The following is a 72,089-nucleotide window of genomic DNA, read 5'->3' as shown; positions in this document are numbered from 1 at the left end:
AGGTGGGCCCTCTGGTTTGTGGCAACATATGCCGGGTTCCTCACCTTTTGACGATGTGGCCCCACTGGTGTGAGGACACTCCTGCCTGGTTCCCTTCCCCTTGGTGATGTGGGCCCTTCGGTGAGAGTCTGATCCTGGCTGGTTTCCCCACTGTTCTGTGAGGTGGGCCCTGTGCTTTAAGGTCACTCCTGCCTGGCAGGCTCACGTCGCCTTAACGACGTGGGCCATCTGGTGTCAGTTGTAGCCTGCCGGGAGCCTCTGCCCCTCGGTGATGAGGGCCGTCTGGTGTCAAGGCCCTAACCGCTGGGCTCCCCCCACGTTTCCTGATGTGCGCCCAGTGGTTCGAGGACACCCCTGCCAGGTTACCATCCCCATGGGTATGTGGGCCTTCTGCTCTAAGGTCCCAACGGCTGGCTTGCTCACACTTTCATGGTGTGGGGCCCTCTGGTGTGAATTCACTGCGGCCTGGATACCATACCCTCGGTGCTCCTGGCTGCCTGATGGGGGCTTCCAATTGCTGATTTCCTCACCTGTTTTATTCCAAGGGCCCTCTCTACTGAGGCTCCTACAGCCTGCCTCACTCCCAGCCCCTTGTTGGTGTGGGTCCTCTGGTTTGAGACCACATGTGCCGGGTTCCTCAACTTTTGATGATGTGGCCCCACTGGTGTGAGTACACTCCTGCCTGGTTGCCATACCCTTGGTGATGTGGGCCCTCTGGTGAGAGTCTGATCCTTGCTGGGTTCCTCACCCTTCTGTGAGGTGGGCCCTCTGCTTTGAGGTCACTCCTGCCTGGCTGACACATTCGCCTTGGCGACGTGGGCCCTCTGGTGGCAGTTGGAGCCTGCCGGGAGCCTCCTCCCCTCGGCGATGAGGGCCCTGTGTCGTCAGGCCCTAACTGCTGGGCTCCCCCCACGTTTTCTGATGTGCGCCCAGTGGTTCGAGGACACTCGTGGCAGGCTCCCATCCCCAAGGGGATGTGGGCCTTCTGCTCTGAGGTCCCAGTTGCTGCGTAGCTCACCGTTTCATGAAGTGGAACTTGTGGTGTGACATCACTCCGACCAGGATCCCATAGATTTGGTGCTGTGGGCCACATGCTGGGAGATTCCAAATGCTGGAGTCCTCACCTGTTTTATTCTATGGGCCCTCTGGTGTGAGGCTACTCCTGCGTGCCTCACTCCCAGCCCCTTGGTGATGTGGGTCCTCTGGTTTGAGGCCATATGTGCTGGGTTCCTCACCTTTCGATGGTGTGGCCCCGCTGGTTTGAGAACACTCCTGCCTGCTTCCCATCCCCTTGGTAATGGGGGCCTTTTGGTGAGCGTCTGATCCTGCCTGGGTCCCTCAGCGTTCTGTGAGGTGGGCCCTCTGCTGTGAGGTCACTCCTGCCTGGCTGGCACTCGTCACCTTGGCGACGTGGGCCCTCTGGTCGCAGTTGGAGCCTGCTGGGAGCCTCCTCCCCTGGGTGATCAGGGCCCTCTGGCGTCAGGCCCTAAGTCCTGGGCTCCCCATATTTTCTGCTGTGCGCCCAGTGGTGCGAGGACACTCCTGCCAGGTTCCCATCCTCAGGGGGATGTGGGCCTTCTGCTCTGAGGTCCCAACGGCTGGGTTGCTCACGGTTCCATGGTGTGGGCCCTCTCGTGTGAGTTCACTCCGGCCTTGATCCCATAGCCTCGTGGCCCTGGGCCGCCTGTTGGGGGAGGGTCCAGCTCCTGGATTCCTCACATTTTTTATTCTGTGGGCCCTCTGTTGTGAGGCTACTCTTGCCTGCCTCAGTCCCAGCCCGTTGGTGATGTGGATTCTCCGGTTTGAGGCCACACGTGCTGGGTGCCTCACCTTTCGATGATGTGGCCACACTGGTGTGAGGACACTCCTGCCTGGTTCCCATGCCCTTCGTGATGTGGGCCCTGTGGTGAGAGTCTGATCCTGGCTGGGTCCCTCAGACTTCTGTGAGGTGGGCCCCCTGATGTGAGGTCACTCCTGCCTGGCTCGCACACGTCGCCTTGGCGACGTGGGCCCTCGCGTGGCAGTTGGAGCCCGCTGGGCGCCTCCTCCCCTGGTTGATGAGGTCCCTATGGCTTAAGACCCTAACTGCTGGGCTCCCCACGTTTTCTGATGTGCAGCCAGTGATGCCAGGACACTCCTGCCAGGTTCCCATCCTGCTGGGGATGTGGGCCTTCTGCTCTGAGGTCCCAGCGGCTGGGTTGCTCACAGTTCCATGGTGTGGGCTCTCTGATGTAAGTTCGCTCCGACCAGGATCCCATGGCCTCTGTGTTCCTGGCCGCCTGATGGGAGGTTCCAACTGCTGGATTCCTCACCTTTTTTATTCTATGGGCCCTCTGTTGTGAGGTTGCTCCTGCCTGCCCCACTCCCAGCCCCTTGGTGATGTGGGTCCTCTGGATTGAGGCCACATGTGCTGGGTTTCTTACATTTCGATGATGTGGCCCCACTGGCGTGAGGACACGCCTGCCAGGTTCCCATCCCTTTGGTCACGTGGGCCCTCTGGTGAGAGTCTGATCCTGGCTGGGTCCCTCACCCTTCTGTAAGTTGGGCCCTCTGCTGGGAGGTCATTCCTGCCTGCTTGGCACACGTCACCTTGGCGACGTGGGCCGTCTGTTGGCAGGTGGAGCCTGCCGGGAGCCTCTTACCCTCGGAGATGAGGGCCCTCTGTCGTCCGGTCCTAACTGATGGGCTCCCCACATTTTCTGATGTGCGCCCAGTGGTGCGAGGACACTCCTGCCAGCTTCCCGTCCCCTTGGGGACGTGGGCCTTCTGCTCTGAGGTCCCAAAGTCTGGGTTGCTCAGTTCCATGATGTGGGCCCTCTGGTGTGAGTTCACTGCGGCCTGAATCCTGTAGCCTCGGTGCTCTGGGCCACCTGCTGGGAGGTGCCAACTGCTAGATTCCTCACCTTTTTTATTCTATGGGCCCTGAGTTGTGAGATTTCTCCAGCATGCCTCACTCAGAGCCCCTCGGTGATGTGGGTCCTCAGGTTTGAGTCCACGTGTGCTGGGTTCCTCACCTTTCGATGGTGTGGCCCCACTGGTGTGAGGACACTCCTGCCTGGTTCCCATCCCCTTGGTGATGTGGGCCCTCTGGTGGGAGTCTGATCCTGGCTGCGTTCCTCACCCTTCTGTGAGGTGGGCCCTCTGCTGTGAGGTCACTCCTGCCTGGCTGGCACACTTCGCCTTGGCGACGTGGGCCCTCTGGTGGCAGTTGGAGCCTGCCGGGGGCCTCCTCCCCTCGGTGATGAGGGCCCTCTCGCGTCAGGCCCTAACTGCTGGTCTCTCCACATTTTCTGAATGTGCCCCCAGTGGTTCGAGGACAGTCCTGCCAGGTTCCCGTTCCCGTGGGGATGTGGGCCGTCTGGTCTGAGGTCCCAGCGGCTGAGTTACTCACAGGTTCATGATGTGGGCACTCTGGTGTGAGTTCACTCCGGTCTGGATCCCGTAGACTCGGTTCCCTGGGCCGCCTGCTAGGAGGTTCGATCTGCTGGATTCCTCACCTTTTTAAATCTACGGTCCCTCTGTTGTGAGTCTACTCCTGCCGGCCACGCTCCCAGCCCCTCGGTGATGTGGGTCCTCTGGTTTGACGCCACGTGTGCTGGGTTCCTCACCTTTCGATGATGTGGCCCCACTGGTGTGAGTACACTCCTGCCTGGTTGCCATACCCTTGTTGATGTGGGTCCTCTGGTGAGAATGTAATCCTGGCTGGGTTCCCTAACCTTCTGTGTGGTTGGCCCTGTGCTGTGAGGTCACTCCTGCCTGGCTGGCACACTTCGTCTTGGCGACGAGGGCCCTCTGGTGACAGTGAGAGCCTGCTGGGCGCCTCCTCCCCTGGGTGATGAGGGCCCTCTGGCGTCATGCCCTAACTGCTGGCCTCCCCACATTTTCTGATGTGCGCCTAGTGGTGCGAGGACACTCCTGCCAGGTTCCCATCCCCACGGGGATGTGGGCCTTCGGCTCTGACGTCCCATCTGCTGGGTGGCTCACAGTTTCACGATGTGGGCCCTCGGGTGTGAGTTCATTCCGGCCTGGACCCCGTAGCCTCCGTGCCGTGGGCCGCGTGCTGGGAGGTGCCAACTGATGGATTCCTCAGCGTTTTTATTCTGTGGGCCCTCTGTTGTGAGGCTCCTCCTGCCTTCCTCACTCCAAGCCCCTTCGTGATGTGCGTTCTCTGATTTGAGTCCACGTGTGCTGGGTTCCGCGTCTTTCGTTGACGTGGCCCCACTGGTGTGAGGACACTCCTGCCTGGTTCCCATCCCCTTGGTGATGTGGGCCCTCTGGCGAGAGTCTTATCTTGCCTGGGTCCCTCAGCGTTCTGTGAGGTGGGCCCTCTTCTGTGAGGTCACCCCTGCCTGGCTGGAACACGTCACCTTGGCGACGTGGGCCCTCTGTTGGCAGCTGGAGCCTGCTGGGTGCCTCCTCCCCTCGGTGATGAGGGGCCTCTGGCTTCAGGACCTAACTGCTGGGCTCCCCACATTTTCTGAGGTGCGTCCAGTGCTGCGAGTACACTCCTGCCAGGTTTCCATACCCATGGGGATGTGGGCCTTCTGCTCTGAGGTCCCAACTGCTGGGTTGCTCACAGTTTCATGATGTGAGCTCTCTGGTGTGAGTTCACTCCGGCCTGGGCCCGATAGCCTCGGTGCTCCGGGTCGCTTGCTGGGAGCTTCTTCCAACTGCTGGATTCCTCGCCTTACGTATTCTATGGGCCCTCTCTTGTGAGGTTACTCCTGCCTGCTTCACTCCCAGCCCCGTCGTGATTTGGGTCCTCAGGTTGGTCGCCACATGTGCTGGGTTCCTCACCCTTCGGTGATGTGGCCCCACTGGTGTGAGGCCACTGCTGCCTGTTTTCCATCCCCTTGGTGATGTGGGCCCTCTGGTGAGAGTCTGATCCTTGCTGGGTTCCTCACCCTTCCGTGAGGTGGGCCCTCTGCTTTGTGGTCACTCCTGCCTGGCTGGCACACGTCGCCTTGGCGACGTGGGCCCCCTGGTGTTAGTTGGAGCCTGCCGGGAGCCTCCTCCCCTCGGCGATGAGGGCCCTGTGTCGTCAGACCCTAACTGCTGGGCTCCCCCCACGTTTTCTGATGTGCGCCCAGTGGTTCGAGGACACTCGTGGCAGGTTCCCATCCCCAAGGGGATGTGGGCCTTCTGCTCTGAGGTCCCAGTTGCTGCGTCGCTCACCGTTTCATGAAGTGGAACCTGTGGTGTGACATCACTCAGACCAGGATCCCATAGATTTGGTGCTGTGGGCCACATGCTGGGAGATTCCAAATGCTGGAGTCCTCACCTGTTTTATTCTATGGGCCCTCTGGTGTGAGGCTACTCCTGCGTGCCTCACTCCCAGCCCCTTGGTGATGTGGGTCCTCTGGTTTGAGGCCATATGTGCTGGGTTCCTCACCTTTCGATGGTGTGGCCCCGCAGGTTTGAGAACACTCCTGCCTGCTTCCCATCCCCTTGGTAATGGGGGCCTTTCGGTGAGCGTCTGATCCTGCCTGGGTCCCTCAGCGTTCTGTGAGGTGGGCCCTCTGCTGTGAGGTCACTCCTGCCTGGCTGGCACTCGTCGCCTTGGCGACGTGGGCCCTCTGGTCGCAGTTGGAGCCTGCTGGGAGCCTCCTCCCCTGGGTGATCAGGGCCCTGTGGCGTCAGGCCCTAAGTCCTGGGCTCCCCATATTTTCTGCTGTGCGCCCAGTGGTGCGAGGACACTCCTGCCAGGTTCCCATCCTCAGGGGGATGTGGGCCTTCTGCTCTGAGGTCCCAACGGCTGGGTTGCTCACGGTTCCATGGTGTGGGCCCTCTCGTGTGAGTTCACTCCGGCCTTGATCCCATAGCCTCGTGGCCCTGGGCCGCCTGTTGGGGGAGGGTCCAGCTCCTGGATTCCTCACATTTTTTATTCTGTGGGCCCTCTGTTGTGAGGCTACTCTTGCCTGCCTCAGTCCCAGCCCGTTGGTGATGTGGGTTCTCCGGTTTGAGGCCACACGTGCTGGGTGCCTCACCTTTCGATGATGTGGCCACACTGGTGTGAGGACACTCCTGCCTGGTTCCCATCCCCTTCGTGATGTGGGCCCTCTGGTGAGAGTCTGATCCTGGCTGGGTCCCTCAGACTTCTGTGAGGTGGGCCCCCTGATGTGAGGTCACTCCTGCCTGGCTCGCACACGTCGCCTTGGCGACGTGGGCCCTCGTGTGGCAGTTGGAGCCCGCTGGGCGCCTCCTCCCCTGGTTGATGAGGTCCCTATGGCTTAAGACCCTAACTGCTGGGCTCCCCACGTTTTCTGATGTGCAGCCAGTGATGCCAGGACACTCCTGCCAGGTTCCCATCCTGCTGGGGATGTGGGCCTTCTGCTCTGAGGTCCCAGCGGCTGGGTTGCTCACAGTTCCATGGTGTGGGCTCTCTGATGTAAGTTCGCTCCGACCAGGATCCCATGGCCTCTGTGTTCCTGGCCGCCTGATGGGAGGTTCCAACTGCTGGATTCCTCACCTTTTTTATTCTATGGGCCCTCTGTTGTGAGGCTGCTCCTGCCTGCCCCACTCCCAGCCCCTTGGTGATGTGGGTCCTCTGGATTGAGGCCACATGTGCTGGGTTTCTTACATTTCGATGATGTGGCCCCACTGGCGTGAGGACACGCCTGCCAGGTTCCCATCCCTTTGGTCACGTGGGCCCTCTGGTGAGAGTCTGATCCTGGCTGGGTCCCTCACCCTTCTGTAAGTTGGGCCCTCTGCTGGGAGGTCATTCCTGCCTGCTTGGCACACGTCACCTTGGCGACGTGGGCCGTCTGTTGGCAGGTGGAGCCTGCCGGGAGCCTCTTACCCTCGGAGATGAGGGCCCTCTGTCGTCCGGTCCTAACTGATGGGCTCCCCACATTTTCTGATGTGCGCCCAGTGGTGCGAGGACACTCCTGCCAGCTTCCCGTCCCCTTGGGGACGTGGGCCTTCTGCTCTGAGGTCCCAAAGTCTGGGTTGCTCAGTTCCATGATGTGGGCCCTCTGGTGTGAGTTCACTGCGGCCTGAATCCCGTAGCCTCGGTGCTCTGGGCCACCTGCTGGGAGGTGCCAACTGCTAGATTCCTCACCTTTTTTATTCTATGGGCCCTGAGTTGTGAGATTTCTCCAGCATGCCTCACTCAGAGCCCCTCGGTGATGTGGGTCCTCAGGTTTGAGTCCACGTGTGCTGGGTTCCTCACCTTTCGATGGTGTGGCCCCACTGGTGTGAGGACACTCCTGCCTGGTTCCCATCCCCTTGGTGATGTGGGCCCTCTGGTGGGAGTCTGATCCTGGCTGCGTTCCTCACCCTTCTGTGAGGTGGGCCCTCTGCTGTGAGGTCACTCCTGCCTGGCTGGCACACTTCGCCTTGGCGACGTGGGCCCTCTGGTGGCAGTTGGAGCCTGCCGGGGGCCTCCTCCCCTCGGTGATGAGGGCCCTCTCGCGTCAGGCCCTAACTGCTGGTCTCTCCGCATTTTCTGAATGTGCCCCCAGTGGTTCGAGGACAGTCCTGCCAGGTTCCCGTTCCCGTGGGGATGTGGGCCGTCTGGTCTGAGGTCCCAGCGGCTGAGTTACTCACAGGTTCATGATGTGGGCACTCTGGTGTGAGTTCACTCCGGTCTGGATCCCGTAGACTCGGTTCCCTGGGCCGCCTGCTAGGAGGTTCGATCTGCTGGATTCCTCACCTTTTTAAATCTACGGTCCCTCTGTTGTGAGTCTACTCCTGCCGGCCACGCTCCCAGCCCCTCGGTGATGTGGGTCCTCTGGTTTGACGCCACGTGTGCTGGGTTCCTCACCTTTCGATGATGTGGCCCCACTGGTGTGAGTACACTCCTGCCTGGTTGCCATACCCTTGTTGATGTGGGTCCTCTGGTGAGAATGTAATCCTGGCTGGGTTCCCTAACCTTCTGTGTGGTTGGCCCTGTGCTGTGAGGTCACTCCTGCCTGGCTGGCACACTTCGTCTTGGCGACGAGGGCCCTCTGGTGACAGTGAGAGCCTGCTGGGCGCCTCCTCCCCTGGGTGATGAGGGCCCTCTGGCGTCATGCCCTAACTGCTGGCCTCCCCACATTTTCTGATGTGCGCCTAGTGGTGCGAGGACACTCCTGCCAGGTTCCCATCCCCACGGGGATGTGGGCCTTCGGCTCTGACGTCCCATCTGCTGGGTGGCTCACAGTTTCACGATGTGGGCCCTCGGGTGTGAGTTCATTCCGGCCTGGACCCCGTAGCCTCCGTGCCGTGGGCCGCGTGCTGGGAGGTGCCAACTGATGGATTCCTCAGCGTTTTTATTCTGTGGGCCCTCTGTTGTGAGGCTCCTCCTGCCTTCCTCACTCCAAGCCCCTTCGTGATGTGCGTTCTCTGATTTGAGTCCACGTGTGCTGGGTTCCGCGTCTTTCGTTGACGTGGCCCCACTGGTGTGAGGACACTCCTGCCTGGTTCCCATCCCCTTGGTGATGTGGGCCCTCTGGCGAGAGTCTTATCTTGCCTGGGTCCCTCAGCGTTCTGTGAGGTGGGCCCTCTTCTGTGAGGTCACCCCTGCCTGGCTGGAACACGTCACCTTGGCGACGTGGGCCCTCTGTTGGCAGCTGGAGCCTGCTGGGTGCCTCCTCCCCTCGGTGATGAGGGGCCTCTGGCTTCAGGACCTAACTGCTGGGCTCCCCACATTTTCTGAGGTGCGTCCAGTGCTGCGAGTACACTCCTGCCAGGTTTCCATACCCATGGGGATGTGGGCCTTCTGCTCTGAGGTCCCAACTGCTGGGTTGCTCACAGTTTCATGATGTGAGCTCTCTGGTGTGAGTTCACTCCGGCCTGGGCCCGATAGCCTCGGTGCTCCGGGTCGCTTGCTGGGAGCTTCTTCCAACTGCTGGATTCCTCGCCTTACGTATTCTATGGGCCCTCTCTTGTGAGGTTACTCCTGCCTGCTTCACTCCCAGCCCCGTCGTGATTTGGGTCCTCAGATTGGTCGCCACATGTGCTGGGTTCCTCACCCTTCGGTGATGTGGCCCCACTGGTGTGAGGCCACTGCTGCCTGTTTTCCATCCCCTTGGTGATGTGGGCCCTCTGGTGAGAGTCTGATCCTTGCTGGGTTCCTCACCCTTCCGTGAGGTGGGCCCTCTGCTTTGTGGTCACTCCTGCCTGGCTGGCACACGTCGCCTTGGCGACGTGGGCCCTCTGGTGTTAGTTGGAGCCTGCCGGGAGCCTCCTCCCCTCGGCGATGAGGGCCCTGTGTCGTCAGACCCTAACTGCTGGGCTCCCCCCACGTTTTCTGATGTGCGCCCAGTGGTTCGAGGACACTCGTGGCAGGTTCCCATCCCCAAGGGGATGTGGGCCTTCTGCTCTGAGGTCCCAGTTGCTGCGTCGCTCACCGTTTCATGAAGTGGAACCTGTGGTGTGACATCACTCAGACCAGGATCCCATAGATTTGGTGCTGTGGGCCACATGCTGGGAGATTCCAAATGCTGGAGTCCTCACCTGTTTTATTCTATGGGCCCTCTGGTGTGAGGCTACTCCTGCGTGCCTCACTCCCAGCCCCTTGGTGATGTGGGTCCTCTGGTTTGAGGCCATATGTGCTGGGTTCCTCACCTTTCGATGGTGTGGCCCCGCTGGTTTGAGAACACTCCTGCCTGCTTCCCATCCCCTTGGTAATGGGGGCCTTTCGGTGAGCGTCTGATCCTGCCTGGGTCCCTCAGCGTTCTGTGAGGTGGGCCCTCTGCTGTGAGGTCACTCCTGCCTGGCTGGCACTCGTCGCCTTGGCGACGTGGGCCCTCTGGTCGCAGTTGGAGCCTGCTGGGAGCCTCCTCCCCTGGGTGATCAGGGCCCTGTGGCGTCAGGCCCTAAGTCCTGGGCTCCCCATATTTTCTGCTGTGCGCCCAGTGGTGCGAGGACACTCCTGCCAGGTTCCCATCCTCAGGGGGATGTGGGCCTTCTGCTCTGAGGTCCCAACGGCTGGGTTGCTCACGGTTCCATGGTGTGGGCCCTCTCGTGTGAGTTCACTCCGGCCTTGATCCCATAGCCTCGTGGCCCTGGGCCGCCTGTTGGGGGAGGGTCCAGCTCCTGGATTCCTCACATTTTTTATTCTGTGGGCCCTCTGTTGTGAGGCTACTCTTGCCTGCCTCAGTCCCAGCCCGTTGGTGATGTGGGTTCTCCGGTTTGAGGCCACACGTGCTGGGTGCCTCACCTTTCGATGATGTGGCCACACTGGTGTGAGGACACTCCTGCCTGGTTCCCATCCCCTTCGTGATGTGGGCCCTCTGGTGAGAGTCTGATCCTGGCTGGGTCCCTCAGACTTCTGTGAGGTGGGCCCCCTGATGTGAGGTCACTCCTGCCTGGCTCGCACACGTCGCCTTGGCGACATGGGCCCTCGCGTGGCATTTGGAGCCCGCTGGGCGCCTCCTCCCCTGGTTGATGAGGTTCCTATGGCTTAAGACCCTAACTGCTGGGCTCCCCACGTTTTCTGATGTGCAGCCAGTGATGCCAGGACACTCCTTGCAGGTTCCCATCCTCCTGGAGCTGTGGGCCTTCTACTCTGAGGTCCCAACGGCTGGGTTGCTCACAGTTCCATGGTGTGGGCTCCCTGATTTAAGTTCACTCCGACCAGAGAGCCCTACACCATGATAGTGTGAGCAAGCCAACCGTTGGGACCTCAGAGCAGAACGCCCATATACCCATGGGGATGGGACCCTGGCAGGAGTGTCCTCGCACCACTGGGCGCACCTCAGAAAATGTGGTGAGCCCAGCAGTTAGGGCCTGACGCCAGTGGGCCCTCAGCACCGACGGGAGTAGGCTCCCAGCAGTCTCCAATTGCCACCAGAGAGCCCACCTCACCAAGGCGACGCGACGTGTGCCAGCCAGGTAGGAGTGACCTCACATCAGAGGGCCCACCTCACAGAAGGGTGAGGAAACTAGGCAGGATCAGACTCTCACCAGAGGGGCCAAATCACCTCGGGGACGGGAACCAGGCAGGAGTGTCCTCACTCCAGTGGGGCCATACCTTCGAAAGGTGAGGATCCCAGTACATGTGGCCTCAAACAAGAGGACCCACATCACGACGGGCCTGAGAGTGAGGCAGGCAGGAGTAGCCTCATAACAGAGGGCCCATAGAATAAAAAGTGTGAGGAATCCAGCAGTTAGAACCTCCCAGCAGGCGGCCCAGAGGACCGAGGCTATGAGATCCAGGCCGGAGTGAACTCACACCAGAGGGCCCACATCATGAACGGTGAGCAAACCAGCATTTGGGACCTCAGAGCAGAAGGCCCACATCCACATGGGGATGGGAACATGGCAGCAGTTACCTCGCACCACTGGGCGCACATCAGTATATATGGGGAGCCCAGCAGTTAGGGCCTGACGCCAGAGCGCCCCAATCACCGAGGGGAGGAGGCTCCCAGCCGGCTCCAACTGCCACCAGAGTGGCCACGGAGCCGAGGCGATGAGTGCCAGCCAGGCAGGCGTGACCTCACAGCAGAGGGCTCACCTCACAGAAGGGTGAGGAACCCAGCAAGGATCAGACTCTCACCAGAGGGCCCACATCACCAAGGGGATGGGAACCAGGCAAGAGTGTCCTCACACCACTGGGGCCACACCATCGAAACGTGAGGGACCCAGCACATGTGGTCTCAAACCAGAGGACCCACATCACCAAGGGGCTGGGAGTGAGGCAGGCCGGAAGAGCCTCACAACAGAGGGCCCATGGAATAAAAAAATGTGAGGAATCCAGCAGTTGGAACCCCCCTGCAGGCAGCCCGGAGCATCTAGGATATGGGATCCAGGCTGAAGTGAACTCAAACCAGAGGGCCCCACACCATGAAAATATGAGGTAGCCAGCCGTTGGGACCTCAGAGCAGAAGGCCCACATCTCCACGGTGATGAGACACTGGCAGGGGTGTTCTGGCACCAACTGGGCACACATCAGGAAATGTGGGGGAGCCCAGCACTTAGGGCCAGACACCAGAGTGGTCCTCATCACCGAGGGGAGGAGGCTCCCAGCAGGCTCCAAATGACACCAGAGGGCCAATGTTGCAAAGGCAACGTGTGCCAGTTAGCAGTGACCTCACAGCAGAGGGCCCATTCGCAGAAAGGTGAGGAACCCAGGTAGGATCAGACTCACCAGAGGGCCCTCATCACCAAGGGGATGGGAACCAGGCACGAGTGTCGTCCCACCAGTGGGGCCACATCCACATCATCGAAAGTTGAAGAACCCAGGACATGTGGCCTCAAACAAGAGGTCCCACATCACCAAGGGCCTGGGAGTGAGGCAGGCTGGAGGAGCCTCAAAACAGAGGACCCATGGAATAGAAAAGATGAGGAATCCAGCAGTTGGAACCCCCCAGCAGGCGGCCCAGAGAACCTAGGATATGGGATCCAGTCCGCAGGGAACTCACACCAGAGTGCCGCACACCATGAAATTGTGAGCAAGCCAGCCGTTGGGACTTCAGCTCAGAGGCCTACATCACCATGTGAATGGGAACCTGGCAGGGGTGTCCTGACACCACTGGGCACGCATCAGGAAATGTGGGGGAGTCAAGCCGTCAGGGCCTGACGCCAGAGGAGCACTCATCAACGAGGGAAGGAGGCTCCCAGAAGGCTGCAACTGACACCAGAGGGCCCACGAGGCTAAGGCGTCGTGTTCCAGGCAGGAGTGACCTCACAGAAGAGGGCCCACCTCACAGAACTGTGAGGAACCCAGGAGGGATCAGACTGCCACCAGAGGGCCCACAACACCAAGTCTATGGGAACCAGGGCGGATTTTCGCACACCAGTGGGGCCACATCCACATCATCGAAAGTTGAGGAACCCAGCACATGTGGTCTCAAACCAGGGGACCCGCATCACCAAGGGGCTGGGGGTGAGGCAGGCAGGAGGAACCTCAACAACAGAGGGCCCATGGAATAAAAACGTGAGGAATCCAACAGTTTGAACCCCCCAGCAGGCGGCCCGGAGCACCGAGGCTATGGGATCCAGGCCGCAGTGAACTCACACCAGAGGGCCCCACACCATGAAAGTGTGAGCAAGCCAGCCGTTGGGACCTCAGAGCAGAAGGCCCACATCTCCACGGTGATGAGACACTGGCAGGGGTGTTCTGGCACCACTGGGCACACATCAGGAAATGTGGGGGAGCCCAGCACTTATGGCCAGACACCAGAGTGGTCCTCATCACCAAGGGGAGGAGGCTCCCAGCAGGCTCTAAATGACACCAGAGGGCCAATGTTGCAAAGGCGACGTGTGCCAGTTAGCAGTGACCTCACAGCAGAGGGCCCACTTCGCAGAAAGGTGAGGAACCCAGGTAGGATCAGTCTCACCAGAGGGCCCTCATCACCAAGGGGATGGGAACCAGGCACGAGTGTCGTCCCACCAGTGGGGCCACATCCACATCATCGAAAGTTGAAGAACCCAGGACATGTGGCCTCAAACCAGAGGACCCACATCACCAAGGGGCTGGCAGGCAGGCAGGAGGAGCCTCACAACAGAAGGCCAATGGCAAAAAAAGGTGAGGAATCCAGCAGTCGTAACACCCTAGCAGGCGGCCGGGATCACCGAGGCTATGGGATCCAGGTCGCAGTGAACTCACACCAGAGTGTCCCACAGCATGAATCTGTGAGCAAGCCAGCCGTTGGGACCTCAGAGCAGAAGGCTCACATCTCCATGGGGATGGCAACCTGGCAGAGGTGTCCCGGTACCACTGGGTGCACATCAGGTAATGTGGGGAACCCAGCAGTTAGGGCCTGACGCCAGAGGGGCCCTCATCACCGAGGATAGGAGCCTCCTAGCAGGCTCCAACTGACACCATAGGGCCCACGTTGCAAAGGCCACGAGTGCCAGGCATGAGTGACCTCACAGAACAGGGCGCACCTCACAGAACGGTGAGGAACCCAGGCAGGATCAGACTCTCACCAGAGGGCTCACATTACCAAGGTGAATGTAACCAGGCAGGAGTGTCCTCACACCAGTGGGTCCACATCCACATCATCGAAAGTTGAGGAACCCAGCACATGTGGCCTCAAATCAGAGGACCCACATCACCAAGGGGCTGGGAGTGAGGCAGGCAGGAGGAGCCTCACAACAGAGGGCCCAGGGAATAAAAAGGTGAAGAATCTAGCAGCTGGAACCTCCCAGCATGCAGCCCGGAGCACCGAGGCTATGGGATCCAGGCTGCACTGAACTCACACCAGAGGGCCCCACACCATGGAAGTGTGAGCAATCCAGCGGTTGAGACCTCAGAGCAGAAGGCCCACATCCCCATGGGGATGGGAACCTGGCAGGGGTGTCCTCGCACCACTGGGCACACATCAGGAAATATAGGGGAACCCAGCAGTTAGTTAGGGCAACAGTCTTGCCTCTTATGCTAACTGATGCCGTTATGATGTGCCTAACTCAGGCCCTGACAGTGTGTCTAACTAAGGCCCTGCTGCCGTCAATATCTAAAATCCTGACATTATTCTGAGCTAATATCCTGACCCATGTCTTTCCAAGGTCCTGAAACTGTCCCAAAGTAAGCCCTGACGCTGTCCCTAAGTGAGGCCCTGAGGCTGTCCCTATCAGAGGCCCTGAGAAAGTCTTTAACGAAGACCCTAATGCTGATCCTACAGAGGCCCTTATACAACTCCTATGTCATGCCCTGACACTGTCCCTCACTCAGGGCCTAAAGAAAGGCCTCACTTAGGCCCTCTTGCCATACCTTAGTTAGGCTCTGATGCTATCCCTACATCAAGCCCTGACACTGGTCCTAACTAAGGCCCTGATGCTCTCAATAACTAAGCTCTTCACGCTATCCCTAGCTCATTTCCTGACACGATCCCTGGCCTGGAACCTGACTCTCTCCCGAGCTAATTTCCTGCCTCTTGTCCTCACAGCAGCCCTAATGCTCTCCGTAACTAGGGCCCATACTTGTCCTAACTAGGGCCCTGCCACTGTTTCTAACTATGGCCCGGAAACTGTCCCTAATATAGGTCCTACTGCCGGCAATAACTAAAATTCGGACACTATCCTGAGTTCAGAATCGGACCCATTTCTAACCAAGTTCCTGACACTATCCCTAGAAAGCCCTGTCTCTGTCCCTAAGTGAAGGACTGAGGCTGTGCCTAACTTAGGCCTTTAAGCTATCCCTAACTCAGGCCTTGAAGCTCTGACCATCTGAGGCCCTGATCATGTCTTTAACTAAGACCCTATTGCTGATCCAACAAAGTCCCTGATGCAGCCCCTACATCGTGCTCTGACAGTGTCCCCAGCTAAGGGCGTGACGCTAGGCCTCACTCAGTCCCTGTGGCTCTCTCTAAGTCAGGCTCTGACACTGTCCTTACCTGTAGCCCTGACACTGGTTCTAATTAAGGCCCTGATACTCTCAATGACTAAGGTTTTGACAGTATCCCTAGGCCATTTCCTGACACGATCCCTAAACTTTACCCTAAGCCTGTCCGGAGCAACTCTTCTGCCTCTTATGCTAACTGAAGCCCTTATGCTGTGAATACCTCAGGCCCTGAATATAGTCCCAAGGCCGTGACACTGTACCTAAGTAAGGCCTAGATGCTCATCCTAAATCCGGCCCTGACACTGTCCCTAAATATGGCCCTAACACTCCTGCTAACACAGGCCCTGACACGGTACCTAAAAGAGATACAGATGCTGGTCCTATCTAAGGCCTTGACACTGTCCCTAACTAAGGCCCTGCTGCCGTCAATATTTAAAGTCCTGACAGTATCCTGAGCTTATTATATCCTGGCCCATGTTTTATTAAGGTCCTGAAACTGTCCCAAAGTAAGCCTTGATGCTGTCCCTACGTGAGGCTGTGAGGCTGTCTCTCACACAGGTCCTGAGAATGTCTTTAAGAAACCCCTTAGGCTGTTCCTACCGAGGCCCTTATGCTGCTCCTAAGTCATGCCCTGACACTGTCCCCAGCTAAGGCCCTGACTCTAGGCCTCACTCAGTCCCTGTCGCTCTCCCTAAGTCAGGCTCTGACGCTGTCCCTACCTGAAGCCCTGACACTGGTTCTAAATTAGGCACTGATGCTCTAAGTAGCTATGGTCTTGACACTATCCTTACATCATTTCCTGAAGCTGTTCCTAGACCTTAACCGAACCTTGTCTTTAGCTAATGTCGAGTCTCTTATGCTAACTAAATCCCTGATGCTGTCCCTAACTAAGACCCTGAATTTAGTCCCGAGCCCGTAAGCCTGTCTCTAACTGAGGCCTGGAGGCTGTCCTTAACAAAGGCCCTCAACTTATCTTTAACTGAGGCCCTGACACCCTCCCTAATTAAGGACTGAGGCTGTCTCTGACTAAGGCCCTGAGTCTGTCTTTAACTACTGGCCTCACTCTTTCCCTAACAAAGGTCCTGACACATTCCCTAAGACCCTGACACGGTCCCTAATAACTTGAGCTGTCCCTCATTAATGCCCTGATGCGGCCCATAAATGATGTACTGAAGACGGAACGAAGGTCCAGACGATGTCAGTAATGACCCAAAATGTCTCTTACTAAGGACCTCAAATTACCTCTGAGGCCCTAAAGATGTCCATAACTAAGGCCCTGAAACTATCTCGAACTAAGACCCTCAAGTTATCTTTAACTGAGGCCATGACAGTGTCCCTAACAAAGAACCTGACACAGTCTCTAACTAAGGCTCTGAGTCTGTCTTTACCTAATGGCCTCACTCTTTCCCCAACTACTCCCTGATGCTGCCCCTACCCAAGGCCCTGACGGTGTGCCTAATTGCCTGAGCTGTCTTTCACTAATACCCTGACCCTGTCCATAACTAACGCCCTGATGATGTCCCTAACGAACAGCCTGAAGTGTCTCTTACTAAGGCCCTCAAGTTTTTCTCTGAGGCCCTGACACTCTCCCTAATTAGGGCCTTGACACTGTCTGTAAGTAATGGCCTGATGCAGCTCCTACCTGAGACGCTGATGCTCTCACTGAGACCTTGAAGTCTCTACCTGAGAAGCTGACACTGTCTGTAACTAATTTTCTGGCTTTTTCCTTAACTAACATCCTAATTTTGTCCCTAAATAACGCCCTGACACTGGTCCTAACTATGGCCCTGATGCTGACCCTATCTAAGGCCCTGACAATGTCCCTAATAGACTTAGATGTCCCTTACTGTTGGCCTGACCCTTTCCCTCACCAAGGCCCTGACCCTCTTCCTAACTAAGGCTGTGATGATGTCTCTACCTGAGGCACTGTCACTGTCCATAATAACGGCCGACTCTTTCCTTAACACCCTGATGCTGTCCCTAATAGCCTCATGTATCTCTCAATAACGCCCTGATCCTGTCCATAACTAAGGACCTGAATATGTCCCTAAGTATGTCTCTGATGCTGTCCTTAACTAAGGCCCTGATGCTCTCTCTACGTAAGACACTGACACTATCTATAATAATGGTCTGTTTCCCTAACTAATACCCTGATGCTACCACTAATTGAGGCCATGAAGATGTCCCTAATACGCTTAGGTGTTCCTCTGTATCACCCTGATCCTGTCCATAACTAAGGCCCTGAATATGTCCCTAGGTAAGTCTCTGACGCTCTCCCTAACTAAGGCCATGATGCTGTCTCTACCTCAGAATCTGAAATTCTAATGTCCTGACTCTCCCTAACTAACATCCTGACGCTGCCCCTAAGTGAGGCCCCAACACTTGTCTTAACTAAGGACTTGCCGCTGTCCCTACCTAAAACCCTGACACTGTCTGTAACTAATGACCTGACTCTTTCCCTAACTAACACCCTAGTTTGGGCCCTAACTAACGCCCTGACACTGGTTCTAATTATGGCCATGATGCTGGCTCTAAGGCCCTGAAGATATCCCTAAGTAACTGCCTGAACTGTGTCTAACTAAGGCTCTCACGTTATCTCTAAGTGAAGCACAGACACTGTCCCTAACTTAGGCCATGATGCTGTCCCTTATAGTCTAAGCTGTCATTAAATAATGCCCTGATCCTGTCCATAAGTAAGGTCCTGAATATGTCCCTAAGTGCATCTCTGACGATGTCCTTAACAGCCTGAATCTCTTCAAGTTATTTCTGAGGCTCTGACACTGGCCCTTCCTAAGGCCTCACCCCAGGGTTGTCCCAGGCTGCTGGGCGGTTTTCTCTTGTCCTCATCTCTAGCCAGGTGCCTGCCATCGGCCACTCTAAGATTCTGCGATACAGTGGTCCCACGTGGGATGTGCCTGTGTAGGCTCACCACCGGGAGGAGAGTCATGGCCACTCCGCCCTCCAGGGGACTGCGGCTCAGGGTAGGAGCCTCTCAGCCAGTGTCTGGACACAGGGTTCTGTGTCCTTGTTTGTTGTAAATCCCTTGGAGTTATCTCTAACATTTTTGAATGGACATCCGCGCCTCTGCATATTTATAATATAAATTATTTACCACATTAAAATCCAGGAATGACATTCTTAGAACGAGCAGGAGAACACTGCATGCCCCCCCAATGATCTATTACTTGGAGAATTTAAAATTCTAATGAGAAAACACTCACTATCCTCACCCTCTTGGGCGTCAGCACAAGGAGGGAATCAGCTGCATCCTTTATTTATCCCTCTGATTTTCCAGAACCTTTCCTTCCAGGAGACATCTCTGGGCTCTTCGGGAGCTGTGAGTGGTGGCTGTCAGGTAAAGCTGAGACTGAAAAGCAAGAGAAAGACAGACAGAGGAGGAGATGAGAATCGGTGACAGGGAGAAGCAGGGGCGTCCACGTTCAATCGCAGGCTGAGAGTCTGGGTTAGTCTCCAGCGAAGCTGAGGACCACCAGGGTCTGGCCCCACTGGCCTTGTCACCTGGTGTGGGGACGGGGACAGCCAAACCCCCATGGCCACTCTCAGAGAAATCAGGGAGGTGGGAGGGCACCCCTGAGAGCCGGATTGAAAATGGTCATGCTGTGAAATAATAAGATGCGCTTTCAGAAAAGTGAAAACTGTTCTCTTGGTTCTCAGAGACTTGCAAACACTCTGTGTCCTTCTGGAGGCATGCCGAAGCCTTCAGCCTTTGAGGGCAGTAATGGGAGTGCATCTGGGCTCAAAACCATCCAGCACTCACTCCCTGAGGGTGCTGAGGATGACCCGTGTCCACCCCTCGGGTGCTGTGGGGCCTGAAATCCCCTGATCACCGAGGATGGGAGGGGCCGCACAGACACTCCACTGGACCACCGGTGGCCTGGCTGCTGGGCTACGGTCCTTTATCAGATACGTGGTTTGCAAACATCTTGGGCCATTTTGGATGGTGGATTATCTTACTCTTTGCTCCTTTTATACACAACTGTTTTTCATTGAGGAAGTCCAATTCATCTATTTTGTCTTTTGTTGCTTGTGCTTTTGGTAGATCTAAGAAATCATGACCAAATCCAAGGTCATGAAGACTTACTCTCATGTTTTCTTCTAGGAGTTTTCTAATTTTGGTTCTTGCGTCTAGGCCTTTGGTCCATTTTGCATCTAGGCCTTTGGTTGATTTTGTATATGAGGTGGGGGGAGGTAAGGGTCCAACTTTACTCTTCTGCATGTGGGTATCCAGTTGTTCCAGAACCTGTTCTCACTGTTTGGGAGAAAATATCTGCAAATGACACGACCAACAAGGGTTTAATTCTGAAATATACAAACACCTCATACAATTCAAAAAAGAAAAAAGATCAAAAAATAGGCAGAAGGTCTAAATAGACATTTCTCCAAAGACATACAGATAGCCAATAGGCACCTGAAAAGACGTTCCACATCGCTAATTATTAGAGAATGCAAATCAAAACTACAGTGAGTTATCACCTTGTAGTAGTCAGAATGGCCATCATTAAAATGTCTAGAAATAAATGCTGGAAGGGGTGTGGAGAAAAGGGAACCCTCCTACACTACTGGTGGGAATGTAAATTGATGCAGCCGCTATGGGAAACAGTATGGAGGTTCCTCAAAACCTAAAAATAGAATTAACCATATGAACCAGCAATCTCACTCCTGGGCACACATCCAGACAAAACTATAATTCGAAAAGATACGTGCACCCCAGCATTCACAGCAGCACTCTTCACAATAGCCAAGACACGGAAGCAACCTGAATGTCCCTCAACAGATGAATGGATATTGAAGATGTGGTACATATATACAATGGAACATTACTCAGCCATAAAACAGAATGAAATAATGCCATCTGCGGCTACATGGATGGACCTAGAGATTATCATACAAAGTGAAGTCAGTCAGACAGAGAACAATAAATACCATATGATATCACTTATATGTGGATTATAAAATGAGACCCAAATGAACCTATCTACAGAACAAAAACACACTCACAAATATAGAAAACAGACTTGTGGTTGTCAAGGTGAAGACAGCGGAGAGGGATGGATTGGGAGTTTGGGATTAGTAGATGAAAATTATTATATATTGAATGGATAGACAAGGTCTTCCCGCACAGCACAGGGAACTGTATTCAATACCCTGTACTTAACCATAATGGAAAAGAATATGAAAAATATATATATATGTATGTTTGTATATATGAATCACTTTGCTGTACAGTAGAAATGAACACAACATTGTATGTCAACTATACTTTAATATCAATTAGTTTGAAGGCACTTTTATAAATTAGGTCTTATTTCTCTTGTCCTTTCATCCTGGGACAAATGTATAAGAGAAACTAACCTGGATTACTCCGGGATGAACTCGTATCACACAGAACTTTAATTGTTGGACAAACCATGAATACGAGTTACACCATGGGATGTCCTGACCCAATATGAAGTTTGTAAACCTTGTATCAAGCCTGCAGAATCCACTAAATTTGGAAATTCAAACTGAAATGAAGCCACCTATCCCATGACTTCTCCACAACTAGTTATACAACATCAATTGGAAACCATATACAATCAAATGAATGTAGACAAACAACTATAGCCTTCCTCTTTTTGCCTTTTAAATGAAGACGGTATTTAAGGTGATGTCTTGGGCCATTTCAGGGTGTTACTCAATTTCCTGTGTATCTGCCATGCACACAGGAGGTACACATGTTAGTTAACTTGTTTGTGCAACTATATGAAGGTAGTTAATACCACAAAACTGTATACGTAAAGTGAATTAAATGCTAAAGTCGTGTTTTGTATTCTTAATGACAATGAAAAAAAGTGCAGTGCTGATATTTGTTACAAAAATGAACATTGAAAATATTCTTAGTGAAAAAAGTCATACAGAAAAGGCCACCTAGATCCCATACTCATCTTGTCTGCTTCAAATCCATCAAGGTTGTCCAAATGAGGGAGAAACTCAATAATGGTTCCAGAAAAAGAAAACTGAATCAGGATGGAAAAGGACACTTTCATACAGTTGGGACAGTAGGTGAAAGTTGAAGTGGGGCTGAGTATTAAATTATAATGTGGACATCAGGATTTCTTCATTTAGGGGTTATGTGCTGGTTCCTTGGGCAAAACACACTGAGCATTTTGTATGAAGTGGCAAACGTGAGTACTTTTTGCCATTATTGCAACTTTTCAGTACATTTTAAATTACTGGGAAGTAAATTACTTTTCTAGACAACCATGTCAGTGTCATGCCAGAAAATCAGATAAGATGGACATCAAATTTTGTTATAGAGGCTAAGACTTACCCAGACCACGTTCAACCAAAGTTGTGATACTTATTTCCCTTGTCGGAGTCTGCATGGTATGAAGAGGCACCGTGGGAAGAGTATATTAGTAGCTACCATCTCTTGGGTCCTGTGGATTACCTGGGATGCAGTAGAAACTGTGAGATTTTAGTATAGCAATTTTTCACATTACTTCAAAAAATATGCTAAAAAATAAATTCAGTAAAGTTGCAAAATATGGATCAATATACACAAATCAGTTTTGTTTCTATACACTAATAATGAACCACCAGCAAGAAAAGTTAAGAAAACAATCCCATTTACAATTCCATCAAAAAGAACGAACTATTTAGCAATAAATTTAACCAACAGCATGAAAGACCTATACTCAGAAAACTAAAGCATTGATAAAGAAACTGAAAACACAATAGAAAACAATACTCCATGCTTATTCATCAGAAAAAATTACTATTATTAAAACGTTTGGGATAGGGGGAAGTTGTTGGAAGAGTAAGACACAGAGATCACCCTCCTCCCCACAGATAGACCAGAAATACATCTACACGTGGAACAACTGATACAGAACACCTACTGAACGCTGACAGAAGACCTCAGACCTCCCAAAAGGCAAGAAACTCCCCACGTACCTGGGTAAGACAAAAAAATAAATAAACAGAGGCAAAAGACTAGGGACGGGCCTTGCACCGGTGGGAGGGAGCTGTGAAGGAGGAAAGGTTTCCACACACTAGGAAGCCCATTTGCGGGTGGAGACTGCGGGTGGTGGAGGGGGAAAGCTTCAGGGCTGCAGAGGAGAGTGCAGCCACAGGGGTGCGGAAGTTAAAGCGGAGAGATTCCCGCACAGAGGATCGGTGCCAACCGGCACTCACCTGCCCAATAGGCTTGTCTGCTCCCCAGCCTGGACGGGTGGGGCTGGGAGCGGAGGCTCGGGCTTCGATCCGAGCGCAGGGAGAGGACTGGGGTTGGCAGCGTGAACACAGCCTGCAGAGGACTAGTGTACCACGGCTACTCGGGAGTCCGGGGAAAACTCTGGACCTGCCAAAGAGGCAAGAGACTTTTTCTTCGCTCTTTGTTTCCTGGTGCGTGAGGAGAGGGGATTCAGAGCGCTGCTTAAAGGAGCTCCAGAGACGGGTGTGAGCCGCGGCTAAGAGCGCCAACCCCAGAGACGGGCATGAGACGCTAAGGCTACTGCTGCCACCACCAAGAAGCCTGTGTGCGAGCACAGGTCACTATCCACACCCCCCTTCCGGGGAGCCGGTGCAGCCCGCCACTGCCAGGGTCCTGGGATCCAGGGACAACTTCCCCGGGAGAACGCACGGTGCTTCTCAGGCTGGTGTAGCGTCACGGCAGCCTCTGCCGCCGCAGGCCCACCCCTCACTCCGTGCCCCTCTCTCCCCCATGGCCTGAGTGAACCTAGCCCCCCAATCAGCGGCTCTTTAACCCCGTCCTGAGCGAAGAACAGACGCCCTCTGGCGACCTACATGCAGACGCGGACCAAATCCAAAGCTGAGCCCCGGGAGCTGTGTGAACAAAGAAGAGAAAGGAAGATCTCTCCCAGCAGCCTCAGAAGCAGCGGATTAATGCTCCACGATCAACTTGATGTACCCTGCATCTGTGGAATACCTGAATAGACAACAAATCATCCCAAATTGAGGAGGTAGACTGTGAGAGCAAGATTTATGATTTTTTCCCCTTTTCCTCTTTTTGTGTGTATGTGTATGCTTCTGTGTGAGATTTTGTCTGTATAGCTTTGCTTTCACCATTTGTCCCAGGGTTCAACCTGTCCTTTTTGTTTTTTCTACTTTCTCAAAATTTTTTCTTAATAATTATTTTTTATTTTAATAACTTTATTTTATTTTACCTTGATTTATTTTATTTTCTATTGTCCTCTTTCTTTCTTTCATTATTTCCACTTTTTCTCTCTTTTATTCTGAGCTGTGTGGATGGAAGGCTCTTGGTGCTGCAGCCAGGAGTCAGTGATGTGCCTCTGAGGTGAGAGAGCCACCTTCAGGACACTGGTCCACAAAAGACCTCCCAGCTCCATGTAATATCAAATGGCGAAAATCTCCCAGAGATCTCCACCTCAACACCAACACCCAGCTTCACTCAACGACCAGCAAGCTACAGTGCTGGACACCCTATGCTAAACAACTAGCAAGACAGGAACACAACCCCACCCATTAGCAGAGAGGCTGCCTAAAATCATAATAAGGCCACAGACACTCCAAAACACACCACCAGACGTGGACCTGCCCACCAGAAAGACAAGATCCAGCCTCATCCACCATAACACAGGCACTAGTCCCCTCCACCAGGAAACCTACACAACCCACTGAACCAACTTTAGCCACTGGAGACAGACACCAAAAACAACAGGAACTACGAAACTGCAGGCTGCAAAAAGGAGACCCCAAACCCACTAAGATAAGCAAAATGAGAAGACAGAAAAACACACAGCAGATGAAGGAGCAAGATAAAAACCCACCAGACCTAACAAATGAAGAGGAAACAGGCAGTCTACCTGAAAAAGAATTCAGAATAATGATAGTAAAGATGATCCAAAATCTTGGAAATAGAATAGAGAAAATGCAAGAAACATTTAACAAGGACCTAGAAGAACTAAAGAGGACACAAGCAATGACGAACAACACAATAAATGAAATTAAAAATACTCTAGATGGGATCAATAGCAGAATAACTGAGGCAGAAGAACGGATAAGTGACCTGGAAGATAAAATAGGGGAAATAACTACTGCAGAGCAGAATAAAGAAAAAAGAATGAAAAGAACTGAGGACAGTCTCAGAGACCTCTGGGACAACATTAAACACACCAACATTTGAATTATAGGGGTTCCAGAAGAAGAGAAAAAAGAAAGGGACTGAGAAAATATTTGAAGAGATTATAGTTGAAAACTTCCCTAATATGGGAAAGGAAATAGTTAATCAAGTCCAGGAAGCACAGAGAGTCCCATACAGGATAAATCCAAGGAGAAACACACCAAGGCACATATTAATCAAACTGTCAAAAATTAAATACAAAGAAAACATATTAAAAGCAGCAAGGGAAAAACAACAAATAACACACAAGGGAATCCCCATAAGGTTAACAGCTGATCTTTCAGCAGAAACTCTGCAAGCCAGAAGGGACTGGCAGAACATATTTAAAGTGATGAAGGAGAAAAACCTACAACCAAGATTACTCTAGCCAGCAAGGGTCTCATTCAGATTTGATGGAGAAATTACAACCTTTACAGACAAGCAAAGGCTGAGAGAGTTCAGCACCACCAAACCAACTTTACAGCAAATGCTAAAGGATCCTCTCTAGACAAGAAACACAAGAGAAGGAAAATACCTATAATAACGAACCCAAAACAATTTAGAAAATGGGAATAGGAACATACATATCGATAATTACCTTAAATGTAAATGGACTAAATGCTCCCACCAAAAGCCACAGACTGGCTGAATGGATACAAAAACAAGACCCATATATATGTTGTCTACAAGACACCCACTTCAGACGTAGAGACACATACAGACAGAAAGTGAGGGGATGGAAAAAGATATTCCATGCAAATGGAAACCAAAAGAAAGCTGGAGTAGCAATTCTCATATCAGACAAAATAGACTTTAAAATAAAGACTAGTACAAGAGACAAAGAAGGACACTACATAATGATCAAGGGATCAATCCAAGAAGAAGATATAACAATTGTAAATATTTATGCACCCAACATAGGAGCATGTCAATACATAAGACAAATACTAACAGCCATAAAAGGGGAAATCGACAGTAACACATTCATAGTAGGGGACTTTAACACCCCACTTTCACCAATGAACAGATCATCCAAAATGAAAATAAATAAGGAAACACAAGCTTTAAATGATACATTAAACAAGATGGACTTCACTGATATTTATAGGACATTCCATCCTAAAACAACAGAATACACATTTTTCTCAAGTGCTCATGGAACATTCTCCAGGATAGATCATATCCTGGGTCACAAATGAAGACTCAGTAAATTTAAGAAAACTGAAATTGTATCAAGTATCTTTTCTGACCACAAAGCTATGAGACTAGATATCAATTACAGGAAAAGATCTGCAAAAAAATACAAACACACGGAGGCTAAATAATACACTACTTAATAGCTAACTGATCACTGAAGATATCAAAGAGGAAATCAAAAAATACCTAGAAACAAATGACAGTGGAGACACGATGACCCAAAATCTATGGGATGCAACAAAAGTAGTTCTAAGGGAGAAGTTTATAGCAATACAATCCTACCTTAAGAAACAGGAAACACCTCAAATAAACAACCTAACCTTGCACCTAAAGCAATTAGAGAAAGAAGAACAAAAAAAAACCCCAAAGTTAGCAGAAGGAAAGAAATCATAAAGATCAGATCAGAAATAAATGAAAAAGAAATGAAGGAAATGATAGCAAAGATCAATAAAACTAAAAGCTGGTTCTTTGAGAAGATAAACAAAATTGATAAACAATTAGCGAGAATCATCAAGAAAATGAGGGAGAAGACTCAAATCAATAGAATTAGAAATGAAAAAGGAGAAGTAACAACTGACACTGCAGAAATAAAAAAGATCATGAGAGATTACTACAAGCAACTCTATGCCAATAAAATGGACAACCTGGAAGAAATGGACAAATTCTTAGAAATGCACAACTGCCAAGACTGAATCAGGAAGAAATAGAAAATATGAACAGACCAATCACAAGCACTGAAATTGAAACTGTGATTAAAAATCTTCTAAGAAACAAAAGCCAGGGACCAGATGGCTTCACAGGCGAATTCTATCAAACATTTAGAAAAGAGCTAACACCTATCCTTCTCAAACTCTTCCAAAATATAGCAGAGGGAGGAACACTCCCAAATTCATTCTACGAGGCCACAATAACCCCGATACCAAAACCAGAAAAGGATGTCACAAAGAAAGAAAATGACAGGCCAATATCACTGATGAACATAGATGCAAAAATCCTCAACAAAACACTAGCAAACAGAATCCAACAGCACATTAAAAGGATCCTACACCATGATCAAGTGGGGTTTATTCCAGGAATGCAAGGATTCTTCAATATACGCGAATCTATCAATGTGATACACCATATTAACAAATTGAAGGAGAAAAACCATATGATCATCTCAATAGATGCAGAGAAAGCTTTTGACAAAATTCAACACCCATTTATGATTAAAACCCTCCAGAGAGTAGGCATAGAGGGAACTTTCCTCAACATAATAAAGGCCATATATGACAAACCCACAGCCAACGTCTTCCTCAATGGTGAAAAACTGAAAGTACTTCCACTCAGATCAGGAACAAGACAAGGTTGCCCACTCTCACCACTCTTACTCAACATAGTTTTGGAAGTTTTAGCCACAGCAATCAGAGAAGAAAAAGAAATAAATCCAAATCGGAAAAGAAGTAAAGCTGTCACTGTTTGTAAATGACATGATACTATACATAGAGAATCCTAAAGATGCTACCAGAAAACCACTAGAGCTAATCAATGAATTTGGTAAAGCAGCAGGACACAAAATTAATGCACAGAAGTCTCTGGCTTTCCTACACACTAATGATGAAAATATCTGAAAGTAAAATCAAGAAAACACTCCCATTTACCATTGCAACAAAAAGAATAAAATATCTAGGAATAAACCTACCTAAGGAGAAAAAAGACCTGTATGCAGAAAATTATAAGACACTGATGAAAGAAATTAAGGATGATACAAAGAGATGGAGAGATATACCATGTTCTTGGTTAGGAAGAATCAACATTGTGAAAATGACTCTACTACCCAAAGCAATCTACAGATTCAATGCAATCCCTATCAAACAACCACTGGCATTTTTCACAGAACTAGAACAAAAAATTTCACAACTTGTATGGAAACATAAAAGACCCTGAATAGCCAAAGCAATCTTGAGAACGAAAAACGGAGCTGGAGGAATCAGGCTCCCTGACTTCAGACTCTAATACAAAACTACAGTAATCAAGACAGTATGGTACTGGCACAAAACCGGAAAGATAGATCAATGGAACAGGATAGAAAGCCCAGAGATAAACCCATGCACATATGGTTACCTTATCTTTGATAAAGGAGGCAGGAATGTACTGTGGAGAAAGGACAGCCTCTTCAATAAGTGGTGCTAGGAAAACTGGACAGGTACATATAAAAGTATGAGATAACATCACTCCCTATCACCATACATAAAAATAAGCTCAAAATGGATGAAAGACCTAAATGTAAGGCCAGAAGCTATCAAACTCTTAAAGGAAAACATAGGCAGAACACTCTATGACATAAATCACAGCAAGATCCTTTTTGACCCACCTCCTAGAGAAATGGAAATAAAAACAAAAATAAACAAATGGGACCTAATGAAACTTCAAAGCTTTTGCACAGCAAAGGAAACTATAAACGGGACCAAAAGACAACCCTCTGAATGGGAGAAAATATTTGCAAATGAAGCAACTGAAAAAGGATTAATCTCCAAAATTTACCAGCAGCTCATGCAGCTCAGTAAGAAAAAAAAACAAACAACCCAATCCAAAATTGGGCAGAAGACCTAAATAGACATTTCTCCAAAGAAGATATACAGACTGCCAACAAACACATGAAAGAATGCACAACACCATTAATCGTTAGAGAAATGCAAATCAAAACTAGAATGAGATACCATCTCATACCAGTCAGAATGGCCATCACCAAAAAAATCTAGAAACAATAAATGCTGGAGAGGGTGTGGAGAAAAGGGAACACTCTTGCACTGCTGGTGGGAATGTGAATTGGTTCAGCCACTATGGAGAACAGTATGGAGGTTCCTTAAAAAACTACAAATAGAGCTACCATATGACCCAGCAATCCCACTACTGGGCATATACCCTGAGAAAACCATAATTCAAAAAGAGTCATGTACCAAAATGCTCATTGCAGCTCTGTTTACAATAGCCAGGAGATGGAAACAACCTAAGTGTCCATCATCGGATGTATGGATAAAGAAGATGTGGCACATATATATAGTGGAAAATTACTCAGCCATAAAAAAAATGAAACTGAGCGATCTGTAATGAGCTGGATGGACCTAGAGTCTGTCATAGAGAGTGAAGTAAGTCAGAAGGAGAAAGACAAATACCGTATGCTGACATATATATATGGAACTTAAGAAAAAAAAATATGATGAAGAACCTAGGGGTAAGACAGGAATAAAGACACAGACCTACTAGAGAATGGACTTGAGGATATGGGGAGGGGGAAAGGTAAGCTGTGACAAAGTGAGAGAGTGGCATGGACATATATACACTACCAAGCGTAAAACGGATAGCTAGTGGGAAGCAGCCGCATAGCACAGGGAGATCAGCTCGGTGCTTTGTGACCACCTAGAGGGGTGGGATAGGGAGGGTGGGAGGGAGGGAGATGCAAGAGGGAAGAGATATGGGAACATATGTATAACTGATTCACCTTGTTATAAAGCAGAATCTAAAACACCATTGTAAAGCAATTATACTCCAATAAACATGTTAAAAAAAAAAAGTTTATTCTACCTAAAGCAATCAACAGACAGTGCCAGGAAAAGTAGACACCAGTCTCCAAAGAACGACACTGGTCACCATTTACACTGCACATAAAACTAAAAGTGCACAGTATTCCACATTAAACCCTTTCTCTCCTGAGTCCCCTGAAGATGCACCCCACCCAGCCAGCAGTCAGCTGCACAGGAAGATTCTCCACACTTGCTCATTTTTTCCTCTTGTGGAGTCTCCTCACCAGTGGTTCCTGAGAAAACCCAGCTCCTGTCTGTGTGGACAATGCCTCATGGTCCGGAAACTTAGGCCCTGACAGGAGACAAAGATCCTGTCTGCTTGTCACAGAGCAAAGTCTGTGGGCAGGGTGCACCTGTGCCCCCACGGTCACACAGGTGGGTTCGGCGCCCCCTGTGGGATGTGAGAAAAGTGCCGAGAGTGCCGCACTCACAAACCCAGAGGCCTCATCTGGGAGGCAGTTCTGCTGTATATACTAAGTTTGGAAATCCAAACTGAAATGGAGTCAAGTATCTCACTGTATCTTCTCAAAAGATGGTTAAGGAGCAATTAATTACAAACCATATGTAATGAAATGAATGTAGACACAAACTTTACAACTTAAACCAAAATTCACTCAAAATGCCCATAGCCAAATTTAAATTACCAAACTATAAAAATCCTAGGGAAAAAAAAAGATAATCTACATGACTTTGGGTCTGGTGACCTTATTCAGAAAACCAGAAGACAAACCACAAACTGCAAGAAACTATTTCCAAAACACATATCTGATAAAGGATTTGTACTCAAATTATGCCAACAACGCCATTAAAATCTGGTAAAGATTGAAACACACACCTGGCCCAAGAAGATAAACAGGCAGTAAATAAGCATACAAGAATAAACTCAAGATGCTGGTGGAATGCATGTACAACCAACTTTGAAAGACAGTTTGGCAGATTTTTCCAAATCAAAAAGTCTCACCTTAGGATCCAAGAAGTGTACCTCTTGTATTTAGACAACTGCTTTGAAAAACTGTATTCAAACCAAAACTAGCATCAAGTAATGCACAGCAGCTCTATTCATAATGGTTAAAAACTTAAAGATATCAGGATGTCCTTCTGTAGATGAATTCATAAGCAAATTAGGGCACATACATGTCAAGAGGAGCAGAATACACCACCCCAAAATATGCCCATTTGACAAAAGGATTATTTTGGACTGATTAATTTAAGAAACAGCAGACCCAGGAGAATCTTTCAAAACCAAGTAGAAAATGCCCTTTTAGGAGGTAAATTTACATTTATTAAGGATATCTCCATTTGTAACGGTATGTCCCTCTCTGGACCAGGAATTGAATGATGACTAAATATCAAGAAAAGCTTGTTGGGACTTCCCTGCTGGTCCAGTGGTTAACACCCCATGTTCCCAATGCAGGGGACCAGGGTTCAATCCCTGGTCAGGGAACTAGATCCCGCATGCTGCAATTAAGAGCCCGCATGCCGCAACTAAAGATTCCACAGGCCACAACTAAGACCCGGTGCAGCCAAATAAATGTTTTTTTTTAAAAAAAAAAAAGCTTGTAAATGAAATAGGCCTGGATGTAAATCTGTGTAACAACCTTACCCTTGTTTACTGGGCTTTGCCTAATAACATCCCTTAAATGGCTGCCTCCATTCCCTAACATCTTTTTTTTGTTCTCAGCAGAAGTATTTAAGGTAATGGCTTGGGCCATTTCAGGGAGTGACTCAGTTCCTGGGTATCTTTCAAGTATACAGGAGGTATGCATGGTATACATTAAACTTCTGATTGTTTTCTCCAGTTCGTCTCTTTTCAATTACAAGGGGGATCTCAACAAAGAACATAGAAGTGTAGAGGGAAAATTATTTTTCCTCTCATATATATGCAGTGCAATAGTATTCAGAGATATAAAGGAATGGATCATCAACCCGTGCCCCCCCCCCAAAATAATACTGCATCCAACACTTACATTGCTAAGTGAAAGAATCCAGTCTGAAGTGCTACACAGTGTATGACCTCATTTATATGACATTCTAGAAAAGGCAAAACTGACATGGTAAACAGTTTACAGAATATGTGGTTGAAAGAGTCCATATGATACTTCAGTGGTGAATACCTGTGGGTATAGCATTTGGCTATACCCACAGATTTTTACAACCCAACAAGTAATTTACAATCTATTCAAACTTAGCTACTTAGGATATGGGAGTGTCAAAGACTGGGATACAGAATGTAACAAAGAATCTAACTGGTTCAGAAATGTATGAAAAAACTCACAGTTGGTAGTGGGACAAATGGGCTGACCTAAGTTAACTTTGGAACCGTACAGAATCTTTAGGCCAAAGACAAAATGTGCCATACATACACAGTGGACTCTATGTTCTTTCCCATGAGGGGTAGCAGCTAACAGTACTGAAACTACTATATCAGTCATCAAATGGAACAAGCACTGAATTTAATAAATGACAAATGGTGGAAGCCAGGTTTCTTACCAATGGAGTTGGATGTTACAGTCAAACAAAGGGAGAAGGTTACAATATCCATGTCATAACAGATCTGCTTGGAGATACCAGTATAAACTATCTTTAGCCTACACATAGTTCCACATGGAAATCTTTGTAATTATGTGTATATGCATAGGCTGGGATACATGCATATATTTCTATGTACTGTCAGCTGAGCATATTTAGCTCCCACATGTAAGTTTCTAATACCATTCTCTAATAAAAGGAACAAGGGCTCTTTGAAGAAAGGGCTGATGGTAGGACTGAGACAGTAAATATATGAAGCAGGATAATCTTAAAATATCAGAAAGTAAAGAAGTACCAAAAATTTTTTAAACCCACAAAAGAAAAAATATGTAAAATGAAAACAAGAGCAAATGGAAGAAGCTCTCAACAGCCAAAGCAAGAATGAACTAAGCAGTCTAATAATGTAGTGCTGGATTATAACCAAAAGTTTACAATAATTATTCACGTGTCCAAACTGGTATAAATAAATTACATAGTTTTTGATGAATGGTGTTAAATAGAAATCTCCTATGCAGAAAACTTCTAAACAATGTATATAGCAAGTCAGCTGTCCATCAAGGATGTGAAGCTAACCCCTCTCTCCTCAAGTGTGGCTTCTGCATTATGACTGCCTCCTACATAAGACACACAGGATGGACATGGGAAAAAATTAACCTCACTGTGGGAAAACCTGACAAACATTACCTCAGCTAGGTGACCAAAATTAAGAATATAAGGGAGAAGTTCCCTTAAGAGCCTGTCTTCTTGATATATAGTGAAGAGGAAGCACTTCACATCTGTGGTCTGCTTTTGCAAAGCCAAGTCTAACCACGACAAAACCACCAAGCAAATCCCAGTGCCCGGCAGTCTATACAATACCTGAGCAGCCCTCCTCCACGCTGTCAAGGTCTTGGAAACAAGGAGAATCTGACCAACTGTCAGAGCCCAGAAGAGACTAAACAGACATGATGACCCCATGTCCTCTGAGACCCTGGAACAAGGAAAGGTATAACAAAGGGAACGTGAATAGAGACTTCAGTTAATAGTAAAGTATCAGTATATTGTTCATTATTTGTCATGATTCTGTAGAAAATTAGACAGGAACAATTAAACGTCAAAATAAGAGAGACCTACTGTAACAAATTGGAAATCTAGAGGAAAAGGGGGATTTCTTTGTAAAAGCACATTACCAAAATGGACCCTAAATGAAGGAAAACACAAAAAGGCCAATTAACCACTGAGGAAACTCTTCCCCTACTGGCTATCCTATCACTGTTCCAGGCTTTCCCTCTCCCGGGACAGGGAAGGAGCAGGGACAGAGTTGTTTGCCAGCTCCCCTAGTTTATGACCCCAACCAGTGTCTTCACCTACCCCAGCCATGCCTACCCAGTGAGGACACCTGAGGAAGGGTCAGGGATTATTGACTCAGATGTATCAACCAGGACTTTTTCTTTTACCAGTGACTGGACACACTTACGGAAATAAAATAAATTAGTATTTATTGTAAGGGTAGAAATACGTTAATACTTACAAGTGGCAAGTTGAAGAATGGGTTTGGACCAGGCAGGTCCATGGGCTCACACTGTCTCAGTGTGACCTTGTTTCTCTCCAAACCTTTGTCCCGCTCAGTGCCTTTGGGGGACCCCATTCATAGGCACAGGCTCTCTCACTGCACTTGGGCCAACAGCAGTTCTAGGCTGACAACCACTCACCATCCATTTTCCGAGAAAGAGTTTCTCCTTTTCTTGGATTCCAAGAAAGTCATGGTTTTAAATGCCTTTGATCTGGCTTGGGTTGCACTCTCATCCTTGACCGATCACCAGAAGATGGAAAATGGGACTGGCTAGATGTGGGTTGTAAACCCATCTTCGAGCTGGGTGGAATATCGGGCCATCCTTCTGCAAATCTTTGGACTGGAAGCAGGTGACATGTAATTCCCAAAGGAAAACTGAGGCACTTGGGCCTGAGAACAGTGGCTGGCTGGGAGGAAGCAACAGATTCTATGTCAATGACAGCTCACTGCACAGCACAGAATCTGACACAAAAGGAAGAAAGGGGTTCACTTAGGGTCATGGGCTGCAGCGACTCACCCAGTGCTCTTACTGTCCCTCCCAAGACTGCAAAAAGTTCTTTCACTTGCTGAAAAGTCAGGATCATTGGTGGTGGTAAACTCAAGTCTCTTTCCTTGGGCATCAGGTCCTCACATCTCAGAGGCTGGCCCAGAACAGCCCATGTGTCCTGAGAAGACACACAGACCTCATTCCTGCCCCTGAGAGGTGGGAGCCCTGAGTTATGCCATCTCCCTGGCCATATTAATTGCCCATCCCTGAAAAACAATACTGCTCCTTTTCCAGTTTCTTCTCTCTCCTTTACTAAGAGGAAGAAACCAAATGCTAAGGTGGTAAGGACACTTGAGCAATGAAGTAACGGGAGGCTCGAGAATTATTCCATGCCATGGAACCCATAATTGGCAGGCTTTCCAGAGGCCACATGGATGCATATGGCTCTCCAAGACAATGGCAGTGGCAGTGTAAACCTCACACTGGGAGGTCCAGTTGCTCCCATATCTTTGATTCTTAATGAATATGCATGTCAAAAGTTTCTAACGACTGAAAGGACAGAGGATTGCAGGGCCATGGTCTGCTGCATGGGTGTTGCGTCAGGGCCACACTCCAATGTCTAGAGGATTACTACCTCTCTTGGCAGCCTATGAGGCCGTGAGCAGGATGCCTTTTTCTCAGCCACGTGCATGTTGGTGGTTGAAACTTCTCAAAGGAATGTCTACACTGCCCAGGTAGCTCTTGAACTGCCCAGCATCATGCTCAGCTCCGTAGCTGTACATGAGGGCATGACAATGCCCAGGCTGGACTGAGCTAGAGGACCACAGATGCCTGCCTGGATAGTCAGAGGTCGAGGGATGTCCTGCCTGAGACTTGATCATCTATGCATACCCACTCAGATGGGACAAAGGATGCCTCCAGTGCCAGGAGGGCCCCAGCAGCCCTCAAGAAGGCAGCATCTGGGGGCTGGCAGGTCACTGCACCCAGTCCTGTATAAATCCACACATGTCCACTGAGTGCCCTCCTGTCTGGGCTGTGCTGGAACCTGGGGCTGCCCAGGCAGAGTAGGGCCAGCATCACCCTTCCCAGGTAGGAGGGCAGAAGGAAACCATGCATGACTTCTGACATCCTCCCCAATCCTTGACAGAGGTCGAGTTGGATAAGAAACAGTCCTAGACAAGAACAGACAGTTCATTCTTCTCTCAGAGCCCAGGACTGGGGGAAGGGAGGCCAGAAAAACAGTTATTGACCTCAGCTCCCTGACTCCTGTTTGACCCTGGGCAAGTCCTACCCATTCTGGAGGCTTCACAGAGAAGGAGAGGGGAGGACAATGAGGGCCAATTGTGCTTAAACCTAACTCTAACCTTTACCCTAAGAACCCTAACCTCTAACTGTAACCCCCTAACAACCCTAGCGCCAGACCCCTAGACCCTCATCACTGACCCCTAAACTCTAATCCCTGACCCTTTAACCACAACCCTCTACCATGACTCTCCAACGATGACCCATAACCCTAAACCGTGACCGCTGAACCCTCACACTGACTCAGCCCCAGGCCTAAAACCTGGCCTAGTGGGCGCCGAGGGATGACTGAATGAACTCTCAAATAAACCGAGGAATTAAATCTTCCCGACCATGAATTTAGCAATGGTTTCTTAGATTTGACAGTAAAGCATAAGAAATGAAAGAAAAAAATAGATAAATTGGATTTCCTCAAAATTACAAACCTTTGCGCATCAAAAGAGGCTATCCAGAAAGTAAAAAGACAGCCCACAGAATGGAAGACAATATGGGCACATTATATCTCTCATAAGACTCTTTACCTAGAACGTACCCAGGACTTTTCCAACTCATCAACAAAAAGACAAACAATACAATTTTTGAAACAGACAAATAACTTGCATGGACTGCTCTCCAGGCAAGACATACAAATGGTTAACAAGGACATGAAAAGATGTCAAATGTCAAGAGTCATGATGAAAATGCAAATTAAGGCCACAGTGTGATGCCCCTTCACACACACTAGAATAAAAATAAAATTTTAAATAAATTTTAAAATATGTAAATAAAAATAACAAACGTTGGCAACAATGCAGAGAAATTGGAACTCTTAAAAGTTACTTATGGAGATGTACAATGGTGCAGTCTATGTGTACAAACCTTTAGCATTTACTCAAAAATATAAAATATAATTACCATGTGGTTCAACAACTCCACTCCTAGATATATAACAAAAAAATGGAAAACAGGCATTCAAACAAAAACTTGTACACCAGTTATTCATAGCAGCACTGTTCACAATAGCCCAGGGTAGGAAAGATTTAAATGTCCATCAGCAGGTAAACGGATAAGCAAAATAAGGTAGATCCATAAGCTGCATTATTCTGTCATATAAAGGAATACAGTAAAATTATACAGCCGCTGTGGAAAACTGTATGGTGGCTCCTCAAAAACATGGAAAATGTATGATCCCTTGATTCCACTCCGGGGTGTACACCCAGAATATTAGAAAGCAAGGACTGGAACAGATATCTGTACCCCATATTCATAGCAACATTATTCACAATAGCCAAAAGGTGGAAGCAACACAACACATTCTTCAACAGATGAATGGATAAGTACAGTGTAGTATATACGCAATGGAATACGATTCAACCTTTAAAACTAAGGTAATTCTCACACATGCTACAATGTGGATGAACCCTGAAGTCATTATGCTAAGTGAAACCAGCCAGACACAAAAAGGACAAACGTTCTATGATTCCACTAGTATGAGGTATCCAGATAAGTCAAATCCAAAGACAAAGTAGAATAAGGTTGCCAGGGGTTGAGGTGAGTTAGTGTTTAATGGCTACGGTTTCACATGGGGAAAACAAAGTTCTGGAGATGGATGGTGAGGATATTTTTACAACAATGTGAATGTACTTAAGGCCATAGAACTCTATACTTACAAATGGTTTAAATGGGGCTTTCCTCGTGGCACAGTGGTTAAGAATCCGCCTGCCAATTGCAGGACACACGGGTTCAAGCGCTGGTCCTGGAAGATCCTGCATGCCGCAGAGCAACTAAGCTCGTGAGCCACAGCTATTGAGCCCTCGTGCCACAGCTACTGAAACCCGTGCGCCTAGAGCCCGTGCTCCGTAACGAGAGAAGCCACCGCAATGAGGAGCCTGCACACGGCAATGAAGAGTAGCCCCCGCTGGCCGCAACTAGAGAAAGCCTGCGTGTAGCCAAAGAATAGAAAATAATTTTTTTAAAAAGCTTTTAAAAAATGGTTTAAATGGCAAATGTTATGTGTTTTTAATCACAATGGAAAAAATGAATGAAATAATGATCAATGTTACAGTGCGGATAAACAGTGAAAACATCCTAAGTGAAAGAAGCCATACAGAAAAACCACCCAGATCATGCTCATCTTGTACACTTTCAATCCAGCAAGGTTTTTAAAGTGAGGAAAAGCCCTAGTGATGGTTCCAAGAAGAGAAAACTGGATTCGAATAGCAAACTACATTTCCACAAAGCTGGGGCAGCTGGTGAAAGTTGAAGTGGGTCCGTCGATAGGATTATAATGTGGAAACCTTAATTATTCCTCACTTTGGGGTTATGTGCTGGCTCCCTGGGAGAGTGGCCATCCCACTCTCACAGGGTAAAACAAACTGGAGTATTTTGTGAAGATGGAAAACTTTATACTGCTATTTAAAGTCTTTTATACACTTGAAATTTACTAGAAAATAAAGTACTTATCAAAACAACCACGTCATACCACGCCAGAAATACAGACATCAAACTCTGTTATAGAGGCCAAGCCCTACCAAGATCCAGTTCACCCACAGTGGGGATGCTAATCACCCTTGTAGGAGTCCACATACTACAAGAGGCACCATGGGAAGATTATATTCGGAGCCACTATGTCTTGGGTGCTGTGGATGACCTGGATGTAGATGAAACAGTGGGATTTCTGAATTCTAGTTCTCCACATTCAACCACCAAAAAACTGTTACAACTAAAAAATGAATTCAGTAAAGCTGCAGTATACAAAAAAAAAGAGAGAAATCAATGCACAAAAATCATTTGTGATTCTATACACTGATAATGAACCATCAGAAAAAGAATTTTAAAGAAATCCCACTTACAGTTGCATCCAAAAAGATAGCTAGGAGTAAATTTAACCAAGGACATGAAGGACCGGCACACTGAAAACTGGAAGACACTGATAGAGGACACTGAACAGACGAAAATAAATGGAGGGGCTTCCCTGGTGGCGCAGTGGTTGAGAGTCCGCCTGCCGATGCAGGGGACGTGGGTTCCTGCCCCAGTCCGGGAAGAACCCACATGCCGTGGGGCGGCTGGGCCCGTGAGCCTTGGCTGCTGAGCCTGCGCTCTGCAACGGCAGAGGCCACAACAGTGAGAGGCCCACATACCGCAAAAAACCAAAACAAAACAAGGGCTTCCCTGGTGGCGCAGTGGTTGAGAGTCCGCCTGCCGATGCAGGGGACACGGGTTCGTGCCCCTGTCTGGGAGGAACCCACATGCCGCGGAGTGGCTGGGCCTGTGAGCCATGGCCACTGAGCCTGTGCTTCCAGAGCCTGTGCTCCGCAACCGGAGAGGCCACAACGATGAGAGTCCCGCATACCGCAAAAAAAAAAAAAAAGAAAAAGAAAAAGAATACTGTGAAAATATGCATTCTATATTGGGAATTCCCTGGCTGTCCATGGGTTGGGACTCTGTGCTCCCACTGCAGGGGGCGCGGGTTCAATCCCGGGTTGGGGAACTAAGATCACGCACCCTGCATGCTACATGGTGTGACCCAAATTTTTGTTTAATTTAAAACAAATATGCAGTCTAGCCAAATTAATGTACACATTCAATGCAATCCTTACCAAAAGTCCAATGACATTTTACATAGAAACAGAACAAATAATCTTAAGTTGTGTGTGGAACCACAAAGGACCCAGAAGAGCCAAAATGACCCTGAGGAAGGAGAACGGGCTGGAGGCGTCTCCCTCCCTGATTTCACACTACATTACGAAGCTACAGTCCCCAAAAAGTGTGGAATGGGCCAAAAACAGGCACACAGACCAGAGGAACAGAGCAGAGAACCCAGGAATCAACCTACAGGTATGTGGTCAGTTAATTCACAAGAAAGGAGCCAAGAACATACACCAGGGAAAGGACAGTCCCCTCAATAAATGGTGCTGGGAAAACCAGACGCCACACGCCAAAGAACAACACTGCACTCTGTCTACACCACACACAAAAGGGGCCAAAAACCCAGTTTTCCACATCAAGCCCTTCCTCTCCTGGGTCCTCTGAAGACATACACCCTCAGCGGTCAGCCACGCACAGGAACCTTCTGCCCACTTTTCCTCACCTTCTCCCTCAGCAGCATCACCTCCCGGCAGGTCCTGAGGAGACCAGGCTCCTGTCAGCATGAACTGGACCCCACAGTGTCCCAAAGCTGAAGGCCCAGCGGGTCCTGAGGAGACCCGGCTTCTGTTAGTGTGTACCCGACCCCAGCTTGTTCCGAAGCCCGGCCATCAGCGTGGACTCAGCCCCACGTGTTCCAGAAGCCAAAGCCCCAGCAGGTCCTGAGGAGACAGGGCTCCTCTCAGCATGAACATGAACAGCATGATCTGAACAGACATTCCACCAAAAAAGATATACAGATAGTAAAAGTCATACAGAAACAAGCTCAAGGGCTTCTCTGGTTGGCGCAGTGGTTGAGAGTCCACCTGCCGATGCGGGGGGCACGGGTTCTTGCCCTGGTCCGGGAAGATTCCACGTGCCGCGGAGCAGCTGGTTCCGTGAGCCATGGCCGCTGAGCTTGCGTGTCCAGAGCCTGTGTTCTGCAACGGGAGATGCCACAACAGTGAGAGGACCGCGTACCCCAAAAAAAAAAAAAAAAAAGAAAAAGAAAAAGAAACAAGCTCAACATCATATACCATTAGGGAATTACAAATTAAAATCATGAGCTATCACAGCACACCTATTAGGACTGCTGAGCTCCAAAAATATGACAATACCAATTGCTAGAGGGTGAGGAACAAAAGGAACTCTCTCTCATACCTGGGGGGATGCATGTGCAGCCACTTTGTAAGACAATTTGGCAGTTTTTTCCAAAGCTAAACAAGTCTCATGTTGGGATCCAACAATCACACTTGCAATATTTAGGCAACTGCTTTGAAAATCTGTGTCCAAATGAAAAGAAGGATGCAATTATGAAGAGCAGCATTTCCATAATGGCTAAAAACTTGAAGAAATCAGGATATCCTTCAAAAGATGAATGCATAAGCAAATTGGGGTACATTCATGTCAACGCGAGTAAAATACGCCACCCCAAAATATGTCTCTCTGGCATAAGGATTATTGGTCTGCTTTAAAAAAAAGGGCTTCCCTGATGGCTAAGTGGTTAAGAGTCCACCTGCCGATTCAGGGGACACAGGTTCGAGCCCTGGTCCGGGAAGATCCCACATGCCGCAGATCAACTAAGCCTGTGAGCCACAACTACTGAGCCTGCGCTCAAGAGCCCGCGAGCCACAACTACTGAGCCTGTGTGCCACAACTACTGAAGCCCACACGCCTAGAGCCTGTGCTCCGTGACAAGAAAAGCCACCACAATGAGAAGTCCGCACACCGCAATGAAGAGTAGCCCCTGCTCGCCACAACCAGAGAAAAGCCTGCACGCGGCAATGGAGACCCAATGCAGCCAAAAATAATACATTTTTTAAGAAATCTCAGAAAACTGAGATTGCCGTTTTATGAAGGACATTTACAACAGAGAAATCTCCATTTATAAGGGTATGTCCCTCTTTGCACCCAAAATGGAAGGATAATTAAATATTAGGTAACTCTTTTCAATGGGGAAGTCCTGACTTAAATGTGCAAACAGTCATACCCTTGTTTACTGTGCTTTGCATGATAACCTGCCATAACTGGCCTTCCCCCCTTCCCCAGCATCTTTCTTCTGTTTTTAGCTGAAGACAGTATTTAAGGGGATGGTTTTGGTCATTTCAGGGCGTGACTCAGTTTTCCATGGTATCCCCCCTGTATTCAGAAGGTATACATGTTATTAAACTTCGGCTTTTCTCCTGGTAATCTTTTATTACAGGGGCAGGGGGGGCCCTCAACCAAGAACCTAGAAAAGTAGAGGGAAAATTGTTTTTCCTCCCATACACGTGCAGTGGAATACTACTCAGCAGAAAAGAAGGCACCACCAACCTATGGAAAGACATTGATAAATCTTCAGTATATACTGCTAAGTGAAAAACTTCAGTCTGCGGAGGCTGCACACAGTATGACCCCATTGCTGACATTCTGGGAAAGGCAAAGCTACGTAGACGATAAGCAGATCATGGGGTGGGGTGTCTGAAGTAGTCCACATGATACTCTAGGGTGGATACCTGTCACTATGCATTTGTCTAAGCCCACAGATATGCATAGCCCAAGGGGCCAATCATAATCTATTCAAATTTAGTTATTTAGGATGTAGGAATGTTGTAGGATGGAATACAAAATGTCACAGAATCTAACTGTATTAGAAATATATGGAAGCAACTCACTGTAGGGGATGGGATAAAAGGTGGTGACCTAAGTCACCTTTGGAAATGAATGGAATCTGTAGACTAAAGGCAAAATGGACTGTATATAAACAGTGGGCTTTATTCTACGAAGTTCTTTCCAGGGTGTAGTAGCTAACAATTCTGAAACCTCTGCACATGTAACCTGGAAAGGAGCAATGCACAGATAAATGGCAGATGGTGGGAGCCAGGGAGCCAGCCACAGCCTTGCTGTGGGAGTGGGAAGTTACAGATAAGCAAGGGGAGAGCCTCTGCCCTCGTAATACTGGATCTGGGCTTCCAGGGAGGATGCTGACTGGCCGGGGGAAACACACAGATCTTCACGCTGGGAAGACCCTGCAGGCACAGGAAGTTCACGCCCCATCTTTCCACCCATACCTGCTGGAAACACTCAGCCCTCCATAATCAGTCAATTGCAGCGTTTAAGACATTCTCACCCCCAGGCAGATAAAGGAGCGTGAGGGTCTTGCTTACCCCTAAGCTGTCCCAGAATCCAGGCCCTGGGTGTGGAGCCAGGTTGGGGGTTCCTGGGCCTCTGACCAGCAGGTGAGAGGAGGGAGGAAGACCGGTCCTGAGGACAGAGGTTCCCTCAAGTCTGTGAGCCCAGGAGCCCCGATGGGGCTCATTCCCAGTGCGCACATGGGCGGGGCCTGCAGTGGTTCTCTTCCCCCTGGGCCCTTTGATGAAGCCATGGCAGCACTGGGCCCTGACGTCTCCTGGCGGTGTCTCAAACTCTTACACAGCAGTTTTACAAAGGAACAGGAGAATGGAGCTGAGCCCCTGACGGCCACTCCTTTGTGGCTCTGAGTTGCTTCCACCAGGACCGCAGTCACCTGCACATAGTCCGCTGTGACCTACCTGCCCCCATGGGCCTTTCCCCTCCCTCCCTTTGATGATTCCCGTGACATTTCCAGCCTGGACCCCTCTCTCAGGCCAGACGCCTCTGTCCAGCCACTGCACCCCCATCTCACCTTGGGGGCTGACAGGCCCCTCAGAGGACTGGGCCCACAGCTCCCCACACCCAGGAGCAGCCCCACCTTCCCAGGTTGCCGAGCCCAGGCACCGGGTGTAATCAAGCAGGACCCTATTGGGCCTTCCCAGGACAGACCCCTCCCCCACATGCTCTGCTATAGCTCCTCTCTGAAGTACCTGGATAACAGTATCTGATACACGCTTCCTGAGTTGTTTTACAGATGCTAAAACCACCACCAAGCGGAAGAACTTAACTACTTGATGATCATGAACATGTAGCCCCGGAACATCTAGCGCCTAAGAATTTATAATGTTAACCGCCTGTTACCTCACCATCAACCAGAGAATTGTGCACCAGCTGATCACATACCCTGCGACGCCCCTCCTTCACCTGGCCTTTAATATTGCTTTACTGAAATCCTTCAGGGAACTTGGGGTTTTAGAGCACAAGCCACCTGGCCTCCTTGTATTGGCACTTTTACAATTAAAGCTGCACTTTCCTTCACCACACCAGGTGTCAGTAGACTGGCTTTACTCTACTCGGGCAAGGGGACCCACGTTTTGTTCGGTAACACTGGGGCCTCCCAGGCTCCCACCCTCCTTGTGCCCCAGTGACTCTCATCTGCTCCTCCAGTCTTGTTGCAGCAAAAGTAGAAATGAAGTTTTCCTTCTCCTGAGAACAAGGAAAACAAAGGGAGCAGCGAACAGGCTAGAGAAGAAACATAACCTGGCCTGAAAGTGTTCATCACTCCTTGTTTTACTTTGTCACTAATCTGTAATAACTAGATTTGTACTTTTCAAAGCTAACCTCACTCCCTGACACTATGTAATTTACATTTAGCACACATCACCCCTGACTCTGTGTGAGTTACATCCCCTGCCTCTCACTCCCTAACCTTATTATGTCCAGCACTTACATTCTATATGCCCCTCATAACAAATCACCCCCTATAGTTTTTGCATTTCAGAAACGAGGTCACCGCCGATAAACCAGAGGCAAACGTATGAAATTACCAGACTGTTGGACCCCAATTACCACGCGGCCTGATGCCAGCTATGACTGTTTTGAAATAATGCAAAGGAAAGGAAGAATGCAAGACCTTCACTACTTTTATCGTCATCCTATACCCCAGACTGCGAGAGTCCCACATATAAAATTTTCCCTGATTCTCAAGGAGCTGGGGGGTGCCCAGTTCTTGTGGTGCTAGCCAGCTGTGTCTTCCCTTCTGCCTGGCAGAAACATAAAGCCATCTCTCTCTTCCTCCTAAATCCCTGTCTCCGAATTTCTGTTTGGCCTCGGTGTACAGGGAAGCCGAGATTTTGACAACAGTCTGTGGCCAGTTCCCACACTAATTCCCCTTTATGCCCACAGCCCTGGCCCAAGCCTGATCTTGTGCCTGGTTCCTCCATCAGGCCTGACAAAGCTCCCTGCCTGCACGGTGCGTCTCACATCCCACCGCAACCTGGTCTTTCTGAAGCATAAACGAGACTGACTCTCTCCCGCCTGTAATCCCCCAAATGTTTCCCCACTTTCGCTAGGGTATCTGCCGGGAGAGACATCTGCCAAGGCCCTGAGAGTCCCCGGCATCCCCACTAGGCTGCTGGCTCCTGAGTTCCCTGACAATGAGCACCTCAGCAGGCCGGGAGACACGGCAGAAAACCCCAGAACCGCTCACCTCAGGACTGGGCAGGCACTGCCACAGCCTGATCAGAGAGAGCAGAGAAGGGCTCCCCAGCTGGGACACAAACTCTGCACGAGTGGCCTCTCCTTGAGCCATTACATCAACTCGTGTGACTTGAGGGAAGGAAGGACTGAAGCACACTTGGTTCCTAAGGAGGATGGTATAGGCTCAGTCACGTCCGTCCAAATTCACATGCTGAATCCCTAACCCCCAGGACCCCAGGATGTGGCTGTATTTGGAGATGGGATTTTTAAAGAGGTGATCAAGGTAAAAATGAGGTCACCAGGGTGGATCCTAATCCAATAGGATTGATGTCCTACAAGAAGAGATTAGGACACAGATAGGCACAGGGGGAGACCATGTGAGGACCTGGGGAGAAGATGGCTGTCTAAGCACCAAGGAGAGAGGCCTCAGGAGAAGCCAGCGTGCACACACCTTGATCTCCGACAGCATCCAGGACTGGGAGATAGGTCTGTTACCCAAGCTGCCCTGTCTGTGCTATTTGTTACGGCGGTCCTGAGCAGACTCACACGCAGGGTTAACTCAGGGCTCAGACTGGACAGAGCCCACTCTCCATCTCCCTGTACGTGGGTTACAGGAACCCCAGGAACTGAGGAGGGGGTCCCTGAGGGGAGGCACAAGATAGAAGATGCTAGGCATTAACATGGCTGCATTCATGTTAAACGTGCCTGAAGTCCAATCACACGAGATGGTTTTGTCCTGTATGTACATCGGCACCTTCAGTCTGAACTGCAGATCTTTGGCTTCACCAGCTCCACTGAGAGCATTAGCTTCACCTGCTGTGGACCGTCTCCTATAGGATTTCCAGAACCACAAAGCACTGAAGCTTCACAGGACCCAATGTCTGTGGGCTACCGTCCAGGTGACCGTCACAACAGGGCTGCGCAGCTGGCCATAAGAACCCATTTCCCTTTTTCGTGTTCACAGTTACCCTGCACCTCCCAGCCTTCCCACCCCTTCCAGCTGGGGCATACTGTCTCCTGTTACCAAGGGAAACAGGTGAAGTTGTTGAGGGCCTTGGCCAGCCTGCATCCTACAACAGAGGGCATGAAAATCAGCTGTTCACCGCACCCTGCTGGTTGGAGACCTCACCTGGAAGCAGGGAGGAGAAACAAGGGGGCCCGAGCTTGGGACCTGACACTCACCTGCCCTGGACTCTCACAAGAAGGGGACAGACACATCTTGAGCTCCAGCCCAGTTTTGGGAGACACTTTATTCCAGCAACAAACTTTACCTTAAAACCCAAGGTACTTTACAAACCCCTCCCCAGCTGTCACAGAAAGTCAGGCTTCATCTCATCACACTTTTCTCAAACCCCAGCTCATGCTGAGACCACCACTCAGGTGATGGTGCTTCACAGAAGCCCCTTTAAAAGATCCCTCGAGTTCAGTTCTCCCAGCCCTGCCTTCAGTTTAAGGGAGAAGTTTCCTTGACAAACCTTCTCGGTTTCCTTGACAACCAAGCTTCGCAATCTCCCAAACTCTTCTCCTTCAAACATTCCTATTCTAGGCTGGATGAGCCTAAAGAGACAGTGCTGTCATCACGTGCCAGAAACCGATTCCAAGCCCATAGTTATTGGTTACATGATGTTATTGATGATGAAATCCAGGAAAGCCCGCTTTCCAATATAACCATTTCTGGACTCGGCACTGGGTCCCTTTCCACGGACAGAGTGGAGTGGCTGTTTCCACGTGCCCCGTGGTAGAAGAGCTCACCTAATGCAGCCAGGACTTCATCCTTTCCAGGTGATTCCAGGGTCCTCACTCTGCCCAGACCCCACCCACATGGCTGCTGTCTGTGCCAGTCTATACGGGACCTTGGCAATCTCCTAAAATGAGGGCTATTTTATACACAGACAATGGGTTGAATGCTGGCCCCGAAAGATGTGTCCCCCCCAGAACACGTGAACAGGACCATATCTGGGAAAAGGGTCTTTCTATATGTAGTTAAGGATCTCGAAGTGAGGTCATCTTGTGTTAGGGTGGCCCTCAATCCAATTGAGAAAGTCCTTATGAGAGACAAAAGAGGAGAAACACAGACACAGAGCAGAAGCCACGTGAAGACAGAGACAGAGACGGGAGGGATGCAGCTGCAAGCCTAGGAATGCCTGGAGCCCCCAAAAGCTGGAAAAGGCAGGAAGAACCCTATCCTGGAGCCTTCGGAGAGACTTCTGTCCTGCAACACCTTGATCTCAGATGTCTGGTCTCCAGGACTGGGGGAGGATGAATTCCTGTTGTTTTGAACAACCCAGCTTGTGGTCATTTGTTACAGAAGCCACAGAATGGTCACACAGACCTTGCTCTGTAGGATCCTGGAGTGCGGGCCTCATTAAAGGCCCACAGAGGCTGGGTTACAGAACCCTTAGGGTCAGCATTGGGCCTCAGAAATAATAAAGCAGTGGCTGGACACCAGAATGTTGAGGGGTCAGTCAGAAGCTCATCCCTAAGGGTGCCGGCTGCACACGGCCTCCCCTGGTTTTTACGCCTGTACCTGTTGGGGATAAGTATTTCCATCATGATTCATGACTTCTGATGTCACCCTTCACGTTGCTAATCAAGAACCCACTAGTTATACAGATGAAACCCTATCAGGGCACTTGCTCCAGTGGTAAACAATTCTGAAGTTGGTCAGAGGTGGGGAATCGTCTCCCATGCAGCCAGCAGCTCCCCCGCAAGTAGTGTCCTCATCGCAAGGCTGGGGGATGGTGCCAAGGCGTCTGTGAGTAAACGTGAGCTGAGCCCCAGGCCAGCTGCTGCTGAACTGTTCCCACCCTTCCCAAGTAAAACACCTGAATGTGTTCAAGGACTTGAAAGCCTAGAGGAAAGGGCTTGGAGTCACACCAGCCACAGCACGCAGGCCGAGTTGGTGCCTGCAGGCCAGCCAGGATGGTCCTGGCCCCGGGCGCTCTTCTGGAAGCTTTCCATTTCCCTGCCTGAGGTACCCCTCCTGTCCCGGCCCCCACTGCGTTTTTCCTTCCTCACCTCTGCCCGCGGAGAAATTCCAGCAGAAGGTATGGGCGACACATCCTCTCCTTTAGGAGGTGGCAGCCCGGCAACTCCTGCAGAAAGTCCAGCAGAGCCCCACTCACACTGGGCCACCAACAGAGCCGTGGCCCCTCACTCCCTCCCAGCAGCCCAGCCCCGAGACTGCTGACGGGGCAGAGAATATGGCGTCAGGCCCAGCTGCAGGGGCTCTTGCTGCCTGGAGCGGTGTTTATATTGACCTCAACGCAGGCACACCTGGGGAGGGCTGGCCGGCAGGGTCAGGCTGCCCAGGTCAGCCAATCCTCACCCCTCAGGGTCTCACAGTTGCATTCTAGCCAAATTCTAGCTCTCACATTCCTGCCCCAGAGCACCTGGGGTCGGGGGCAGCAGACCCAGGCTCTGTTCCAGCAGAAGCTCCCTTTCTGTGAACAGGTCTTCCCCCACTCCCATTATCCTCACTGGAGACCCAGGAGGCCACAGCATCGGGGCACCTCCAGCACCAGGACCCCACCCTAGGGAATCTCTCAAGAGCAGGGACCAGGCCTGCAGGTGGAGGGGAGGAGGGAGCTGGCCTCTTCAGGATCCCCGGGGCTAGGAAACCTCTTACGCAGGAGGGCCTTGGACTCAGCTTAACTGCCACCCAGGGTCTCCTAACCCTCCCCTGGTAGGGGGGGCCCTTCAGATTCCAGGGCCCCAAGATCCTCCCCACCGACTTCTGACCCCAACTGCAGAGTAGGGGACCCCCTCCGCGCCTTCTTTTTTCTTGCTCCCAGAATTCCCTGAAGCTGTTATACTCAGGGCGGGATCAGGGCTGCTCCCTGCAGGGCCAGACCCTGATGTCCGGCCAGACCCCAGCTGGCAAGAAAAAGGAAGCCCCGTCTCCGCTGCTGAAAACACCAGTGTGGGACGTTTCCCGTCCACTTCACCTGGCGGGGAAACGGGCACACTGAAGTGGAGAGTGATGGGGTGGAGGTGGGAAATGCTGGTGCTCGGAGCCTGGAGAGGAGGGTTCCTGAGGGGTTGAGGTCACAGGGTGCAGGAGGGGGCCGGGAGATGGGCAGGGGGACGGGCTGTGCGTGTCCGGAGCACGTGCATCCTCACTTGGGCCGGCCCCCTGCCCTGAAGGCTGCGTCTAGTAACACAGGGGACCCTGGAAGGGGGTTTGCTGTGTGGCTGGTTCACTAAAGCTGGGTGTCTGTGGGCACATGGGCCCAGCTGCAGTCCCGGTGAACACACTGTTCTCTCCAGAGAAATGAGGTGGACACTCAGTCCCCGGTCTGTGGATGGTCTAGTCCTCTGGGTGTCTTGTCTCTTCTTGGGGGTCACTGGGGCTTTATCCTCACTCCGTGGGGTACAGGAGGGGAGGGATGCACACACCCCGGGCTCACTGTGCCTGGACTCCTGGGGAGGACCTCTCTGGCCCACATGTTCACAGACCTCAGTCATCCCTGCTCGACACTCCCCTCCAGAGACTCGGCAAGAGGACCTGCCCTGTGAAACGGGGCGCCTGGGTCGGGGGGCTTGTGGGTCCCTCCTCAGATGGCCACACTCAGGTCTTGGGGTGGGTGCGGTGGCCTGTGACCACTCGCCAAGTCACCACGCTGCTGCGGCTCCTTTCTGGGGCCTGAGATGCCCCAGGGGTGGCTGGGGCAGTGGGGGAGGTTGCTGTGATGGGGAAGTGTGGGACGGAGGTCCTGGGCCCTGGGTCCCTCACCGAGGAGGAGAGGGGGTCATGCCCAGAGCGGGGGAGGCCGGTGACGGTCCTGGGTGTCAGCAAGCACAGCGCCACGCCCCGCAGGCCAGGTGTGGGATTCCTGTGGCCCCAGCACAGAACACCAGATGGGAGGCGGGGTTGGGACAGGGGACGCTTCCTCTCAGGCCTGGAGGCCAAGGTCAAGGTGCTGGGGGCCCACTCCTCCACGGCTTCTGGGGTCAGTCAGTCCCAGGCCACTCCCAGCCCCGTCTCCGTCTCTGCCATGACATCGCCTTCTCCCCCGTGTGTCTGGGTCCAAATGCCCCCCATGAGGACGCCCGCACACTGGTCAGTGACCTCAGCTCACCCCGGGCAGCTCTGTGGTGGCCCATCTGCACACAAAGTCCCATACTGAGGTCCCGGGGAGTCCGTCTTCTGGGGCCTCTTGAGGTGACAATCCTCGTGGTCGACACAGCTCGTGGGGGTGTGTGGGTCCCCCAGGCCGGAATCCAGAAGCCTCATGGAGGATGGGGTGTCCTGAATCAGGGAGGACGGACGGACGGGCAGAGGGGGGAGGGAGGCCGAGGGGCGGTCAGCCCTGCCCTCCAAGGATGGGGAGAGTCTCTAGCAGGCCGGGCCAGAGCTGGCGAGGGGACGCAGTGGTCAGAGGCGGGCGGCCTGGGCTGCAACGTCAGGGTCGCTTAGGGCAACCATAACCCAGCCCCAGCCCTAATGCTGACCCTTCAAAGCACCAACACCAAGCCACATCTAATCAAGTCACACAAATACATCATGAGAAAGAAAAGTACACCAGTATACCTTAGAAATATGAACGCAAGAATCCTCCACAAAATTAGAACAACATGGAGCCAACAGAACATTAAATGGATGATGTCATAAACAAGTATCTCTACACTGGAAATGTCAGGTTGTTCAACATATTAAACCTAAGCAATGTACTGAAGAACTATAAAGAAGTGAAGTCAAAGCACATGATCCTATCAATTATTGCAGGAAAAGCTATAATCAAAATCCAGTGCTATTTCATGATACAAGCACTCAAGAAAGTAGGAATAAAAGGAAGTTTGTTCAATATGAAAAAGAGTAGTATACAAAGCCACAGCAAACACCGTGCTCAATGTTAAAAACTGAAAGATTCACTCCTGAAATCAGGAACAAGGCCAGGAAGCTGGCCTCCACCACTGATAATAGTGTACTGGAAGTTCTACCCAGAGTTTTGAGGGAAGAAACCAAAGGCATCCATATGTGAATGGAAAAATTAAAACTATGTCTATTCACAGAACACAGATCACACCATCTTAAATATAAAACTTCCTATAACAACAAAAAATATTTGACTAATCAGTAATTCAGCAAAGTAACAGAAAAAAATATCAATTCACAAAAATCTATCTTATACATATATACTAGCAATAAACAATCTGAAAAAGAACTTATGAAAACAACTCCATTTTAAATAATGTCAACATTAATATTTAGGAATATATTTAATGAAGATACAGGACTTGCTTTTCTGTATGTAAAGCTGTCTGTACGTTTGAAATTACTGGAAAGTCAAGTACTTTTCAAAACACCATGTCAAAACCATGCCAGAAAGGCAGAGGAAATATCAAACTTCCATGCAGAGGCCAAGCCTTACCCAGATCCAGTTCACCCCAAGTCCACATGTCATTTAGAGGCACTGTGGAAAGAATTATTAGGACTTCCCAATATAAAGGACTTCCCTTTCTTCCCTGTTGTGGATGACCTGGATGTGGTAGAAACAGTGGGATTTTGGAAGTTCAATTTTCCACACCATTCCACCAAAAAAACTTGATAGAAATAATAAATGAATTCAGTAAAGATGCAAAATCAGTACACACAGCTCAACTGCATTTCTAAACACTAATAATGAACCATCAGAAAGAGAAAAAAAAACCCTATTTACAACTGCATCAAAAAGAACAAAATACCAAGGAATAAATTTAACCTAGGATGTGAAAGACCTGAAAACTTTAAGACACTCATGAAGACATTGAAGAAGACGCAAGTCGGTGGAAAGACTCCCCGTGCTCATGGAATGTAATAATTACTGATGCTAAAATGTCCGTTCTACCCAAAGCGGTGCACACAGGGAAGGCAGGCCGTCCTGAAATTCCAATGGTGTTTTTCACAGAAATGGAGCAAATCCTCCTAAGATGTGTGTGGAGCCACAAAGGACCCCGAAGAGCCAAGGCGACCCTGAGAAAGGAGAACGGGCCGCAGGCATCTCCCTCCCTGACTTCACACTTCATCACGAAGCTACAGTCCCCAAAACAGTGCGGAACTGGCTCAAAACAGGCACACAGACCAGAGCGACGGGACGGAGAGCCCAGAACACATCCTGCACGGTGGGGGGGGGGGGGGGCCGTTAAGTTACGACAAGGGGGCCAAGGACACACCAAGCGGAAGGGCAGCCCCACGGTAAACGGTGCGGGGAAGACTGCACACCCCATAACCCACGCGGCTCCACCGCACACCAGCCTGACCAAACACCCAGCTTTGCACACCAAGGCCTTCCTGGGTCGCATGAAGACGGACCCCCGCAGCCGTCAGTCGCCCCCAGGAGGCTTCTCCCCACTGTTCCTCACTGTCTCCTCACCTGTTCCTCCGGCGTCGCCTGCGTCCTCAGGAAACCCAGCTCCCGTCAGCGTGGACGCAGCCCCACGTTGTCCTGAAGCCGAAACCACAGCGAGTCCTTGAGGAGACCGAGCGCCCGTCAGCAGCCACAAGCCGGCGGTGCCTGAGGAGACACAACTCCCCCCAGCTGCGCTCAGAGCGCGTTCCGCAAAGAACACGCATGCGCTGTGGGTCACAGAGGCGGGATCAGCGCCACCCTGTGGTCGGTGCGGGAAGTGCAGGCCGCCCCTCCCTCACGGGTCACTGGAGACAGAGACCCTGCTGGCAGAACTGCTGAACCCATTAAATTGTGGAAATCAAACAAATGAGGACAATATCCCATAGCTTCTCTAAAGTAGTTAATGAACAATGAATTGGAAACCAGATGGAATAAAATGAATGTAGACACGAGCTTTACAACTTACACCAAATTCACACAAAATGATTCAGAGACAAGTTTGAAATGCAAAACTATTCAAAATTATAGGAGAAAACATAAAAGAAAATTGATATGAGCTTGGGCTTGGTCATGCCCATCACAAGATTTGTGGTTTTAACGCACAACACAAAAAAACAGTCCAGAAAGAAAAACAAGGGATTCTGTGGACTTTATAAAATTAAAGGTTTCTACTGTGTGATAAACCTCATTCAGAAAATCGAAAGACAACACACACTGGGGGGAAAAAACTGCAAACATATCTAATAAAGAATTTGTCTCAAAATATACAAAGAACTACAACACAACCCCATTAAAAATAGGGAAAGCTCTAAATAGACACCTGGTCAAAGAAGGTACAGAGATAGTATACAAAACTATGCCCAGGACAGGGGGACAGAGAAACAGTGGTCCAGTTCAACTCCCTGAGTCATGTGTGACCCAGGACTAGTCCTGTCCTTCCTGGAGGCCTCAGAGTGATGGGGAGGGAGGAAGGGGAAGAGGGTGGATTCTGCTTAAACCTAACTCTAACCCCGACCACTCTCACCACTTTCATTCAACATGGACTAGGAAGTCCTAGACATAGTAATTACATGAGAAAAAGAAATAAAAGGAATCCAATGGCAGAGGAAAAAGTAACACTGTCACTGTTTGTAGATGAGATGATGTTTTATATTTCATTTATTTATTTATTTATTCATTTATTTATTCTGGTTGCGCTGGGTCTTAGTTGTGGCAGGTGAGCTCATTAATTGCGGCAGGCAGGCTCCTTAGTTGTGGCATGCGAACTCTTAGTTGTGGCATGCATGTGAGATCTAGTTCCCTGACCAGAGATCGAACCCCGGCCCCCTGCATTGGGAGCGGGGACCCTTAACCACTGGACCACTGGGGAAGTTCCAAAATGATGTTTTATTTAGAAAATCCTTAAGACCCCCCAAAACAAATAGAATTCATTGGAGAATTCAGTTAAGTTGCAGGATAAAAAATTAACCTATAGAAATCAGTTGCATCTCTATCCACTGGCAACAAACTTTCAGAATGAGAAATTAAGAAAACAAACGCATTGACAATGGTATTAACAAAAATGAAATACCTAGGAATACATCTAACCCAGGAGGTAAAAGACCTGTACTCAGAAAACTGGAAGACACTGATGAAAGAAACTGGAGACGACACAGACAAATGGACAGATATAATGTGTTCATGGATTGGAAGAATTCATATTGTTAAAATGATTCCACACCCCAGAGCAATCTAGAGATTTGATGCCATTCTTATCAAAATACCAATGGAATTTTATGAGAACTAGAGCAAAGAATTATAATATGTGTAAGGAAACAGAAAAGAACCTGAGTAGTCAATACGATCTTAAGAAAGAAGCAGAAACTTGGACATATCACACTCCCTGTTTCAAACTATACTACATATCTAGAATAATCAAGACAGTATGGTATCGGAACAAAAGAAATACACATAGATCCATGGAACAGAATTGAGAGCCCCAAGATAAATATAGGCATATATGGTCAATTCATCTATGACACAGGAGGTGAGACTATACAATGGGGAATAATAGCCTCTTCAATGAATGGTGGTAGGAAAACTGGACAACTACATGCACAAGAATCAAACTGGATTCCTTTCTTATACCACCTACACAAGCAACCTCAAAATGAATCAAATGCTTCAATGTAAGACCTGAAGCCATAAAGCTCCTCGAAGAATACATAAGGAGTCTGGTCTTTGACATCCATCTTAGCAATATTTTCTGGATCTGTCTCCCCAAGCAAGAGAAACAAAAGCAGAATAAACCAATGGGACTCCATCCAACTTTGAAGCTTTTCTATGGCAAAGGAAACCATCCACAAAATGAAGAGGCAGCCTACCGAATGTGAGAAAATAGTTGCAAACAATATGTCTGAAAAGGGGTTCATATCCAAAACAGATGAAGAACTCACACAACTGAACCTCCAAAAACCAAAAACCCAATTAAAACTTGGGACTGAACATTTTTCCAAAGAGTATGTACAGATGGCCGAGAGACATATGAAACTATGACCAATATCATTTATCATCAGGGAAACGCACATCAAAAGAACAATGAGATTATCACCTCACACCTAAAAACTTGGCTATCGTCCAAAAGACAACAAATAACAAGCCTTGGCGAGGATGAGGAGAACCCTCATGCATTCTCTTGGGAATGTTCATTGGTGCAGCCACTATGGAGAATAGTACAGAGGTTCCTCAAGAAATTAAAAATAGAACTACCATATGATGCAGGAATTACACTTGGGGGTATCTTTCTGAAGGAAACAAAAACACAAATTCAAAAACATATACACAAGGAGATCAGCTCAGTGCTTTGTGACCACATAGAGGGGTGGGATAGGGAGGGTGAGAGGGAGGGAGACGCAAGAGGGAAGAGATATGGGAACACATGTATATGTATAACTGATTCACTTTGTTATAAAGCAGAAACTAACACACCACTGTAAAGCAATTATACTCCAATAAAGGTTTAGAAGAAAAAAGAAAACAAAAAATACATGAATGCATCTAAATCACATCTACAATGGACACTTAGGTTTATCTTGTATGTCTGAACCACAGTTACTCCTTTTTGACAGTAAAATGCATTCCCCTCCTCAATGCCAAAGCAGGTGTACAATTCATATCCAAAAGACCAAAAACAGGCCAATTAGGTCAGTAAAGTTTAAGTTAAACCATGTATAAGCCAGAGTGAGTTCCTCACACCTCAATATGTGAAGAGTTTTTTTCCCTTTTGATTACAAGTCTTTCAATAGAAAGCATTGATGATCAAAATGTCAATCCCTCAGTGCCAGAATGATTCAGCTGTTTGGCCCAGGTGTAGATCACGTCCCTCAGCGCTAGGCCTCCTTTATATTTGCCTAGTTAACCCACATTGGGGGAATACTGATCAGGTATCGTGAACATGCTCAGAGGAATGTTAATGAGAAAACGCTTTATATAGGTTATACATTTTATTATTCATACCCAATTGTCACACAAGCATTGCACGTGTGCTTTTAGCAGTAGACCTAAAGCAAACAGTGATACATCATGAGTAGTTACATTCTCATAACTTCACTAGGTAATTTTCCTTTCCTCTTAAACATCAGGGCAAAATGAAGCCAACACAGTAACTTTCATAAATACACACTTCCATACAGAGGTATCATTTATCCAATTGCTCCAAGTCCTAAGTAGCTTGAGGGGAAGGACTTCCCTGTGTCTGGAAAACACAGATCAAAGCCAGTAACAAAAAAAACCAAAAACATTATAACCATATTCACCAGTTCACTCAATAACCAATCCTTCTGTTAACTTTTTATGAAGCCATCCGATTCTCCATTAAGATTTTTCATTTCTTACCCAGTTTGGCATTATGATATGAAATTTATCAGAGACCTGTGCTTGCCAAAAGGTCCTTCACATAGATCTTCTTGAAGATGGAGCACTTTTGCAAAGTGTTAGAGCACAACAGTAACTATCTATAAATCACATAAAGACTTAAAAGGTCATGGTTAAACATTTGACCACAATGTAAATGACAAAAGAAACCATTAATGCTGTTACATACAACATTTAAAAATAACTAGAATTATGACCAATAAAATTTTACCAGGACATGCTAGCTTTTTAGGAATTCCATGTAATTTAACATACTAATCAAACATTTCTCTCTGAGATGGCTCAAGGACCTTCGAAAGCAGCTCAAAGTTAGCTGGAGATCAAAAGTACTGTTAGAATTGGCCAAACAACACTTATTCACTGAACCAAAGTAAAGAGATTTCAAACAAAAATACAGATGACAGACAGGCAAAGGAACTCACAAGCTGTTCACAATCAAAAGCAGCATTCCAAGGAAACTTTGGAGGGAGAATCCAAATCCAGGCTTGCCCTAACCCACTTCCAACAAAATCCATCTTAGAAAATCCTGGTCATGCACAACTCTTTCCTCAGTGTTCCCTTTTCACAAATGTTCATCACCTTCTGTATCCATCTTATGTTGCCCCTTATTTTTTTCCACATTCAGACACAACCAGCTCTACTACAAAGTGACTTTCTTTTCTCTTTGTACCATCAGCCTGTTACCTAGCTGCTCACTTTCTTTATTACGTAGCTTAATAAATGTTTGAACATATGGAATTTCTTTTGTCTTTCTCTTCCTGTGACAAAATAACTCTAGCTGAAGGATGGTATAGTCATTTAGGCTCCCACTCAAAGACCACCATTCCTCATTTTTCAAGAATGTATCCATACATTGGCCAGACAAAATTACAATAGAATTGCATTCTTTTCTTAGTCTTAGGTTTACAACTATAGGTTGACCAGTCTGCCAGGATTTTGCCCACTGGCTATCACATGGAACTGAAGAAGAAGCACTTCTTATGCTTGAACCATAGAACACTCACACATGGACTAAAAACAAAACAAAATCCTAAACACCAACGGAAGCCTCAAACCAAAGGAACCAGAAACCAAACAGAAACCAAAAACCAAACAGCTCAAGACTCAAATCATCTTCCAAGTCTCAACTTAGCCTGTGACCTCTGTCCAAGTGTTGCACCTTCCAAATGAGATTTCCTGGAATGAAAAGTCACCCAAATGGGAACCAAGGTTACCCCAAATTCACAGGGTTAAAAGGACCTCAGACTGCATGCCAGGGGAGTTACCACACGCTGGCTGAGGTGCTGCAACCTCCCAAATGCTATTTTTCTGGTTCCCCAAAATAATCCCTTGGAGTAAGACATTCGGGGCAGCCCAGGCAGGAGGAAGAGAGGAACGTCCTCAAGGCAAATATGGCCTCGGCAGCTGGTAGGGTGTTCCCTCTTCCACCATCTATTCCTGCCCCAGAGTTCTAACTGCTGGGATGACTGGGGCACAGCCTTTCCAGGCAAGGGTCCCAGGTGGTCTGCCCTCTAAAGGCATTCTCCAACCCTACACTCTCTCGAAAGCGGCTGGCGTGGAGAAAATCTCAGTGCCCGATTGAGTCAGGGAACCCACAGGGGCCATCCCCAAGTCAGCCCCACATTGGGTACTAAATATGATGTCGAAAACTCGACCACTGTGCACCAGTGCCAAATCGAATCTGAGAGAGAGTGGTTTGGAAGAAGTAGAAAAGAATAGCTTTACTGCTTTGGCAGCCAAAGGGGGACACAGAAAACTCATGCCTCAAAAACCGTGCGTCCCAATGCAGGAGGATCTGGTGAGGAGTTTTACAGCAGTGGTTTAAGGATGCAGCTCCTCCTAAGGTTTAGTGTGTGTACAGGGACTTAACTCCCTTTAATCTGGCCTCAGATGGTCTCTTGATGAGCTTCTCTGAAATAAAGAAGACTAAAATCTTCTATTTTGTGGGGGTTTTAGGTTGGTAAAGAGCCCAAAGATAGGCTTACCTGTATCCCTTGAGGCAAAATCAGGATCCAGCCCCAAGGCAGCACTATTGTTTCTTGATGCTTCCTCACTTTTCTCTGCATCCCCTCCCTTCCCTGACTAGCAACCGTTCGAATCTGCCCTTTGGAAATCAGGGAGGGTCCTGGAGTCTCTAGTCTAAATAAGGCGCTGACACTACACCTAACTCAGACCCTGACATTCTCCCTAAGCAAAGCCCTGAGACTACTCCTAACTCATTCCCTGACACTGTACCTAACAAAAGGTTCTGATGCTAATCCTAAATCAGGCCCTGACACTGTGTCTAACGAAGGCCCTGCTGCCGTCAATAACTAAAGTCCTGACACTATCCTGAGCTAATATCCTCACCCATGTCTTACTAAGGTCCTGAAACTGTCCCAAAGGAAGCCCTTACGCTGTCCCTAAAAGAGGCCCTGAGCATGTTTTTAACAAAGATCCTAATGCTACTCCTACAGAGGCCCTTATGCTGTTCCTAAGTCACGCCCTGACACTGTCCCTGACTCAGGCCCTTAAGATAGGCTTCACATAGGCCCTGTTGCCATACTTCAGTTAGGCTCTGACGTTGTCCCTACATCAAACCCTGACACTGGTCTTGATTAAAGACCTGACACTGGTCCTGATTAAAGCCCTGACACTGGTCCTAACTAGGACCCTGATGCTCTCAATAACTAAAGTCTTCACGCTATCCCTAGCTCATTTCCTGACACTACCCCTGGCCTGGAAACTGACTCTGTCCCGAGCTAATTTCCTGCCTCTTATCCTCACTGATGACCTAATGCTCTCCCTAATTAAGACCCAGACTAGTCCTAACTAAGGTCCTGACACTGTCGCTAACTAAGGCCCGGAATCTACACTAATACAGGTCCTGCTACCGGCAATAACTAAAATACGACACAATCCTGAGCTAATATCCTGACCCATTTCTAAACAAGGTCCTGACACTCTCTCTAAGAAATCCCTGTTGCTTTCCCTAAGTCAAGCACTGACGCTGTCCCTGCCTGCATCAATGACACTGGTTCTAAATAAGGCCCTGATAAACTCAGTGACTAAGGTCTAGACACTATCCCTAGGTCATTTCCTGACACGATCCATGAACTTTACCCTAAACCTAGCCCTAGCAAATGTCCTGCCTCTTATGCTAATTGAAGCCCTTACTCTGTGCCTAACACAGACCCTGAATATAGGCCCAAGGCCATGACACTGTCACTAAGGCCTAGATGCTCGTCCTAAATCGGGCCAAGAACTGACACTCAATAAAACCCTAACACTATTCCTAACTCAGGCCCTGACACGGTACCTAACAAAGGCCCAGATACTAGTCCTAACGCAGGCCCTGACACTGTCTCTGACTAAGGGCCTGCTGCCGTCAATATCTAATGTCCTAACACTATCCTGAGCTCATTTCCTGACCCATCTCTTAACGAGGTCCTGAAACTGTCCCTAAATAAGCCTGACGGTGTCCCTAAGAGAGACCCTGAGGCTGTCCCTAACAGAGGTCCTGATAATGGCTTTAGCAAAGCCCCTGAGGCCGATCCTACCTAGGCCCTTATGCTGCTCCTAAGTCATGCCCTGATACTGTACCTAGCTAAGGCCCTGACCCTACGCCTCACTCAAGCCCTGTCACCCTTCCCAAGTCCGGCTCTGACGCTGTCCCTACCTGAAGGCCTGACAATGGTCCTAAATTAGACCCTGATGCACTAAGTAACTGAAGTCTTGGCACTAATCCTAGGTCATGTCCTGACACTATCCCTAGACTTAACCTAAACTTGCCTTTAACTAATGTCGAGCCTCTTGTGCTAACTAAATCCCAGATGCTGTCCCAAATTAAGGCACTGAAATTAGTCCCGAGGCTATGAACCTCTCCCTAACAGAGGCCTGGAGGCTCGTCCTAACTCAGGTACTGACACAACACCTAACTCAGGCCCTGACACTGTACTTAAAAAAGGCTCTGACGCTCGTCCTAAAATCCTGACCCATGTTTTACCAAGATCCTAAAGCTGTCCCAAAGTAAGCCTTGACACTGTCTCTAAGGGAGGTCCTGAGAATGTCCCTAACAGAGGCCCTAAGAATGTCTTTTACGAAGACCCTAAGGCTGATCCTACAAAGGCCCTTATACTACTCCTACGTCATGCCCTGACACTGTCCCTCACTCAGGCCCTAAAGATAGGCCTCACTTAGGCCCTGTTGCCGTACCTTAGTTAGGCTCTGACGCTGACCCTACATCAAGCCCTGACACTGGTCCTGATTAAGCCCCTGACACTGGTCCTAACTAAGGCCCTGTTGCTCTCAATCACTAAGGTCTTCACGCTATCCCTAGCTCATTTCCTGACACTGTCCCTGGCCTGGAAGCTGACTCTGTCCCGAGCTAATTTCCTGCCTCTTTTCCTCACAGAAGCCCTAATGGTCTCCCTAACTAAGGCCCAGATTAGTCCTAACTAAGGCCCTGACACTGTCTCTAACTAAGGCCCGGAATCTATCCCTAATATAGGACCTGCTGCCGGCAATAACTAAAATCCGGACACTATCCTGAGTTAAGAATCTGACCCATTTCTAACCAAGGTCCTGACACTGTCCCTAAGAAAGTCCTGTCTCTGTCCCTAAGTGAAGGCCTGAGGCTGTGCCTAACTAAGGCCCTGAAGCTACGCCTACCTGAGGTCTTGACGCTGTGACTGCCTCAGGCCCTGATCATGCCTTTAACTAAGACCCTGTTGCTGACCCAACAAAGGCCCTGATGCACCTCCTACATCATGCTCTGACAGTGTCCCCACCTAAGGGCCTGAAGCTAGACCTCACTCAGGCCCTGTGGCTCTCCCTAAGTCAGGCTCTGATGCTGTCCCTACCTGAAGCCCTGACACCGGTTCTAATTAAGGCCCAGATACTCTCAGGGACTAAGGCCTTGACACTACCCCTGGGTCATTTCCTGACACGATCCCTAGACTTCACCCTAAGCCTGGCCCTTGCAAATGTCCTGCCTCTTATGCTAACGGAAGCCTTTATGCTGTGCCTAACTCAGGCCCTGAATTTAGTCCCAAGGCCGTGACACTGTCCCTAACTGAGGTCTAGATGCTCTTCCTAAATCTGGCCCAGAACTGTCCCTCACTAAGGCCCTAACACTACTTCTAACTCAGGCCCTGACACGGTACCTAAAAGAGGCTCACATGCTAGTCCTAACGCAGGCCCTGACACTGTGTCTAACTAAGGCCCTGCTGCTGTCAATATCTAAAGTCCTGACATTATCCTGAGCTAATATCCTGACCCATGTCTTTCCAAGGTCCTGAAACTCTCCGAAAGTAAGCCCTGACGCTGTACCTAAGGGAGGACCTGAGGATGTCCCTATCAGAGGCCCTGAGAAAGTCTTTAATGAAGACCCTAATGCTGATCCTACAGAGGCCCTTATACTACTCCTAAGTCATGCCCTGACACTGTCCCTCACTCAGGACCTAAAGATAGGCCTCACTTAGGCCCTGTTGCCGTACCTTAGTTAGGCTCTGACGCTATCCGTACATTAAGCCCTGACACTGGTCCTGATTAAGGCCCTGACACTGGTCGTAACAAAGGCACTGATGCTCTCAATCACTAAGGTCTTCACACTATGCCTAGCTCATTTCCTGACCCTATCCCTGACCTGGAAGCTGACTCTGTCCCGAGCTAATTTCCTGCCTCTTTTCCTCACAGAAGCCCTAATGCTCTCCTTAACTAAGGCCCAGACTAGTCCTAACTCGGGCCCTCACACTGTCTCTAGCTAAGGCCTGGAATATGTCCCTAATATAGGCCCTGCTGCCGGCCATAACTAAAATCCGGACACTATCCTGAGCTAATATCCTGACCCATTTCTAAACAAGGGCCTGACGCTCTCCCTAAGAAAGCCCTATCGCTGTCCCTAAGTGAAGGCCTGAGGCTGTACCTAACTCAGGCCCTGAAGCTGTGCCTACCTGAGGCCTTGAAGCGGTGACTACCTCAGACCCTGATCATGTCGTTAACTAAGACCCCATTGCTGACCCAACAAAGGCCCTGATGCAGCTCCTACATAATGCCCTGACAGTGTCCCCAGCTAAGGGCCTGACGCTAGGCCTAAATCAGGCCCTGTTGCTCTCCCTACGTCAGGCACTGGAGCTGTCCCTACCGGCAGCCATGATAGTGGTTCTAAATAAGGCCCTGATACTGTCAATGACTAAGGTTCTGACACTATCCCTAGGTCATTTCCTGACACGATCCATAAACTTTACCCTAAAACTAGCCCCAGCAAATGTCCTGCCTCTTATGCTAACTGAAGCCCTTAATCTGTGCCTAACACAGACACTGAATTTAGGCCCAAGGCCATGACACTGTCCTTAATTGAGGCCTAGATGCTCAACCTAAATCTGGCCCAGAACTGTCCCTCGCTAAAGCCGTAACACTATTCCTAACTCAGGCCCTGACACGGTACCTAACAGAGGTCCAGATGCTAGTCCTAACGCAGGCCCTGACTCTGTGTCTAACTAAGGCCCTGCTGCCATCAATATTTAATGTCCTGACATTATCCTGAGCTAATATCATGACCCATGTCTTATCAAGGTCCTGAAACTGTCCCACAGTAAGCACTGACGCTGTCCCTAAGTGAGGCCCTGAGGCTGTCTCTACCACAGAATCTGAAATTCTAATGTCCTGACTCTCCCTAACTACCATCCTGACGCTGCCCCTAAGTGAGGCCCTGACACCCTTCTTAACTAAGGACTTGCCACTGTCCCTACCTAAAACCCTGACACTGTCTGTAACTAATGACCTGACTCCCTAACTGACACCCTAGTTTGGGTCCTAACTAATGCCCTGACACTGGTTCTAATTATGGCCATAATGCTGGTTCTAAGGCCCTGAAGATATCCCTAAGTAACAGCCTGAACTGTGTCTAACGAAGGCTCTCACGTTATCTCTAAGTGAAGCACTGACACTGTCCCTAACTTAGGCCCTTATAGTCTAAGCTGTCACTAAATAATGCCCTGATCCTGTCCATAAGTAAGGTCCTGAATATGTCCCTAAGTGCATCTCTGACGATGTCCTTAACAGCCTGAACTCTCTTCAAGTTATCTCTGAGGCTCTGACACTGGCCCTTCCTAAGGCCTCACCCCAGGGTTGTCCCAGGCTGCTGGGCAGTTTTCTCTTCCGCATCTATAGCCAGCTGCCTGCCATCGGCCACTCTAAGATTCTGCGATACAGTGGTCCCACGTGGGATGTGCCTGTGTAGGCTCACCTGCGGGAGGAGAGTCATGGCCACTCCGCCTTCCAGGGGACTGTGGCTCAGGGTAGGAACCTCACAGCCAGTGTCTGGACACAGGGTTCTGTGTCCTTGTTCGTTGTAAATCCCTTGGAGTTACCTCTAACATTTTTGAATGGATATCGCCCCCTCTGCATATTCATAATATAAATTATTTACCACATTAAAATCCAAGAATGACATTCTTAGAACGAACAGCAGAACACTGGATGCCCCCCCCCCCAATGATCTATTACTTGGAGGATTTAAAATTCTAATGAGAAAACACTCACTCTCCTCACCCTCTTGGGCGTCAGCACAAGGCGGGAATCAGCTGCATCCTTTATTTATCCCTCTGATTTTCCAGAACCTTTCCTTCCAGGAGAAATCTCTGGGCTCTTCGGGAGCTGTGAGTGGTGGCTGTCAGGTAAATCTGAGACTGAAAAGCAAGAGAAAGACAGACAGAGGAGGAGATGAGAATCGGTGACGGGGAGAAGCAGGGGTGTCCACGTTCAATCGCAGGCTGAGAGTCTGGGTTAGTCTCCAGCGAAGCTAAGGACCACCAGGGTCTGGCCCCACTGGCCTTGTCACCTGGTGTGGGGACTGGGGACAGCCAACCCCCCATGGCCACTCTCAGAGAAATCAGGGAGGTGGGAGAGCACCCCTGAAAGCCAGATTGAAAATGGTCATGCTGTGAAATAATAAGATGCCCTTCCAGAAATGTGAAGACTGTTCTCTTGGTTCTCAAAGACTTGCAAATACTCTGTGTCCTTCTGGAGGCATGCTGAAGCCTTCAGCCTTTGAGGGCAGTAATGGGAGTGCATCTGGGCTCAAAACCATCCAAGATGACCCGTGTCCACCCCTCGGGTGCTGTGGGGCCTGAAATCCCCTGATCACCAAGGACGGGAGGGGCCGCACAGACACTCCACTGGACCACCGGGGGCTTGGCTGCTGGGCTACAGTCCTTTATCAGATACATGGTTTGCAAACATCTTGGGCCATTTTGGATGGTGGATTATCTTATTCCTTGCTCCTTTTATACACAACTGTTTTTCATCTTGAGGAAGTCCAATTCATCTATTTTGTCTTTTGTTGCTTGTGTTTTTGGTAGATCTAAGAAATCATGACCAAATCCAAGGTCATGAAGATTTACTCTCATGTTTTCTTCTAGGAGTTTTCTAATTTTGGTTCTTGCGTCTAGGCCTTTGGTCCATTTTGCATCTAGGCCTTTGGTTGATTTTGTATATGAGGTGGGGGGAGGTAAGGGTCCAACTTTACTCTTCTGCATGTGGGTATCCAGTTGTTCCAGAACCTGTGCTCACTGTTTGGGAGAAAATATCTGCAAATGACGTGACCAACAAGGGCTTAATTCTAAAATATACAAACAGCTCATACAACTCAAAAGAGAAAAAAAATCAAAAACTGGCAGAATTTTAGAAGGTCTAAATAGTCATTTCTCCAAGGACACACAGACGGCCAAGAGGCACGTGAAAAGATGCTCCACATCGCTAATTATTAGAGAATGCAAATCAAAACTACAGTGAGTTATCACCCCGTAGTGGTCAGAATGGCCATCATTAAAATGTCTAGAAATAACTGCTGGAAGGGGTGTGGAGAAAAGGGAACCCTTCTACACTACTGATGGGAATGTAAATTGATGCAGCCGCTATGGAAAGCAGTATGGAGGTTCCTCAAAAACTAAAAATAGAATTACCATATGAACCAGCAATCTCACTCCTGGGCACACATCCAGACAAAACTATAATTCAAAAAGGTACGTGCACCCCAGCATTCACAGCAGCACTCTTCACGATAGCCAAGACACGGAAGCAACCTGAATGTCCCTCAACAGATGAATGGATATTGAAGATGTGGTACATATATACAATGGAATATTACTCACCATAAAACAGAATGAAATGATGCCATCTGCGGCTACATGGATGGACCTAGAGATTATCATACAAAGTGAAGTAAGTCAGCCAGAGAACAACACATACCATGTGATATCACTTATATGTGGATTATAAAATGAGACACAAATGAACCTATCTACAGAACAAAAACACACTCACAAATATAGAAAACAGACTTGTGGTTGTCAAGGGGAAGACAGGGGAGAGGGATGGATTGGGAGTTTGGGATTAGTAGATGCAAATTATTATATATAGGATGGATAAACAAGGTCTTACTGTACAGCACAGGGAACTGTACTCAATACCCTGTAATTAACCATAATGGAAAAGAATATGAAAAATATGTATATATGTATGTTTGTATATATAAATCACTTTGCTGTACAGTAGAAATTAACACAACATTGTAGGAGCACAGACACTCCGGTCAGACTCAAGGTGACCTCTGGAGCCAGGACAGAGGCCCGGCCTCTCTGTGGGCAGGCAAACCCACACCGCACAGGCCCTGGTGCAGTGCCCGTTCCGTGGGGTCAGGTGGGTGCACGCAGGTCAGCCAGTGTCTGTGTGTCTCAGCCTGTAACCACAGACCACACTGTCCTGCTCTGCTCACAAGAGCGAGGCCAATGGAGGGACAACAGGGGTGGGAACAAAGCCGGGTCATGGTCTGGCCGGGTGAGAAAGGGTCCAAGGAGTGAGAACCCGGCTGCCCTTGCCTGGTGAACCGAGAACTGATGTCCACCCTGTGGGCAGCCCCTCTCCCCACGTCCCGAGGTAAGGCTGCCTTTCCTGCACCCTGGGCAGTGTCATGCCCGTGTTTACAGCAGGACGCACAGCAGTGCACGCAGCAGGCCTGATGCCTGCCCTTGCCATGTACTTGGGGGCTTCCTGAGGGTGGAACATCCCGACAGGACACAGGCCGACCCCGGGCAGGATGTAGGGGTGAAGCGTTTGGGAGCCTCTGGAGGGGATCCTCACCTGTCTGCACAGGTGAACTGAGGACACCGACCAAGGGTGAGCAGGTGGGGAGCCCCGGAAGGGTCCTAGGACTTCCCAATATAAAGGACTTCCCTTTCCTCCCTGTTGTGGATGACTTGGATGTGGTAGAAACAGCGGGATTTTGGAAGTTCAATTTTCCACATCATTCCACCAAGAAAAACTGTTAGAAATAATAAATGAATTCAGTAAAGACACAAAATCAGTACACACAGCTCAACTGCATTTCTAAACACTAATAATGAACCATCAGAAAGAGAAAAAAACCCTATTTACAACCGCATCAAAAAGAACAAAATACCAAGGAATAAATTTAACTGAGGATGTGAAAGACCTGAAAACTTTAAGACACTCATGAAGACACTGAAGAAGACACAAGTCGGTGGAAAGACTCCCCGTGCTCATGGAATGCAAGAAGTACTGTTGCTAAAATGTCCATGCTACCCAAAGCGGTGCACACAGGGAAGGCAGGCCGTCCTGAAATTCCAATGGTGTTTTTCACAGAAATGGAGCAAATCCTCCTGAGATGTGTGTGGAGCCACAAAGGACCCCGAAGAGCCAAGGTGACCCTGAGAAATGAGAACAGGCCGCAGGCATCTCCCTTCCTGACTTCACACTTCATCACGAAGCTACAGTCCCCAAAACAGTGCGGAACTGGCTCAAAACAGGCGCACAGACCAGAGCGACGGGATGGAGAGCCCAGAACACATCCTGCACGGTGGGGGGGGGGGGGGGCATTAAGTTACGACAAGGGGGCCAAGGACACACCAAGCGGAAGGGCAGCCCCACGGTAAACGGTGCGGGGAAGACTGCACACCCCATAACCCACGCGGCTCCACCGCACACCAGCCTGACCAAACACCCAGCTTTGCACACCAAGGCCTTCCTGGGTCGCATGAAGACGGACCCCCGCAGCCGTCAGTCGCCCCCAGGAAGCTTCTCCCCACTGTTCCTCACTGTCTCCTCACCTGTTCCTCCGGCGTCGCCTGCGTCCTCAGGAAACCCAGCTCCCGCCAGCGTGGACGCAGCCCCACGTTGTCCTGAAGCCGAAACCACAGCGAGTCCTTGAGGAGACCGAGCGCCCGTCAGCAGCCACAAGCCGGCGGTGCCTGAGGAGACACAACTCCCCTCAGCTGCGCTCAGAGCGGGGTCCGCGGGGAAGGCGCATGCGCTGTGGGTCACAGAGGCGGGATCAGCGCCACCCTGTGGTCGGTGCGGGAAGTGCAGGCCGCCCCTCCCTCACGGGTCACTGGAGACAGAGACCCTGCTGGCAGAACTGCTGAACCCATTAAATTGTGGAAATCAAACAAATGAAGACAATATACCATAGCTTCTCCAAAGTAGTTAGGGAACAATGAATTGGAAACCATATGGAATAAAATGAATGTAGATACGAGCTTTACAACTTACACCAAATTCACACAAAATGATTCAGAGACAAGTTTGAAATGCAAAACTATTCAAAATTATAGGAGAAAACATAAAAGAAAATTGATATGAGCTTGGGCTTGGTCATGTCCATCACAAGCTTTGTGGTTTTAACACACAACACAAAAAAGGAGTCCAGAAAGAAAAACAAGGGATTCTGTGGACTTTATAAAATTAAAGATTTCTACTGTGTGAAAAACCTCATTCAGAAAATCGAAAGACAGCACACACTGGGGGGAAAAAACTGCAAACATATGTAATAAAGAATTTGTCTCAAAATATACAAAGAACTACAACACAACCCCATTAAAAATAGGGAAAGCTCTAAATAGACACCTGGTCAAAGAAGGTACAGAGATACTATCTATACTATACAAAACTCTGCCCAGGACTGTGGGGCAGAGAAACAGTGGTCCAGTTCAACTCCCTGAGTCATGTGTGACCCAGGACTAGTTCTGTCCTTCCTGGAGGCCTCAGAGTGATGGGGAGGGAGGAAGGGGAAGAGGGTGGATTCTGCTTAAACCTAATTCTAACCCCGACCACTCTCACCACTTGCATTCAACATGGTCTAGGAAGTCTTAGACATAGTAATTACATGAGAAAAAGAAATAAAAGGAATCCAATGGCAGAGGAAAAAGTAAAACTGTCACTGTTTGTAGATAAGATGATGTTTTATATTTCATTTATTTATTCATTCACTTATTTATTCTGGTTTCGCTGGGTCTTAGTTGTGGCAGGTGAGCTCCTTAGTTGCGGCAGGTGGGCTCCTTAGTTGTGGCATGCAAACTCTGAGTTGTGGCATGCATGTGGGATCTAGTTCTCTGACAAGGGATCAAACCCAGGCCCCCTCCATTGGGAGCGCGGAGTATCAACCTCTGGACCACTGGGGAAGTCCCGACATGATGTTTTATTTAGAAAATCCTTAAGATGACCCCCCAAAACAAATAGAATTCATTGGAAAATTCAGTTAAGTTGCAGGATACAAAATTAACCCATAGAAATCAGTTGCATCTCTATCCACAGTCAACAAACTTTCAGAATGAGAAATTAAGAAAACAAACGCATTGACAATGGTATTAACAAAAATGAAATACCTAGGAATACATCTAACCCAGGAGGTAAAAGACCTGTACTCAGAAAACTGGAAGACACTGATGAAAGAAATTGGAGACGACACAGACAAATGGACAGATATAATGTGTTCTTGGATTGGAAGAATTCATATTGTTAAAATGATTCCACACCCCAGAGCAATCTAGAGATTTGATGCCATTCTTATCAAAATACCAATGGAATTTTATGAGAACTAGAACGAAGTATTCTGATATGTGTAAGGAAACAGAAAGGTACCTGAGTAGTCAATACGATCTTAAGAAAGAAGCACAAACTTGGACATATCACACTCCCTGTTTCAAACTATACTACATATGTAGAGTAATCAAGACACTATGGTATAGGAACAAAAGAAATACACATAGATCCATGGAACAGAATTGCGAGCCCCAAGGCAAACATAGGCATATATGGTCAATTCATCTATGACAAAGGAGGTGAGACTATACAATGGGGAAAAGATAGCCTCTTCAATGAATGGTGGTGGGAAAACTGGACAACTATATAAACAAGGATAAAACTGGAATCCTTTCTTATACCACCAACACAAGCAACCTCAAAATGAATCAAATACTTCCATGTAAGACCTAAAGCCATAAAGCTCCTTGAAGAAAACATAAGCAGTCTGCTCTTTGACATCCGTCTTAGCAATATTTTCTGGATCTGTCTCCCCAAGCAAGAGGAACAAAAGCAGAATAAACCAATGGGACTCCATCACCGAGGGGAGGAGGCTCCCAGCAGGCTTCATCTGACACCAGAGGGCCCACGTGGCTAAGGCGAAGTGAGCCAACCAGGCAGGATTGACCTCAGAGCAGAAGGCCCACCTCACAGAACGGTAAGAAACCCAGCCAGAATCAGACTCTCACCAAAGGACCCACATCACAAAGGGGAAGGGGACCAGGCAGGAGTGTTATCACACCAGTGGGGCCATATCATCAAAAGGTGAGGAACCCAGCACATGTTGCCACAAACCAGAGGACCCACATCACCAAGTGGCTAGGAATAAAGCAGGCAGGAGTAGCCTCACAACAGAGGGACCATAGAATAAAAATGGTGAGGAATCCAGCAGTTGCCACCTCCAAGCAGGTGGCCAAGAGCACCGAGGCTATGGGATCCAGGCCGGAGTGAATTCACACCAGAGGGCCCACATCATGAAACAGTGAGCAACCCAGCAGTTGGGACCTCAGAGCAGAAGGCCCACATCCCCATGAGGATGGGAACTTGGCAGGAGTGTCCTCGGACCACTGGGAACACATCAGAAAATGTGAGGAGCTGAGCAGTTAGGGCCTGACACCAGAGGGCCCTCATCACCGAGGGGAGGAGGCTCCCAGCAGGCCCCAACTTACACCAGAGGGCCCACGTCGCAAAGGCGACCTGTGAAAGCCAGGCAGGAGTGACCTCACAGCAGAGGGCCCACCTCTGAGAAGAATGAGGAACCCAGGCAGGATCAGACTCTCACCACAGGGCCCACATACCTAAGGGGATGGGAACCAGGCAGGAGTGACCTCACAACAGTGGGGGAACATCCACAACATCGAAAGGTGAGGAACCCAACACATGTGTCCTCAAACCAGAGGACCCACATGACCAAGGGCCTGGGAGTGAGGCAGGCAGGAAGAGCCTCACAACAGAGGGCCCATGGAATAGAAAAGGTGAGGAATCCAGCAGTTGGAACCACCCCCCCCAGCAGGCGGCCCTGGGCACTTAGTCTATGGAATCCAGGCCGCAGTGAACTCACACCAGAAGGCCCCACACCATGAACGTGTGAACAAGCCAGCCGTTGCGACCTCAGTGCAAAAGGCCCACATCCACATGGGGATTGGAACCTGGCAGGAGTGTCCTGGCATCACTGGGTGCACATGAGAAAACGTGGGGAACTCATTAGTTAGGGCCTGACGCCAGAGAGCCCTCATCACCCAGGGGAGGAGGCGTTCATCAGGCTCCAACTGCCACCAGAGGGCGTATGTCGCCAAGTCCAAGTGTGTCAGCCAGGCAGGAGTGACCTCACAGCAGAGGACCCACCTGACAGAAGGGTGAGGTACCCAGGCAGGATCAGACTCTCACCAGAGAGCCCAAATCACCAAGGGGATGGGAACCAGGCAGGAGTGTCCTCACACCAGTGGGACAAAATCCACATCATAGAAAGGTGAGGAAACCAACACATGTGGCCTCAAATCAGAAGACCCACATCACGAAGGGGCTGGGAGTGAGGCAGGCAGGAGGAGGCTCACAACAGAGGCCCCATAGAATAAAAATGGTGAGGAATCCAGCACTTGGAATCTCCAAGCAGGCGGCCCAGAGCACCAACGCTATGGGATCCAGACCAGAGTGAACTCACAGCAGAGAGCTCACATCATGCAACTGTGAGCAACCCAGCCGTTGGAACCTCAGAGCAGAAGACCCACATCCCCATTGGGATGGGAAACTGGTAGGAGTGTCCACGCACCACTGGGCACACATCAGAAAATATGGGCAGCCCAGCAGTTAGGGCCTGACGCCAGAGGGCCCTCATCACCGAGGGCAGGAGTCTCCCAGCAGGCTCCAACTGCCACCAGAGGTCCCACATCGCCAAGGTGATGTGTGCCAGCCAGGAAGGAGCTACCTCACAGCAGAGGGCCCACGTCACAGAACACTGAGGAACCCAGCAAGGATCAGACTCTCACCAGAGGGCCCACATCACCAAGGGGATGGAAACAAGGCAGGAGTGTCCTCACACCAGTTGGGCCACATCATCAAAAGGTGAGGAACCCAGCACATGTGGCCTCAAACCAGAGGACCCACATCACCAAGGGGCTGGGAGTGAGGCAGGCAGGAGGAGCCTCACAACCGAAGTTCCATGGAATACAAAAGGAGAGGAATGCAGCAGTTGGAACCCCCAAGCAGGCGGCCCAGAGCACCGAGGCTATGGGATCCAGGGTGCAGTGAACTCACCCGGAGGGCCCCACACCATGAAAGTGTGAGCAAGCCAGCCGTTGGGACCTCAGAGCAGAAGGCCCACAGCACCTTGGGGATGGGAACCTGGCAGTGGTGTCCTGGCACCAATGGGCGCACATCAGGCACCATTGGGCGAACATCAGGAAATGTGGGGGAGCCCAGCAGTTAGGGCCTGACTCCAGAAGGGCCCTCATAACTGAGGGGAGGTGGCTCCCAGCAGGCTCCATGGACACCAGACAGCCCACGTCACCAAGGCGACGTGTGCCAGGCAGGAGTGACCTCACAGAAAAAGGCCCATCTCACATAACGATTAGGAACCGTTATGGCCCTCAGAGGATTCCTCCCCGTTCTGAGCCGGACCCTCTTCTGTGAGATCACTCCTCCCTGGCACAACTCCCCCATCAGGCCCTAACACTCTGGTGAGAGTTAGGGCCTGACATCCGAGGTTCCTCATCACCGAGGAAATCACACATCATGGTCTTCGCACAATTGGGCGCACATTAGAAAATATGGGGAGCCCAGCAGTTAGGTCCTGACATCAGAGGTTCCTCATCACCGAGGGGCGGAGGTTCCCAGCATACTCCAACTAACACCAGATGTCCCACTTGGCCAAGGCGACGTGTGCCAGACAGGAGTGACCTCACAGCAGAGGGTCAACATAACAGCCAGGCCGGAGTGATCTCAGAGCAGAGGGCCGACCTCACAGAATGGTGAGGAACCCAGGCAGGATCAGACTCTCACCAGAGGGCACACATCACCAAGGGGATGGGAACCGTGCAGGAGTGTCCTCACACCAGTGGAGCCACATCCACATCATTGAAAGTTGAAGAACCAAGCACATGTGGCCTCCAACCAGACGACCCACATCACCATGGCGCTGGGAGTGAGGCAGGCAGGAGGAACCTCAAAAGAGAGGGCCCATGGAAGAGAAAAGGTGAGGAATCCAGCAGTTGGAACACCTCAGCAGGCAGCCCGGTGCACCGAGGCCATAGGATCCAGGCCGCAGTGAAGTCACACCAGAGGGTCCCACACCATGAAAGTGTACGCAAGCCAGCCGGTGGGATCTCAGAGCCCAAGGTCCACATCCCCATGGGGATGGGAACCTCGCAGGGGTGTACTCGCACCAGTGGGCGCACATCAGGAAATGTAGGGGAGCCCAGCAGTTAGGACCGTACACCAGAGGGGCCGTCATCACCAAGGGGAGGAGGCTCCCAGCAGGCTCCAACTGACACCAGAAGGTCCACGTCGCCAAGGTGACCTGTGCCATGCACGAGTGACCTCACAGCTGAGGGTCCACCTCACAGAACGGTGAGGAACCCAGGCAGGATCAGA

The 72,089-nt window shown here is 49.4% G+C and overlaps 2 long non-coding RNA genes across 2 annotated transcripts in view; both read right to left on the bottom strand.

The window, feature by feature from the left end:
• Positions 1-16,350: 16,350 nt before the first annotated feature.
• LOC307179652 lies at positions 16,351-51,409 on the bottom strand. Its single transcript, XR_013825496.1, has 5 exons — positions 51,255-51,409; positions 33,337-33,604; positions 32,504-32,615; positions 21,543-21,662; positions 16,351-18,578 (listed from the first exon to the last, which is right to left on the bottom strand). It is a non-coding gene; the product is annotated as an uncharacterized lncRNA (long non-coding RNA).
• An 11,263-nt stretch (positions 51,410-62,672) lies between these two features.
• Positions 62,673-72,089, bottom strand: part of LOC307179653 — a 103,122-nt gene continuing 93,705 nt past the window's right edge. The window contains exon 3 of the long non-coding RNA XR_013825497.1: positions 62,673-62,812. This is a non-coding gene — a long non-coding RNA (uncharacterized lncRNA). The remainder of the gene's footprint in view (positions 62,813-72,089) is intronic.

Source organism: Stenella coeruleoalba (assembly GCF_951394435.1).
Source record: "Stenella coeruleoalba genome assembly, chromosome: 21".
Classification (NCBI taxonomy): domain Eukaryota; kingdom Metazoa; phylum Chordata; class Mammalia; order Artiodactyla; family Delphinidae; genus Stenella; species Stenella coeruleoalba.
The sequence above is the reverse complement of the archived record's forward strand: the minus strand, read 5'-3'. Positions and strand labels throughout refer to the sequence as shown.